Source organism: Pipistrellus hanaki (genome assembly GCF_964339955.1).
Source record: "Pipistrellus hanaki genome assembly, chromosome: 18".
Lineage (NCBI taxonomy): Eukaryota > Metazoa > Chordata > Mammalia > Chiroptera > Vespertilionidae > Pipistrellus > Pipistrellus hanaki.
The window spans coordinates 8269585-8341062 of NC_140520.1; the positions used below are offsets into that span (position 1 = coordinate 8269585).

The following is a 71478-nucleotide window of genomic DNA, read 5'->3' on the forward strand; positions in this document are numbered from 1 at the left end:
CATACTGCTGATTCATCACTTAAGTCCAAGCAGACTGATTTGGACCAGATGACCTCTTCACCCCATCATTCTAGGAATCAGAATCTGGGTTCCTGTGTGAGCCAAGGCATGTATATCCTGGCCACGCCCACATAACTGAACCCATTGGAACAACCTGAGCTGATGCAATGTCTGCTGAGAGAGTGGCAGAGCTATCTCTGCAGGGTGATGTGTCCATCATACCTCTCTGTGCCTGTCTTAGAATGTGGTCCCTGATGAGGATGACATGGGTCATAAGGAATAACTATGTGTAAACTGTAAAGTCGATGCCAATGTAGTGAAAGGATTTTTAAAAATCTATTAACTATTCATATGTGCATAGCCTTGTAGCAGATGGTGATGGAGAATAAGAATAAGGCACGAGTTGTGTTGTTAAAGTGTTTATTCATATCTCATTTGTAAAATATTTTACATAAAGTATAATGGAGCAAATGGGACTTGAGTCGTCTCAGAAAGGAAATGTCATGCAATAAAGCCATGGGAGTAGGGTAGGGAGAGACATGTTTGCAGTATAGCTATAATAATACGTCAATTCCTCTTGGGAAGCAAAACAGAAATTGTTCAGGGTCATACTGCACAGAGCTTTGAATGTTGCTCAAAAAATGCTGGCCTTGACCCTGAATGGATAATAGCTGTGAATTAAGAAGAGATGTCCCATTTTAGGATAGATGGATAATTCACTTATAAAGGTCTACTGTGTTACAGGACCTTTTCTAGGCATTTTTCCTTCCGTGATTCTGCTGACCCTCGTGGCACTGTTGAGAGTGATGTTTAAAGTTGAAGAAACTGAGAATGAGAAAAGTGAGGTGATTTTTAACAGATCGCACTTGGATTCTGTCCCAGCCTTTTAACTGTGATGGTACACACACACACACACACACACACACACACACACACACACACACACAAACACACACACACACTCACACGATCTGCCACCAGGGTGGCTGGGACACATGCTGGGCATTTAGAAGTTTCGGTGAGTCTTAGTTCAAAGCCATCCATGCAATAGGACAGGAGGACTTGGGAGGCCAAAGCCCAAGAAGGAGGTGTGACAGCCAGGCAGCTGTAAGGAGAAGGAAGCATTGATGGTGAGGATGCCCCGAGTTTCACGGTGGGAGGAGGAAGAGCTGCCAGGGATCACTTGTCACAGGACCACATGGGTGGCAGGAGGCGGTTCTATCATGCTCAGGCCCTGTCTCACTGGCTAGGGCAGAGCCCACGGCCAGTATAAAAGGGCATCTGGACCAGAGAACCTTCATTCACTCCTCCTGAGGTGGTGATAGGCCCTGTGCTGCTTGTGTACTCGGTAAGTGTCCCCTGGGAATGGACCAGGGCCTTCCACAGAGGGTCGCTCAGATCAGAGCAGGGGGACAAGGCAGGGCCCGGGGGTTTGGGTTTATATTATTAGAGAGAGACCAGGCACTGAAGGATGGAGCCAGGAGCAGATAGGAAGACTGCAAGAGCAACAGGTTCTAGCAAAGGCTCCAGGTGTGCTGAGGGGCCAACTGGCCTGCAGCTGTGTGGGAGTGCCAGGAGGAGGGACGGAGACCTCTGGCTGCTCTGAGGTCCCTGAGAGGTTTCAGAAAAAAGTTTACCTTTAAGATACTGTGTCCTCTGCAAGGTATGATTTGGGGATGGAGATTCTTAAAACAAGGAGCAGATGAGAGGCATTCTGGGTTACACATGTGGGTGTAGGACGGGGCTTGGGAATGCATGTTAAAACTCCAGAGTTGAAAGAACCACAGAAGTTGAATAATCTTCAGACTAAGCGATTGGTTAAGAGGTGGTATTTCTGAGAAGAACAGAGCTCCAGGCTGTGAGTCCAGGGACCTATCAGCTTCCTGTTGATAAGTGAGCCAGCCAGGAAAGTGTCTACAATAGGAAATGCTTTTTACAGGGTTATTTTTACAGGATATTTTTCCTCGTGAAGGAAATATTTCAGTTCTAACTTAGTCTCTGTACACAATTTCAGTATTTCGATGAAATAAATGAAAAAAATTGCTTTTCACTTTTTTAACATCATTTGGTCTCAATTTTCCAAGTGACACAACAGATGATGATCTCTTCCTACTCTACCTAACAGGGTGAGCTGAGGTACAAAATGATAAAAAAGGAAGGGATTTGTTTTCCCAGACGGATCAGAAGCAGGGCATTTAAATGTAATGGATAGAACTGATGTTGAAAGGACAGGAAGGGGCAGGGGTGGCCTCTGTGTGAGACTGACTTGCTGTCTGACTCTCCCTCAGCTCCTGAACGCCTGCCCGCCCGCCTGCCCGCCCAGATGTCCTGCCAGCAGTGCCAGCAGTGTGTTCCCAAGTGCCCTCCCAAGTGCTGCACCCCAAAATGCCCTCCTAAGTGTCCCCCCAAGTGCCCTCCAGTCTCCTCCTGCTGCAGTGTCAGCTCTGGGGGCTGCTGTAGCTCTGGGGGTGGGGGCTGCTGTAGCTCTGGGGGTGGTGGCTGTTGCAGCTCTGGGGGTGGTGGCTGCTGCCTGAGCCACCACAGGTCCCGCAGGTCTCGTCTCTTCAGACACAGAAGCTCTGGGGGCGGAGGCTGCTGTAGCTCAGGGGGCTCCAGCTGCTGTGGAGGGAGCTCTGGAGGCTCCAGCTGCTGTGGAGGGGGCTCTGGAGGGGGCTCCAGCTGCTGCGGAGGGGGCTCCAGCTCTGGAGGGGGCTGTGGTCAGTCCTCTGGAGGTTCCAGCTGCTGTGGAGGGGGCTCCAGCTATGGAGGGGGCTCCAGCTATGGAGGGGGCTCCAGCTATGGAGGGGGCTGTGGTCAGTCCTCTGGAGGTTCCAGCTGCTGTGGAGGGGGCTCCAGCTATGGAGGGGGCTCCAGCTATGGAGGGGGCTCCAGCTATGGAGGGGGCTATGGTCAGTCCTCTGGAGGGTGCTGTGGTCAGTCCTCTGGAGGCTGCTGCTGAAGTGGACCCTGAGCCAAGAAGAGTTGACCTGAGAATCTGAGAGACTGTGAACTTTCAAAAACAATATTCTCCTTGAGCTCCGGAAAGTCCAGTCCTCTCTTGGATCCTCATCCCTGGCCACAGACCCCACATCTGTTGCTGCCCTCACAGGCCCATGCCAAAACTCCTCAGCCACGTCATGTCCTGTCTTCTTCCAGGTGCTGCCTGGCTGATGTAAAACAATAAAACAAGGAATCTGCTCAGCAATTTGTTTCCGAGGGTGTTTTTCTTCTGGGGTGGCCATTGTTCTCTTCCACCCCGTCCTCTGCAGGCGGTGGCCTGGGAACCTTAGAGGCAGAGGGTCATTCCGTCCTGAGTTAGGGTGAATGGGGGAGAGTATGAGAGACAAAAATTCCTAACTCTGTTTTGTCCTGTGTCATCTGGGCCTAGCATTGTTGTACAAGCCTCAAAATATTTTTAATAAATATGAATTCTTGTGTTTTCTAACCCTGTCCTCCATGTTCTTCTCCCTCTGTGTACACATCCTCTAACTGCTGACATACCCCCGCCAAAACACACACACACACATACACACACACACACACACACACACACACACACACGAGGGAAAAATGAGTAAATTAATTTTAAAAAAGGAAAATATTTGAAAATACATATTTCTCATCCATCACCTCAACTGGTTTACTTCCAGGCATCCTGGCACCATGGGGTGTAAAAATTATTCTTGTACTAAGTTTCCTAAAAATCTTGCCTATTGCTTCCTTTTCCAGCTCTAATACTTCTCTACAATTTTTCCCCAGACACACTCCTGATGTCACATGTATGCTCTCTACTGAGCATACTACATTTAAGACCTGACAGAAAATGTTCCTAACTTAATTCCTAAGGTGCACCATTTGTACTGACTGTGGAACCCCATGTCCCTGCTGCACTGAACAACTCACCCTTAGCTAGGTAGAACTGAGACTTGTCTGTGGGAAGCACGGAACTTGGTTGGAAAAATCAAGCAGGGGCTGCCGCCTTTGGCAAGGTCCCCCTAGATGCCCTACACCTTTCAGAGAATCCCGCTTACAGACTTTCCAACCAAGTCCCATGCTTCTCCACACTTGTCCATCCTGACTCCTTAGTACATGGGAAATAGTAGAAGTTACTATTGTAGTTCACTATCTAGAATACTTCAAGTCTCAATAATGTATATCTTCCACTATCCTATAGAATAAAAGGCTAATATGCAAATTGACTGGATGGTGTGAAACTAGTTACCATGGTGCACCCTGACCACCAGGAGGCAGATGCTCAATGCAGGAGTTGGCCCCTGGTGATCGGTATGCTCCCACAGGGGGAGGGCTGCTCAGCCAGAAGCCAGGCTCACAGCTGGTGAGCCCAGCAGCAGTGGTGGCAGCACTAAGTCTCAGTCAGACATCCCCTGAGGGCTTCTGGACTGTGAGAGGGGAAAGGGCAGAGGATTTCCCCCCCTCCCTCAAGTGCATGAATCTCACACACTGGGCCTCTAGTTATTTGATAAGTGCTGTTACTGCTACGGCTGTTATTATTAGCTCCATTACTTGTTCTTTCTTTTATCTGGAATTCACTTCAATTTTCTCTTTGCCTTCTGGATAGTTTGCAATTCTATCCCTTCTTGAAGGCCCACCTCCAATCTTATCTTCGGTGAAGCCTCATCTAGCCATCCAAGTGTTTCCTCAGGGAGGTGGATGTTGAATAATCTGTCTGTAACCCCCACATTGAGCAAGCTTGGCTTGCAGGATATAATAAAAATGTGACATTATTGTTATATGCTACTGCTCTTAAAATTTTTACTCAATAGGATGGTCTTCTGATTACTAAATGAACACTTGGGGAGACCTAGTGGTTTTATGGTCCTTTTCAAGTAATAGAAATAAATTTTGTTGTTTTAGATCACTAACCTGATCTCAGTTTGGAAATTAGAATATTCAGTCTGAGAAATAGTCACAATGCCAAACTTGTTTAATGGCATATTTGTCAGTCCTATGGGTTTCCTGCCTGATATTTCTCTCTCTTCCAGTTTTCTAAATGTAATCTCTAGCCCCAGCATGAGGATTAGGGGGAAGGGCCACAGTCTCAAAGGTGGGTGCAATTTTCCACCAAAAATGGATGAAAGTAGACAGCAGAATCAAGTTTCTGACGACTCCTCTCATGGGCATTTCAGTGTCTTCCCTTTATCTATGACATGGGCACTCCCCACTCATGACAGGTCACTCCAGGGTCAGAGCTGGTTCTACAGTCTTCTCTTAGACAAGGGACGAAATGGCTCCACATCAGTTATCCTCTCTCATGTGATTCATGCCCGGTCACAGGAAGCATTCCTACCTCATTTGACCCACATTTACAGCGAACTGGAAACCTTTGCTTGATGACAAAGCTGGTCTAATTTCCATCCCATTCCCTGAGGCAAGAGCTGGGTCCTACTTCTCCACATTTCCCAAATCAGAGAGACAGAGTCAAAATAAATGGGAAAAGACGTGATCACAGTTATTTCTTTAACTTTGCTGTGTGAGATGGATTGCCTTACTTTAGATTTGCCTTGCATTTCTACTCTAGATCTGCGTCATGTTCACTCCCTATCTATCCGTGTCAACAGAAGACCTAGAAAGCCAATCATTCTAAATAATAATAGGGGAATATGCAAATTGACCCTAACAGTGGAACGATCAGAACAACTGCTGGACCAGTCACTATGAGGTACACTGACCACCTCTCAGTCCCTTTCCCCGGCCTGCAGGCACCGATTGCCTAATTGTGAATGGGGATCTAGGGGTGGGTGGTAGTTGACACGGGAGGCACCAGGCCAAGGCCCCCAGCACCACACAGAGGGCAACCAGTGATGGAGGCGATGCTGGCAAACGGGCTGGAGCTCCCGACCTCTTGGTCCCTTCCCCTGGCTGTCAGGCACCGATCACCAGATGGTGAACAGGGAATCGGGGGTGGGTGGCAGCGGGTGGAGGGGCCAGCTGTGGACAGCCAGAGAAGATGGTCCTGATCTCAGGCCAGGCCTAGGGACCATACCTGTGCACAGATTTCATGGACCTGGCCTCTAGTTTGCCTAATAAAAATGTTCTTTATTGACTTGAACTCCAGCTATTGACTTCACACAGACAAAGCAAGCAAATTAATCCTTTGAGGTTTCAAATGTGCTTCCAACGTATCACCCAGATCTAAGTCAGGTTGATTGATGATTTGGGTAGCAGATCCATGGAGTCATGGACCATATGATCCCTTAGGCCAGTTATCTTAAGAATCAGTGCTCTGTTGCTGAGTAAGACTTACTTACGTATGTGAGCCAAGGAATTGATATCCTGACCACTCCCTTATAACTAAACCTTTTGTAACCGCCTGAGCAGAAAGACAGGAGTCATGCTCAGGCAGCCTAGGTTCAGACCTCTGCAGGGTTATGTATCCTAGTCATGTATGTCTTCATAACCCAGGTCTTATGTTGATGGCCTAAGTCATATGGAAAACTATTTGTAAACTCTAAAGGTCTATGTAATGCAGGTTTCATGCGTGACAAAAAATAATCTGTTGGCTGCCACAGCATGCATCCAGAAGGTGATTAACAAAAATAGTGGTGATTGCTATGATGATGATGACAGCTTTTGGTGTGCACAAAATGTGAGAGGCAACATCCTGTGAGCTTCATGTGTGTTATTGTGGTTAACACACCTAACAAATTCATGACCTAGAGGTTATTGAAATCACTTATCTCACATATGAGGAAACTGAGGCAAAGAGGTTAAACAATGTTTCTCAAATTATATACATAGTAAGTTTCAGAGATAGAATTTATGCCAGGCATGTTTGACTCCAGAGCCACAAACCTAGCTTCTAAGAAAGTTTTTCAAGCTTAGGTTGATTTTAAGAGGTAAATGTACTTTGGAATCTGAGCTCCACACAACACACACCAAATCCATACACCACACTTAGAAAAACACACACACATCCCAGACAATAAAAAGTGAATGAAATTCATCACCACCAAACCAGCATTACAATAAATATTACTGGGGGGTGGGGGGAGGGCAGGTGAAGGCATATGGGGGGTAGGAGAGATTGGGGGGAGGTTAAGAGGGGGTGGGGAAAGGAGACATATGTACTACTCTTTGTAATGCTTCAAACAATAAAAAATAAATGTTAAATTAAAAAAATAAAATAAAGTACTAAAGATGAAAAAAAAGAAATGTTAAAGGGACTTCTCAGGAAAATAAAATAAAATAAAAAAGGACATAAATATGAATAATTATATGGCAATGACTATGTACCTATCAAATGTATTAAGTACTCCAATCAAAAGACATAAAAATGAAATCATACTATCTGCGGCAACATGGATGGAGCTAGAGAGTATTATGAAATAAATCCCACAGAAAAAGGCAAAAATCATATGATTTCACTTATATGTGGAATCTAAAGAATGATATGAACAAACAAATAAAACAGAAATAGTCTCATAGATACAGAGAACAAGCTGATAGTTGATAGAGGGGAAGGTGTTTGGGGGACTGGATGAAAAATGTGAAGGGAGTAAGAAGTATAATTGGTTTCAAAATAGGCACAGGGATATAAAGTATAGCGTAGGGAATATAGTCAATCATATTTTAATAACTATATATGGTGCTGGGTGGGTACTAGATTTATCTAACCACTATGCTGCACACCTGAGAACATTATAATGTAACTAAAGGCTGAATGCACGAAATTCGTGCCTTCCTTCCCCCACCTGCTGGCACCGGCTTCCCTCTGGGACCCAGGCTTCCCTCTCAGCCCTGGCTTTGTCCGGAAGATCATCTGGAAGGGTGTCTGGTCTAATTAACATATCACACTTTTATTATTATAGATATTAAATATCAACTGTATTTGAAAAAAATAGTGATTGACAAATCCAAGTTTATATTAAGGAAACTGAAATAAGAATGCATTTTTTTAAAGTAGTAAATACACACCTAATTACTCAGAACACAGATACACTGAATCATAACAGTAAACTGTCTAGACCAGTGGTCGGCAAACTCAGTAGTTAACAGAGCCAAATATCAACAGTACAATGATCGAAATTTCTTTTGAGAGCCACATTTTTAAAAGTTAAACTTCTTCTGACGCCACTTTTTCAAAATAGACTCGCCCAGGCTGTGGTATTTTGTGGAAGAGCCACACTCAAGGGGCCAAAGAGCCGCATGCGGTTTGTCCACCACTGGACTAGACCATGTGAAAAAGTTTGGAAGCATCTATATTTCTTTAACACGGAGGGCGGGAGCTAATGGATTAATATTGCAGGAGGAAGGGGAGGGTTTTGGGAACCAAGCTCTGAGAAAGAGAACCGAGAGGCAGGAACTGCTTAAGAACAATAAGGCGGCAGATGATAGTAGGAGTCCTTCTTCACCCCATTTCTAAACAGCCCTATTCCGAGCCCAGCAGCAGCTGTCCTGAGCCCCATGGAGAGAGACAGGGAAGTAGCTGACAGTCACCTCCTGTCACAGGACCATGTGGGTGGCAGGAGGCAGTCCTCTCATGCCCAGGCCCTGTCTCACTCACTGGGGCAGAGCTCAAGCCCAGCATAAAAGGGCCGTGGGGATGGAGCATCTCCATCCACTCCCTCCTGAGGCAGTGACGGACCCTGTGCTGCTTGTGCATCTGGTAAGTGTCCGCTGGGGATGGTACAGGGTCTCCCACATTGGGGCGCTCACCAGAGCATGTGGACAGGAGGGCAGGGTCTTGGGAGTGGAGGAGGATGTGGAGAGCAGGGAAGGAGCAAAAGTATAGAAATTCTGATGAGCAAAGTGGGCTGTGAGGCAAGAAAGATTGGAATGATTCTGTGTGTCTGTGCTATAGTTAAATTAGTTTTGCATGCCTTTTGGGTTTCTCAATTTTAAGCAAGTTAAAACAATCTTCCTTAGAAGGAACTGTTGACCTTGCCGAAATGAACTCTGTCCCTTCCCAGAGCCTGTCCTTGGGTCACAGCGATTCTCAAAGAGTGGGAGCAGAGGAAGCCTATTTGGGGTTTCATAAACGCAGAGATCCAGTGTCCTTAGGATGGTGAGGAGCACTGACGAGGCATCTGAACCAGAAGCCCCAAAGTTGAATAGTGACTAGCAAGTTGAAGTTCATGGTGCTACCGTGAAAGATAAAGGAGTCTGTGTATTGTAGACAGTGTATAGGTTGGCCTGGGTTCACTGGGCCAACAAACCTCAATTCACATCCCAGCTCTTATCACTTCTCCATTTGAAATAATAGCTTAGAATTGCAAAGAGTAAACATACAAGATGTTTAATGGCAATATATGTGTACATATATACATATGAATAATTATATGGGATAATAATAATTTTAATGTAATATATAATAATATGTACTGTGAAAAGCTACTAGTTCCTGCAAAAGAAAGGTTTTGTTTTTTTTTTAAAGTGTTTTTATTGATTTTTTTTTAGAGAGGGAGAGATATCAATGATGAGAATCATTGATTGGCTGCCTCCTGCACGCCCCCTACTGGGGGTGAAACTCATAACCAGGGCATGTGCCCTGACGAATAATCAACTATGACTTCTTGGTTCATGGGTCGGGGCTCAATTACTGAGCCACACTGGCCAGGTGAAAATTCTTATTTCTTCCTTAACAAAGAGTTCTGCAGCTCTAAATGGAGTCCTAGATTGGACATTTCCAAACTTCTGAGTGGTGCAGAGTGGACTTGAGTCAGACTGTAAATGCCAATCGCCTTTACTTATCATGAGCTTTGGGCAAGCTTGTTAAACATCTGTCCTCTGTGTCTTGCTTTGTTAAAAGAAGTTCATCCATATCTATTTCAGTAAAAACTCTTTAGGCTCAAATGATAAGTTACTTTAAAGAAAATTTTTCATGACTTAGCTTGAACAGCTTCAGAAATGTAGAGTGAAAAATGATGGTAAAAAGACAGTAGGGAAGGTCTCTGTGTGTGGGACTGACTTCCTGTCTGACTCTCCCTCAGCTCCTGAACGCCTGCCTGCCCGCCTGCCCGCCCAGATGTCCTGCCAGCAGTGCCAGCAGTGCGTCCCCAAGTGCCCTCCCAAGTGCTGTACCCCCAAGTGCCCTCCCAAGTGCTGCACCCCAAAATGTCCCCCTAAGTGTCCCCCCAAGTGCCCTCCAGTCTCCTCCTGCTGCAGTGTCAGCTCTGGGGGCTGCTGTGGCTCTGGGGGTGGGGGCTGCTGTAGCTCTGGGGGTGGTGGCTGCTGTAGCTCTGGGGGTGGTGGCTGCTGCCTGAGCCACCACAGGCCCCGCAGGTCTCTCCGCCTCAGACACAGAAGCTCTGGCTGCTGCAGCTCAGGGGGCTCCAGCTGCTGTGGAGGGAGCTCTGGAGGCTCCAGCTGCTGTGGAGGGGGCTCTGGAGGCTCCAGCTGCTGCGGAGGGGGCTCCAGCTCTGGAGGGGGCTGTGGTCAGTCCTCTGGAGGCTGCTGCTGAAGCTGACCCTGAGCCTAGAAGAGCAGAATCAGAGGCACTTAAAGGGACAAGATCATCTTCCTTGGGCCTGCCCATGTTGCTGAGACATTTTAGTGAAGATTTCAAGTTCTGTCCTGGAAGATTCTTCGACCTGCAATCCAGAAATCTGCGTCCTCTCCTAACATCTCATCTTCCAACCTCTGACCCCACCTTTGCAGTTGCCCTGGGAACCCCAGATTATTTCTCTGGCTGTCCCCCTCTGGAAGGGAAGCAATAAAACAGTCTGCTCCCCAGCTTGTTCTCTACTGTTGTCTCTTATTGTACACTTTCTGGGAAAGGAGTCTGGTCTCGGTTCTTTCTCTCTCTGCCACTTGGGCCCTGAACCAGGATTGCCTGCTTTTAAGACTCCGAGAGACCCCACGAACACAATTCCTTCCACTTCTGCTGGTCATTAGAGCTGAAAGCAGTCCCTCTGTCTTGGGATCCAGAAGCCAGAATCCACTCCCAAAAGTCTATTCCTCTTACACCAAATTTATTGTCTGTCTTGGGATCCCCAAACTACAGGCTGTAGCTCATTCCCTAGCTGACCTCCTTGCATTCTGCTTGTTCAAACAAAACAATAAAACGAAGAATCTACTCACCACCTTGTTGTAGACTCTTTGTTGGCTGCTTGTGTCCCAATATTTTTTTCACCACTGTTCATTCATATGCTGCCTGGAGACCCTGGAAAAAAAATACGTGCTAGTGACGTGGTGGGCATGGAAGGAGGGGGGAGAAAATGGCTCTGGCTCCTCTTCTGACAATTTATCTCAGAAGAATCCTATGTACCTGCCTGAGTGCAACCTACTGGTGTCCTCTATGAACACAGTGCCTTAAACTCTGGGCTTTCCATTGCCTTGGGCATGACAGGAAGACAGATATGTATCCTATGTTCTATTGGTCTCCTTTTTCTCTTCGTGATATTCTTCCTACTCATCCCCAGATTGCTTTTTCCTTCAGCAAAAGGAAAATGTTTAGAAATTATACATGAACTTTCTAAAAATAGATCATGAGTATTAGTTAATTCTAATTAGAAAGATGCATATTACATGTGGCAAATATCATAAAAATGTCAAATCCATAAGAAAAGAACCAGGAACTTTAAAAATATCACTAACTTCTCCCTTTTCTTGAGGCCCAAGTCCAAATTTTCAAGTCAAATATTTCATCTCTATATTTTGTAAAGAAGTCTTGCTTTATCATCAAAGATTTTTAAAATATCAAATTTCATAAGATCTAATCATTATTACTTTTCTTTGAGTTATTATACCTTGACAATCTTAATAAGAACTGGATAGTGGCTAATTAGTCATATATATGTTTTAATCTATGAAAAAAACACAGATGTCTGGTGGACCAGAGAGTTGGAACCCATCAGAACAGGATAGTTCACACTTCACCACTGCTGTAATCAGTATGACCTCTAGATGTCACTATGTCTCTAATTAATCACTCAAGATTCAAAGTCCCGTGAGGGATCATCCAAAGAGCTGTTCCAAGAAGTTATTATAGAAGAGGAATATTATCTCCTTTGGTTTTAGGAATAAGAGGAAACTCAAACACTATGCACACTGGGTAATTCCCTCCAAGTCACCTAATACACTAACAAGTATGGAGTTGATTGTTGGCCAAAGTAACATAACTACCATCTACATATAAATTCTCAGACAAAAGCATCTTATATCTCCAAGAACTGTAATGCTGCAATTGAGACCAGTTATACTCAAAAGTCAGAGGTTCTTTCTCTCCCCTTAGACTGGCTGCCTCCTAACGATGGATGATATTGCAGACCAGAGTTCCAGTGTTTCCCTACACGGTCATGGAGATTTTCTTCTAAGAGTTTTATAGTTTTTACTTGTCAGTTGGGTTCTTGATGCATTTGAATTTTTTTAATGTCATATTTTTTAAATATGTAGATCATTCTTTTACTTGTGGCTCTTCAAAATGTCTTGACACCTCGCCAAAGTCAAATGACCATACACTGATGGGTTTACTTCTGGACTCTATTATCTTCCATTGATCTTTATGTGCATCTTTGACCCAGGTTTTCTTTTTCTTTTTCTCTTCAGCATTTGGAAAATGCCATTCCTATGCCTCCTGACCTCCACTGTTTGTTTGTTTGTTTGTTTTTGTTTGTTTCTTTTTAATGAGAAGTCATGTCATTATTAGGGTCTTTGTAAGTGATGAGTCATTTATCTCTTGCTGTTTTCAAGAATTTCCGTGCATCTTTTCTTTTAAACATGTTTACTAAGATGTGTCTGAATGTGGATCTCTTTGTGTTTGTATACTTTAAGTTTATTGATCTTTTTGACTCTTTGGTTGTGTTTCATCAAATTTGGGGAATTGTCAGCATTATTTTGAATATGTTTTCTTTTTCTCTCTCTCCTTTTCTCCTGCTTCTCACATTAAACATATGTTGGTGAGATTAATGGTGTCCCACATTTTTGTGGCTCTGTTCACTTTTTATTACTCATTTTTTAAATTTTTGTTCTTCAGATTGCATAATGTCTATTGATTTATCTCAAGTTTGATGATTCTCTTTCCTGCCAGTTTAAATATACTACTGATTCCCTCTAGTAAATATTTTATTTCATTTAGTGTATTTTTAACTCTAAAGTTTCCATAGTTATTTTATATACAAATATATTTTATTATTGACATTCTGTATTTGGCAAGGCATTATCACACCTTCCTGTAATTCTTTAAGCATGTTCTCCTTTAAATATAGCTATAATAGCTGCCTTAAAGTTTACTTAAGTTCAATCTCTGGCTCTCTCATAGGATGTTTGTTTCTTGCTTCTTTTACTGTGTATGAATAACAATTTTCTGCTTATTCCCAAGTCTCATGTTTTTTACTGAAAATTTGTCATTTTAGATAATATATTATAGCAACTCTGAATAGTGATCCTTACCCTCCCCCTCCCGAGGTTTGTTGCTGTTGTTGTTTGCTTGTTTATTTGGCTAGTGGTTTGGAGGGACTGTTTCAGTGTGGGCTATTTTCCCTGAAGCCTGCAGCCTGAGATGTTACTCCTCCATGTGCTCAGCCTTGGGTGTGTATTTGGTTGCCCTGGATGACAATAGTTTCAGCAGAGGTCTCTTTGGGTGTCCCTTTCTCTGTTGAGTTGTCTTCTTCTACTGGTATCACACCTGACAGGCATTAGCTGGTTGATGCTCTACTGTTTTTGATAATGTTCTGGGACATAAATTGTTTCATAATCTGATCCAATTAGACCCAGAAACTTCTGCAAGCATAGTTTTTATTTTAATTTTTTTTTGTTAAGCATAACCCATTTCCATTGACTTTTAGAGAGAGTGGAAGGGAAGGTGAGAGACACACAGAGAGCAACATCGATGTGAAATAGACACATTAATTGGTTGCTTCCCTCATTAGCTCCTACCAGGGCCTGGGATTGCACCTGCACCCAAGGCACATGCCTTTGATCAGAATCGAACCCAGTAACCTTCAGTCTACAGGCTGACACTCTATTCACTGAGCCAAACTGGCTAGGGCTGCAAGGGTAGTTTTTGAGGCCAGTCTTTAAGGTTTGTTCTACTTATGGCTCTACTTAGTTTCACCTTCCTTGGTTTTCTGGGATAAATTAGCTGTCCTGCACTTTAGCATATTGTTCTCATGGATCAACAGGCTCTTCTTAATTGCTTGCCAACAAAAACTCCCTTATTTTTCTAGAGTGTTTAGAGGCTTGGATATCAACTCTGCTCTGAATAAAATTGGTTATTTTGGTGAGAATATTGGTTTTCCATTCTCATGGCCTGCTTCTTTGCCTGGCCAAAATCTCTGAGCCACTGCTCTGGAGCTGGGATGGGAACAGTTGTCTGCTTTCCTCAGAGTGATACACCTGCTTTATGAACAGGATGCTGTACAGGGCAACCTCTAATCTTCTTGGATTGCCTCTTTCACCCTGGAACCTCTACTGTAGAGGTGGATTTGGGCAAAGGTGATCAGGGTTCCAGTATTCTGGGCCTTGTGCACCTGAGATAGAGTCACTCTTGACTCACAAATCCGATTTGGATGGAAGAAGGAAGTCCCCAAATCTTGGCTACCATCCCCTGGAATTTAGTCTTTGCAACTCAGAGTGGGAGGTGATAGAAAACAATGTTTCAAAGACACCACAGCCCATGTCTCGGATCTAGGGAAGGAGGAGTCCCATCATTTCCTGGAGTGGAGCTACCATCATGGGAATTGAAAAGGGTCAGGCAGGAAACAAGTTATGATTTTAAGCCATAGATTCTTGCTGTTGTTACTGATGTTTAGTAAATTTTCTTGAATAAACTTTTTTTTCCCCATTTGCTGTGTGCCCTTACCAGCCATTAGTGATTTTGCTGGAAGAGAGTCCAAGGTGTTCTTCATGCTGTCCTTCTGAAGGTTCTCTTTCAATGTTTTTGGTTTAGTTGTCTTTTAAGACTCAGCAGCTCAAGACGTTATAAAGATTTCTTTTATAATCTGTAATAATAAAAGCATAATATGCTTATTAGACCAGATGTCCTTCTGGGATGAAGCCAGGCTGCAGCCATGGAATCCAGGCAGCCACCCACGGCTGCAAGAGAGGGAATGAGGCAGCTGCTGCTGCTTTGAAGGCCTACCCTTGCACGAATTTCATGCACCGGGCCTCTAGTTTTTCTTATAAAGTTATTTTATAAGGAGTGTGGGCAACCTAAACTCTAGGCACAATTTTAACTCTTTTCTTCTAAATTTCAGAATCTTCTCCTCTTCTTCCTCTGCATTATGAGAGATAGGGAACGAAAGAGACTGCCCCCTTTGGTGAATAAAAAACTAAGCCCATTCTTTGTTAGTAACAACTTCTTCTACTGAAATGAAAGCCATGCGTTTAGTCCTAATGGTCTGGGTTAACAAGCTAGTCCTTTTGATATTATAGCCTTATGTAGAAGTCAGGATTTGGCTATCATCCTACCTGAAGGAAAAAGCCAAGATCAGAAGATCGCTTAGCCCTTCTTACTAGAATATATGACTATTGCTAATTTTTAGAGGCAAAAGAATGTACCTGTTGGAGTCATGACATCAATTTCCTAGATACTCCTACCAAACTGAACTTTTTGTACAATTTAATAAAAATGTAATATTCCGGAAATGTAGTTGAAGTGTCCACAGTGCCCCCCCCCCCTTCCCCCTTGCACTTATGAGATAGCCAAATTGTTAAGTGTCTTACTCTTCACACTATTCTTGGTCTGTTGTGTAAGGTGAGGTGCACCCACAGATTTCTCTATTCTATTTATGGAAGGGTGTTCACAAAGGTCTTAGGTGAGGATGGTGAACACAAGAAGTCAAGATCTATAAAACAAAAGTGGGTGTCATTTTGTTTTCCTATGATTCTTTGTTCTCCCCAAATACATAGTCTATTCTAATGGCACGTAGATTCTTTCATTCAACAAATATTAATGAGCATCTTCTTTATTGTCAGGCCCTAGGAATGAAGAAATGACAAAGTCTCTATCATTAGGGAACTGTTTAATAGAAGAGATAGGACAAGCATTTAGGTTACCTAGACCCTGAGCAGCTATAAAGTCTGTAAGAAGTGTCCATGAAGTTCAGAGATTAGAGAACTCAGATGTGGCTGGGAGACCAGGCAAGTCTCCATGGAGGCGATGACATTGAGCTGGGTGATGAAAGTCATGGACGATGGGTCAGGGTGGACAAGTAGGGTCTTCCTCAGACTTTGGTGGTATTGAATCTGATTCTCCTTCTCTGATCCTAGAAAGGCCTCAACAGCAGTAGTTTCCACATCCATCCCTCTCTCCCCTCCCCCACCCCCCCCCCGGAATGTAATTTAGACTTAGTCATACCCACCTCCACCGAGGTCAGTCTGAAGGCCCCAGACTTCTGGACACTCACTCACATGTGAATCCTTTTGGTCCAATCACAGGTGTGTGTAGCTGAGGAATTCATCCTTGGGGATTGTGAAGCATCCAGATAGATAACCTGCTCCGTGGCTGTCCTCCAATAACATGTTGCCTGGAGGCTTCAACTGGAGGATGTATAAATGGCCTCTTCCTTCCTGGCCCCACAAGGCCTCCAGAATCCTCCTGGGGTGATATTTCCGCACATCTTCTTCTAGGGTGAGGCTACTTCTGAGTGGAGAGACACTTTGATTCTCCTCACTCAGATGCTGCAAAGGCAGCCCTAATCTTTTCTCTTGTCTCTTTTTCAGAGGTTAGATAAGCCAGGTAGGAGAGGTTTGGTAGAGAGAAGGGGAGGCAAGTGGGTCCCTGCAAAAGACCTGAAATGATCGCCTATGGGAGAATGCTATGGAAGCTAGAGAGCCAGAGAAGGACAGAAAGCACACACAGACTTCAGAGTCTGAGGACAAAATAAGGTTGAGTGAAGAAAGAGCCAAGACACAGCTCTCCTTTACATTTGACCATGGTAGACATTGGCCTGGGAAATGTGGACTAGGTTGTGTATTTTTTTCTCATTTAAGAAGGGTGAAATACTAGTCTGGTTGTTGGTGAATGGGTCCCTGGGATTCCCATCATGATTTACTCCCCAAATAGTTAGCCCTTTCATATCAAATTTTTTATCCTCCTGGGATGCATTTTAGTAGACTGCAAATGCTAGGCTCCCTCTGACAGCTCCAACTCAGGGAGAAGAGAAACAGGCACCCAGGTTCCTGGTCTAACTGAATGTTCTTTTTCCTCCCAGTTTCGACCTGCTAGCCCAGCGATGTCACAGCAGAAGCCACAATCTTGGGAGTCTTTGCAGGCTCCCAAATTCTCCCTTCCCCAGGAACCACACCCCTCCCTGGCTCCCAGCTCCGACCCTTGTTGTGCTTCCTGTTCAGGAGGCTGTGGTTCTGGTTCCCAAAGGTCCCGGACTCAGACCCCGGCCACTACTCGGAGGGCTAGCCGAACGCCCCGCTGCCTCAGGGGTGGCACGGTCTACCACATCAAAGAGGAGGAGTGTTGAGGTGACCAGAGAGGAGAGGGGCACAGGGACAGTTGTCCTCTCCCCATCCAGGTCTTGTGTACTCCTTCCACTGGGAAGCTCAGGACCTTCCCTCTCTTTTGGGTCAGGAAACACCATCAGGCCCCAGAACTTAAGAAGGGAGATCTCAGCCAAACTGCACTTCTGATTCTGTCTTCCACCTACCACCTCAGCTCAGCAATGTGACAGCTGCTTCGTTTGGAGGCCTGGATGCTATGACTCTTGAGGTCCCAGCTCAGATGTGCCGAAACCTCCCCAGGTGAATGCTGCCCCTCCTTCTCTCCTCCTAAGATAGCTGACAATGCTTCAAGGAGACAGATGGTTTGAGATTCATGACTGAGTTCTCAGCATCCTCATGGTCATCAATGGACGTCACCACAGAATCCTAGCACTGAAGGCTTCAATGCAATAAACTTACGTTGTACTAGCACCTACTGTGTACTGGGCTCTGTGATTGCAGATGCAAGTAGGAGGTTTGTCTCTGATCTAGAAAAGCTTACAATCTAGTTGGAGTGGCAATGCACTCTCTAGATTGAAATATGTGAACTAATGAATTTTGAGATGACTGACATACTTGCTTTTTCTCACATTGTGTCCAAAAATACTTAAAAGGGGGAAAGATAGTTCAAAAGGCCTCGAACAGAGACTTATTGTGATGTTGATCTAAGGTGGTTTCTGGGCTTGGGAAGGAGAAGTCAGAAAGAGAGAGAGCAAGCACATTGGGGGAGGGAACAGGCTCCCTGGGGTAGGTGGCATTTAAACAGGACCTCTATTTTTGTGTGTGTGTTTATTTTTTTATTTTTATTGTTTAAGAACAAATAGTAGTACATATTGTATGTTTCTTTTCTCCCCTCCTCCCCCCATTGACCTCCCCACCACTCCGGCCTTCCCTCCTCCCTTCCCCTCCCACTCCCCGCCCAAATAGGGCATTTAAAATAAGCCGGCTTTGGTCCTGTGGGTGGAGTGAGGAGGAAGAATCTTCCAGGTGGAAGATACAGCATAGACAGATGCGTGTCACGTGGGGTACTTGCCAGTGGCATGAATTTTAATTTGACTGGAGTGTCAGGTGTAAGATGAGGACTGTAACCTAAATCCTTTATGTTAACTCAAATCAGCTGAGTTACTGAACTTAAGGTAGAAAATCCCCGCTACCAAAGTACTGTCATCTGGGGAAAGTCTGGGCCAAGTTCAAGGTCTATAAGCCTGAAGTTGGGGGAACCTGCAGTAACGTATAGGGGTCTGGAGGGGCTTGAGGCTCAGCTATGTTGCATATCAACCTAGGTTCCATGGAACAATGTTTATCTGATTCTCACTTTCTGGGGGGAAGAGGGGAAGACAGAAAGTATTTTTCCCCCAGTACTCACCATAATAGATTATATTGTAGAGGATGCCTATTTCCAGGACTTAGCAGTCTTCCTGGTTGCTAGGGCCTGATTTTGTCTCTGTTACTATATATATATATATATTTGTAGATATATCAAAATTATATAAAATTATATAAAAGTATAATTTTTCTAACTAAGCAAATGATAGATACCTGTTTCATGTTATAAAGATTTGTTAATATAGATGAGCATAAGTAAGCTGATTAAGACCAATTGAAAATCTTATCACCTAAAATAAGCACTGCTAATAATTCCATAGATTTCCACACTTTCTGAAAATTACAAAATGGGATGAGTTCAGAATATTTTATAACCCGTGTTTTTAACCTAACAATGTAATTTATGTCAATACTCTTCTATGTTAATAAATAAATAACACTATTGCGTGAAGACACCATAATTTGTGTAAGTAGTTTTCTAATATGGGACACTTAGGTTGTTTTCACTCTTGTGCTGTCTCAACATAGTAAAATAAATATTCTCATCAGTGATTATTCTTAGTAATTTTTCAAATTGTAATTCTAGAATTGTCAAAACTTATGAAGGTCTTTTTCAATATCTTGGGAGAAATTAAAATTCCTGAACGTGGGTCATGAGTGTTTCTTCCACCCCAAGAGAAGCATCAGCTTCTCAATGACCAACGAATTCCATTGCCCTTGGGAAGACTGTGAATTCTCTTCCAGTGTTCTTTGCCAGAGTCAGACTCACATGTGGCCTGCTCACTGGGATTCTAGCCCAATGGGGGATGGCTCCAAGGTCTGACTGCTTCAGGCAGAGGAAGATCCTTGTTTTCCTTTCTTTCATCGCTTGGGAATCAGTGTGATAAGAATCTCATGCACGTCAATGCCGGCCTCCCTGGAACCTCACCCTTCTATTAAGGGGCACACCTAACACAGGCAGGAATCCATAGCATGTTTGAATCCTCAGGCAGGCAGGATGGTGAGGGAATGCTTGGGCAGATGACAGCAGAGTCCAGGAATGCATGAACTGTGCTTAGGGAGGCCTCAGCCAAGTAAAGACCCCCCAGTCACCTTCCAGCCAGTCCCTCTGTCTCCAAGCTCATTAACAAAGAGCTTGCCCAGGTCCAGTTCTGAGTCTCCTATCACACTTTAGCCTGGCCATTCACAGACTTCAGCTTCTTCAGTAATCAAGTCAAGGTCACCTGATACCAATAATCTTCCTAAAATGTAAATCTTACCATGTTGCTTCCTTACTTAAATGACCAAAGATGCCCCAATTGCTTCTGATCAAACTTTTCAAGCAGCATTATCCTGTTTTCAAGTTAAATCAAATGTATACCTACAAAATATAAAGCAGGTAAAGGTGTAATTTCTCTGCAGCACGGGGCCAGTGGAAGCCCAGATTTTTGCCTCCTCCTAGACAACTTAAATAGTCAAGGATTAAGAATTGATGGTATTTTCAGGCAGACAGTGTGTGTGTGTGTGTGTGTGTGTGTTGGTGGAGGTGGAGGGATTGAGCAAAAAAGAGAGAGCTCATGGGCATGTGTGTGATAATTATGGGTGGAGGTGGAAGATGGCATAGAAGGGACAAATGGTAATGGAAAAAAATAAAAATAAAAATTTTAATTAAAAATATTCTTTAAAAAAAGTGATGGTATTTTTAAAATGTGACTCAAAGTTTTTAGGAACCCCCATATATAATAAGTAAAATGATATGAGTAAAAATAAGAAAATTAAAATGCATTTTTAACCTACTATCTGTTAAACATTATTTGCATTATTGCACTACAATATCTTTTTAAGTTTCTTACTATTAATCCCATTTTACAGATTAAAAAAAAAAAGATGAGGCTCAAAACCATTAACATACCCAGGGTTCAAATGCCTGTGCTCCAATTCCAGACCCATCTCCTTCCAGTTTCTGTACTATGCAAATACACGAAGATGATGCAACAGACAATGGTGGAGGCATTTAGGGATAGGGAGCACCCCAACACTGAGCAACTCATACTGTCAGGGGGAGTGGCTCATGAGGGAGGTGATGTTTGAACATCCTTGGCAACAGGCTTCAAAGATTATACTTTGGAAACCACTTATCTATATAAGCTAAAGCACACAACCCAGCAAGTAAAGCTCTCATGTTCTGGGCCCTTCCCTTCTTTCTGTCCAGTTAGTGTCCCACCTCTCACTCTTCTCCAATATCGTGGCCCCTCTGTTTCCCGGAGAGATCAAGCCCTTTCACATCTCTGTGCCCATGCTTGTATTCTTCCCTTAGTCTACAACAGCAATCGTCCTTCATCTCCTGACAACCTTCCATTGTTTTTGAGCCTTAGTCTCTTTTATCTAGAAAATAGGATTAACAATAAGAAACTCAAGAAGCTATGGTGCTGTAACAATGCAAACAATACGCTTGATGGATGGAAGGTTGAGAATAAATTTGAACTTCCTTTTCCTCATATTATCCCATTTGTACCATTTCTTAAGGGCAAAAAAGTATCTTAATCTTTGAATTCTCAAAGCCCTGCACAAAACAGGCACTCAGCAATTAATATCCATGAAGGAGTATTTGCAAAGTTACTATAAGAAGGAAGTTTCTCTTGGGATGAATAACTTTTTCTTATTGAATCAGTAGTTCCTTGATGGTGTTGGATCAACACAATAGAACAATACTTTTCAACCTTTTAAAATAATTTGTAATATTTTAGTGAGGGCCATTGTAGGAAGGGAGCATACTTTTACCTATCCCTACATATCTGGGCCTCGGTTTCTCATCATCTTAGTTAGGAGAGGCAAATTAGGTAAGAGTCCCAAATACTGTGTACACAATACTCTGCTTTGGCACAAGGCTAGAAGTTAAGTGATTTTCCTCTAATAAGTAGGATGAACTAAACAGATTAGATGGAGTTGCTTTCTCATAGCATGACCTACCTTTAAATATTTCACATCCTCATAGACACACCTCTCCCTTCTTCATCAAGTTCACCAAACATTGCCACCCCCAGGTAAAATATGTTCATTGGAAAGAAAGAAGAGGCCAGGAAAGGAACACTTGGGCTATGTGTTAGCTTCTTGGAGATCTGATGCTCATAAATGCAAATATAGACTTAAAGCTGTACTGAAATCATGTGGTCCAGTCTCCTCAGAGCCAGGACCAGACCCCTGACTTCCATCACAAAGCCCCTATTGTTGGCCAGTATCCATGACTCCATTCTTGGGGAAGCATTCCACACCTGTCCCATGTGCCTGCCTCTGACCTGCTTCCCAAGGTACCCTCTCTAAGGAGTGAAAGGAGGGAGACCTTAACCTCACCCACAAATCACTCATTAATTCATTGAACAAAAACTTTTTTGAGCACATACAAGAATGTTAAGCACTGTGTAGGTGCTAGGGATAAAGAGTTAACCAGCTAACACCAGATTTTATTCTATCCAGGACGATAGGTATTAAAAAAAATAAATACAATCAAGTTGTTATCAGAAATACAGAGCAAAAGAGTAGAGTCAGGCATTAGGAAACAAAGGGGGCTGCTCCTCCTCTAACACAGGAAGTCATAAAGGATGGGTGCAGGCATGGGTCGGCTTGTACCTTACATTTGACAGCTACTGTTTGCCCAAGAAGCAGCAGCAGTATTATCTAAGGCACCAAAGGTTTGAGAGAAGAGAAATATTGTGTGTGTGTGTGTGTATGTGTGTGTGTATGTGTGTGTAGTGAATACGAAGAAATATATAGGATTGCTTTAAAACTAGCCTAGGTGGATGACTGTGATCTTATGATAATGCCAACCTGCCAAAGTGTCTTTTTTTTTTTTTTAATAAATTATTTCTGCCGAAGCCGGTTTGGCTCAGTGGTAGAGCGTCGGTCTGCAGACTGAAAGGTCCCAGGTTCAATTCCAGTCAAGGGCATGTACATTGGTTGAGGGCACATCCCCGGTAGGGGGTGTGCAGGAGGCAGCTGGTCGATGTTTCTATCTCATTGATCTCATTGATGTTCCTCTCTCTCTCTCTCTCTCTCTCTCTCTCTCTCTCTCTCTCTCTCCCTTTCTCTCTGTTAAAAGTCAATAAAATATATTTAAAAAAAATAAATTATTTCTATAGCAGGTAGGCATAGCAGAGAGGATTCAGCCAGGGTGGTGGTTTTGTCAGTCAAGTATATTGACAAGCCAAAGGGGTGAAGAGTTTACGGTCTTGGCAAAAGAATGGTTGAAATGATGGACTAAGGCAGTGGTCGGCAAACTCATTAGTCAACAGAGCCAAATATCAACAGGACAACGATTGAAATTTCTTTTGAGAGCCAAAATTTTTTTAATATATATTTTATTGATTTTTTACAGAGAGGAAGGGAGAAAAATAGAGAGCTAGAAACATCAATGAGAGAGAAACATTGACCAGCTGCCTCCTGCACACCCCCCACCGGGGATGTGCCCGCAACCAATGCACATGCCCCCAACCGGAATCGAACCTGGGACCCTCCAGTCCGCAGACCAACGCCCTATCACTGAGCCAAACCGGCCTCGGTGAGAGCCAAATTTTTTAAACTTAAACTTCTAACGCCACTTCTTTAAAATAGACTCACGTAGGCCGTGGTATTTTGTGGAAGAGCCACACTCAAGGGGCCAAAGAGCCATATGTGGCTCGAGAGCCACAGTTTGCTGACCACGGGACTAAGGGAAACACACTGGGTGGGGAGCAGCATGAAGGAAGAGGGAGCTGAGGAGACATAGATTTCAGGGGCTATAACCAAGCAGGTTGAAAGCAGGGACTGATCAGAGACAGGGGTGCCTGGCTTTGTGCTGTCAGAGACTCAGAACCTGACTACCAGTTCAGACTCTGTATAGCTTTGAGCATCTCCTTTGTCCTCTCTGGCTCTCAGAGTCCTCATCTACACGTGGACTGTAAGCAGTGAAATAAAATCCTTTCTAGCTGGGCCTTTCTATGCTGCTACATTGTTGGTCAATGTTTTAGGCACGTTGGAATCTGAACCAGGTACACTGAGCTCTCAGTAGTGCCCCGTAAGTGCTTTGATTGCTGGTTCCCACCCTGTTGGTAGAACCTACAGAAACTCTGAACTCTATTTCTTGGTTGATCCAACATTTGTGGCTTTAGATTTTCAACTCAAGCATGCTTTGGATTCTTCCAGACACCTTAAATTCAATCCCTAAGCGGTGCCATTGTAAACTCCCTCATAAATCAGGACCTTCTTATCTTTATAAAAATACTCCCAAGGTTTATGGGGATGATGCTCGTGAGGAAGACCCAATAGTGACTGAGCGTGACAAAATGACAGAGCCTCGGAACGTGAGAAGTCATCATCATAACCACCTGGTTGGGAACAGTTTTCACATCATCGTGGCTCATTCCCTCGTGTTGGGTGCAGGGTAGGTATAAAAGTCCTCAGATCACACTGTGTCCTCACTTCATTTGATGCACCCATCGCTTGCCTGAGGTTAAGAGAACAAGGTGAGTGTCCTTTCTGACCTGATAGCAGTTCGGGGATGGCCGGGACTGCCACTCATCAACTGAATGGGGCCAAGCCACTCCAGGTGGGAACTAGCCGGTCATGGCAGGAGGATCAAGCTCGTGGAAATCATTGTGTTGGCTCCAACGTAGCAATCCCGGAGGAGGCTGAATGTTAACCCAAGACTGTGGTGCGGTTGGGGGGAGCTGTAGAGGCAGAGCCCAGGATGTAAGAAAGAAAAAAGTGAAATGATGTGGACCAGTGGTATAACTATGGACTCGGGGTTCAACACCTGGTTTCTAGAATGCATAAATTAGGAGATGTGATCAAAGCAATTTAAGACTTTGGGAACTACTTAGTGCTTTTGTAGCCAGGGAGTCTTGGGAGAACCAGGACAGCTAGGAGAAGGCGTCACCAAATTCTAACTTACCTATGGCCTGATTGCTCCTGTGCCAGGAAAGCAGGCATACTCTGCGGTGAGCATGGGCCCTGGAGCCACAGAATCAATTACAGAACTTCAGACTCTGTAGAAAGATACGGGTGCAAACTACATTGGTATTCACTGGACTTTCAAACTATCTACATTGTTTTTTGTTTGTTTGTTTGTTTGTCTTTAGAGTAACTGCACTTTCTCCAAGATGTCCTGCCAACAGACCCAGCAGAAGTGCCAGCGTCCTGCCAAGTGCCTCCCCAAATACCCACCCAAGTGCCCTCCTCAGGCCCCTCAGGCTCCTCAGGCCCCTCAGGTTCCTCGGGCCCTTCCTCCCTGCCCAGCGCCCTGCCCTCCTCCTGCTCCCTCCTGCTGTGTCCCTAGTTGCTGTATTTCTGGCTTTGGAGACTGCTGCTTTCCAGATGTCTGCCTAGGCCAGCCCCAGCCGTCCCACTGTTGTTGCTCCAGTTGTTGCCACGGCCTTGGGGGCTGCAGCTGATCTGCTACTTTTGAGGAGCCAAAGATCCACAGACAAGGACCAGCATCGAACGGACATCTTTCCTCTCAGCCTTGTTCTCCCCTCCTCAGCTAAGCTGCCTAGATGTGTAGGGGATGGACCCTCACACCTCCTGACTTTGGCTCTGTTCCTAGATTAAGGAGACCTGAATGCTACAGAAAACTCTGCTTCCCAAAGCCTCATCTGTGTGCAAAAATAAAGCTTATCTTTTCTGGCACCTTGGACTTCTTGGTGTTTGTTGATTTCCCCATCCTCGGCTCTGAGGAACCCCCCAGGAACCTGGAGTCTTCACCATAAGCCAGCCAGATAGGACCTGCCCACTAAGGTAGACTCCACGTCTGAACAGTTTGAGAGGGATGTGGAAGGAAAGCTCCAGAGGGGAGTCTCAGGGGGATGTTCCCTAAGTAACAGCTATTCCATTGCCGCTGCTCCTGATGCCGCCAACACTGAGATTTTTCTTGCCCATTGACACTCTGCTTCCTGTCCCAGAATTTAGCCTCCAAACCCCTCTAATTTGGGGGGATTGTATGCTCAAGAAGGAAATGGCACAAGTGACACTTACAAATATTGTAAATAATGTATCATTATAACCAAATGACATTTACATATGTTCATTCTTAGCGTGCAATATACATTGAAGAAAATAACACACCTCACCAGAGAAGGTCAGAAGGTCAGGACTGGGAGCACATAACCTTTAACCTGGGCACTAATTCACATGTAGAATTTCTGGTTAATTTCTGCCTTGCTGTTTATTATCTAATGGGTGGGAAAATTCATCAATGTTATTTATCTTATTTTTCAGTATCAGTATATACTTGCGATACTATTTAAAGTTATTCAATATTGGGCATTTTACTAGACAAATTTATTTCCCTTTGATGTGTAACTAAGAAAATAAATTTGTGAGACTTGTTTTTTTTCTCTACAGTAACACAAGGGGGCAGTAAAGCTAAATCTTCCACCAGGGGGCAGTGAAGCTGAGCCTTAAGCTACATTTTACAGTAGCCATGTACAGTCATGACTTACTTGGAAATTCTTCTACTATATTCTAAAGGGCTTCCTGAATTCTCACTATTGGTGAGGCTAATTGGAGCTGAGGAGAAAGGAGACACCACAGGTATGACAGACAAACTGTGATTTCATTCCCCCCGCCCCCCCCCACCCGCCAAAAAAAAGAATAACTATCATAATTTATACTCAACTAATATTGTTTTAGTGTTTCCTATGTGCCAGGAACTATTCTAGGACCTTGATATAGGGCTGTAGAAAAAAACAAATAAGATTTGCATCTTTGAAGATTTTGGTGAGAGAAAAAAGACATTAAACACTAATATAAATAAATTATATGTATAATATATTGTACGTATGTGAAAAGTGCTACTGAAGAAAATAAACTGTGTAAAGATGGAGTCAGAGAAAGGGAGGCAGGTTGTAATTTTAAATGAGAAGATGGGGTTACAATACCTCATTTAGAAAGTGACATTTAAGCAAAGACTTGAAAGAAGTGAGTCTTGAAGATGTCTTAGGGAAGGTCTTCCAGCCAGTATAAAGGTATTGTGTGTTTGTGCTGAGCTAGACGGTGGGAACATCAAAATGAAACACACACACACACACACACACACACACACACACACACAACAGAGACCTAGCTTCTCAAAGAGTCCTTGCTTTTGCCCTGCTTAAAACCCCTCAATGGCTTCCATTGTCTTCAGGATAAAATCCAAACTCTTTCTCATGGGATTCAAGCTCTCATCAATACAGCTCCCACCGTCTTTGGTAGCTTACTCTACCTCTTCTCCTATCTCCTGCTCTGGCCCCACTGAGCTTCTCCCCAACAGAGTCCACGCTTTTCCATCTGAGTCTAAATGCGCTTTCTCACACACCTCCATGACCCACTGCTTATCTCTACATGCCATCCAAGTCTCAGCTGACACATCACTCCCTCCAGAAAGCATTCCTAACTCCAAATCTGACCCTATATGCCTTTGGTTTCCTGTGCTATCCTACTGTCACAGTATTGACAGTGTCTATTGTCTCTATATTGAATTAGAAGATCTTTGAGAATGTGAACTATATCCAATTGAGCTTAAACAATTCACATTGTAGACTGAGTATGATAGATAATAGACACTCAATACAAATGTTCATTTCAGGCGATGGAATGATTATAGGTTAACTAAAGAGATCCTCTTGTCCTTCAGGGGAGAAGAAACTAAGAGGAGTCCTGCTGTCCAGCCAGCAGGGGGCGGGCTGAGTGAGTCATAGTCATAGTCAGAGTCACAGAAGCTTGGGGAGCATGACCATGTCACAGAGGCTCAGAACCTCAGTCTCTTGGCGCTGGGAGGGGAGAGAAACCACTTGGCTTCTGATAGTCATGGACTCACTAGGCTGCTGAGGGAGGGTCAGATCTGCTGGAACCAGTCCAGGGAAGACCGTTTCATAAGAAACCGAGCCTGAAAATAATGAACTAAGAGACTGAAAACAAGTGGCCAGACAGGTAACCCAGAGAAAACTTGTCATTTGGGTCTTCTCTTCCTAGCTTGTTCATTTATTCATTCATTGATTCCTTACTGTGGAAACCCCTCTAAGGTCACAGTGTGTTAAATGCTGAGCATAGTGGCAAGTAGGGTAGCAAGGACATCTGTGCTTATGAAATGAAAAGACTGGCGAATAAGTCAGATAATTAGGGCTGTGGTTGGCAAACCACGGCTCAAGAGCCACATGCGGCTCTTTGGCCCCTTGAGTGTGGCTCTTCCACAAACACCACGGCCTGGGCAAGTCTATTTTGAAGAAGTGGTGTTAGAAGAAGTTTAAGTTTAAAAAATTTGGCTCTCAAAAGAAAATTTAATCGTTGTACTGTTGATATTTGGCTCTGTTGACTAATGAGTTTGCCAACCACAGTTCCCCTGTTAGGGGAATGATAACACTATAATGAGAAATACAGGGGCTGCCAAGAAGTTGTATCTGGACACAGACCCTATGTGTTAAGGGAATTTTCCTCAAGGGAATGATGTTTAAGCTGAGATTTCAGGGTTGAGTAATATTTAGGGAGGGTGTGGGGATGGATGGAACTAGAGAAGGGGGTCCTGGGCCAGGGGAAGAGCACACACACACAGATTCAAACAGAGGTGAGCAGAATTTAGTAGGGGCCTGCTCTGAGCCTTCCCTGAGGGCCTTGGATGAGTTCCAAGGCCCTCAGGGAAGGCTCCAAGGCCCTCAGGGAAGGACCCGCCTTGCACACATGGAAGACTCCGGACTAGACTGCTGGTGGGCGTGTCACAATGAGGGCAGCCACTCATTGTCAAGGCAGCAAGACAATGGAGACAGTGCTGGCTCAGGAGGCATGGCCCAGGGGCAGGGTGGGGGCGGGGGGGGGGGGGGGGAGAATGTGCGGAAAGGGAGGGGGGACTTTCCTTCCCTCCCTATGCCTAGTGCACAAGGCTGATCCCTAAGCTCCTCTCCATCTTTGACATGGCAAAGCCCCCATCCAGAACCTTTTCCCAGGATCTGCCCACAAAAGTTGTGTTCAGAGGGGATGTCTCCAGGTGAACACGGATGGGAGCCTGGGTGCCTTCTGGTCACCAGGATGTAGGAACAGCCCAGCCCAGACTATGAAAGATGGAGCCTGACGTGCCGGACTTCCAGGTGGACAGAGAGCTGTGAACTGTCAATTCAAGGGTTGTGACCTTCAGGGGGAGAAATGTAAACCATGACATAAGGGAGGAGAGAGTGGGGAAGAGGAAGGGAGAGAGAGAGAGTTCCATGTGGGAAGGACTTTGGTTGGTTGCCTCCCATATGTGCCCCAACTGGAGACTGAACTGGAAACCCAGGTATGTACCCTGACTGGGAATCAAATCCACAACCTTTTTGGTGTACAGGACAACACTCCAACCGACCGAGCCCCCCAGCCAGGGCTTTGCAGTCTCTTGCCCTAGATGGGGAGAGTGTGGGGCTTGTCCCTACTCTCACCCCTTAGCAGTCCTGGCTCAGGGTCTGGTTTTTGAATCTAAGCAAAAACCTCTTCCTGGATGACAGAACGACTTCCTGAACAACAGGCATAGAGTCACTAGTGAATTGAGGCCAACACCCTATCCCAGAAGTCACTTTCCCTCACAGGTGAGAACCTGCCCCTGACTCAGTTTGGACTGCAGGATGATCCACGGACAGGGTCTTCAAAGAGACTCTTCCTCCCATTTCTCTCTCTCCTGGTGCTCCAGTTTAGTAATTCACAGCAGAGTGGGCCCCAAAGGGGAGTCTGCCCCTCAGACCGCAGCAAGGAGTGTGGCGATGGCCTCCACAGTCACAGGGTGATGCCAAGAGGAAGCTCTGCAGGATCTGAAGGTTTAGGTGCAGAGAGGCTGGGCTGGGGCAGGGCAACAGCTTGTCAGTTGGAAAGTTACTGTTTCCAGGGGCGGACGCATCAGCCGAGCCAGGCTCAGTGAAACCCGGCTTTCAGATGTGAGCTGATTCAGGTGGATGCCCAGATGAACAGAGTTGAGGCTAAGCACCTATAACCCATTATCCAAGACAGCCAAAACACTGGGCCTGCAGCTGTCAAGGAGGTGGTCACTTGATAGGTGCTCTTTGGGAGCCACTTAATTTGAGAATCCCGCATGCCTCAGTGACCCAAAGCCACCTTCAATGGCAGGGAGGGGAAGCTCCAGTCTCTGCCCCACTGCAGTAACCCTTGGGGAGGCTTTGGTGTGAGGGGGATTTGTAGTTCCTGTCTCCAGGAGTTCCCCTCGCCTCCATCCTAAGAACACAGAAAAAGACAAAAAAAGATGAGAGATGTGGCTTTCAGGTTTTAGGTGGAGACTGGAGCAGGGCTGAGCAGGAGTGGCAGGATGGCAGGGCGGGGATGGGACAGAGGACGCAGAAGGGTCTACTGGCAGGAGGAAGTGAGGCCAATCAGAAATGAGCACCTTTATAAGACAAGGTCTGGTCTTAAAGCTTAATGGACAAGGACAATGACATCTCCACTTGATCCAGACACACAGCCATTGTCAGAAACCTTGGGTTCTTCCTTGAGCTTGTGCTTCTGCATGGACACACACACACACACACACACACACATACACACACACGTCAGCGTGTGTCCATATGCACATATATAGGTCTATGAGCATGTATGCCTACTGGAAAGGACATCTCAGCCACTGTGCTAAAAGCTGGCGGGAGGTGGCTATTCTATCTCAGCAACTGTCACTGCAGCTCCCACACCCATCCACCTCCACCGGGTGACAGAGCTCTGACAGGCCAGGCCCCTCCCTAACTGGGGTGCATGCTCATTTCCCCTCCCTCCACACCTCTCCCAAGGCCAGAGGACTCTCCTAGCCACACCCTCTGTCCTGCTCTGGGTCCTGGACAGTGGCTTTCATGCGTGTGCCCCAGGAGGGTCAGGGCAGAGTCCATCAAGGGGCTACCCCAGGGGCCACATGTCAGGCAGAGCCTAGGAACCTTGCCAGGAGAACTTGGATATCGTGGGTGGGAGGAAGGTGGGCTGATGAGAAGCAAAGGAAGAGTCGTTTTAGTTTTTCTTGTTCCTGGAAGAATCAGGAAATTATAAAAGACCTGGAAGGTTGAGTTTGAGGACAGGGTCCAATTCATGCCTCCTTGCCTCCCTGACACTGACAATATAGAGAGGAAGAGAGACAGCCCAGAGGGGTGAGGAGAGCTGCCTCTGCCCCATGCCTTGGAGCTTGTAGAGCCAGGCCTACACCTTGGCCCGAAATGCCAGGAGCCATGTCCTGTCCATATTCTGTTGGTGTCATCCCCACCCCCACCCCCTTCCCTCTGGTGACTGACTGCCCACGTGCTGAGGTGCACAGAGTGAGATGGTGCATTCAGGAAGGGTGTGACTAAAGGCCAGGCACCCTGAGTGCAAGACTCCCATTGCACCTGGGTCCCTGAGGGCCACAATTGAGACCAGACCAAGCACATGCTCTGAGCTGCGATACAACCTGGCTTGTATCCACTTATGAGCAGTTGAGGCTGAACATCGATCATCTTCATGGGTACAGTAGGGTAAGAATGCCCACCGCTTCAGTAGGCTGGGGTCATTCATGGGATCATGTTTGTGAAGTGCCTGACACTGGAGCCACACTCAGGCCACTAAAGGTCAAACTTGCTCCTCATTAGCTAAGATCTCTGAGCTAATGGATCCTCAACCCAACACATTGATATAGGGGGGAAGGCAAGAATTGTGAACTGGCCCGTGGCCTTGAGGATGTCCAGCCCAGCTATGCCAGCCCTGGTCTGAGTCATATTTCTGAAGATGGATACATTTGGGGGGAAATGGATTCAGGTGGCCAACATTCATTCTGAGAATGCTCTTCTCTTTCTTCTAGGACATCCAAAGCTCCGGAAGATGAGTGAACAAAAATGCAACCCGTCCCCACCAAAACCCGCTTGCTGCCCACCAAAATCGCCCCCCTGCCCGCCAAAACCCCCCTGTTGCCCGTCAAAACCCCCCTGCTGCCCGCAAAAACCCCCCTGTTGCCAGTCAAAACCCCCCTGCTGCCAGCAAAAAACCCCCTGCTGCCAGCAAAAACCACCCTGCTGCATTGAGCCCAAGTGCTGCTGCTTGGAGCCCAAGCCGGAGTGCACATGCCTTAACAAGGATTCCGAGCCCAAGCGGCCCCAAAGTCCGAGCAGCCAAGAGCCGCCCCCAAGCCCCAAACCTGGGGCCACGTCAGAGGACTCGGGGCCGAAGAAGAAAAACAAGTAGGTTGTCCCACATGGCTATGCCCATCACTTGGTAAGGTCAGGCTTGACCTACATTTTGAAAAGCTGTTTCTCATTGACCATCATGGACTCCCAATCAGAAGCCCCCATTTCCCTTCATAATCCGCCACCCACCCCCCTTGCCACCGTGGGGCAGCCCCCAGTTGGAAATAGAAGAGGCTAGAGTCATCTTTCCTAGTGATCATGACACTAGATAGCACCAAAATGAAAGCGCAATAAAAAATAAAAAAAAATGGCGTCTCCCTTTGCTCCTTAACCAGTGAAACCATCTCACCTGTCTGGCCTGAGTCCAAGAAAATGTTCTGGGCAAGTAGGAGGAGGCCCGAGGAGCCAGCAGCCAGGAGCACGGGGCCTCTGCTGAGCCAGTTAAGGTGACTGACTCATCCTGGTTGTACAATTCAAGACCTGCATTGCAGAAGCCCCTCTGGTCCTAGGTGGAGGGGACAGTCAGTCAACCCCTGGGTATCACATTCAAGTCCAGAACAAGCACGTCCCTAAGAGGCTCTCTGGGCAAGGACTCCACCAAGCTTCGTCTGGCACAGGCAGCAAAGTCTCATGGCACCAGCACTGCCTCTTTGACCCTAAAGCAGATGGATCCACCTCTCTCTGACTCCATTTTCCCATCTATAAAATGTGGGTCATGGTACTTACCCCAAAGGGTTTTTATGAGAACTAAATGGGATACTTTATTTAAAGTATTTAACATAGGGTCTAACACATAGTGGATACACAATTCTCCTCAAACCTCTGCCACAGGTGCCTATTTCCCTCCAACGAAACCACCATACTTCAATAATTTGTCCCACACACACAACTCCATTAATCCAGGTGGGCAGATGGAAATAGAGCAGTCAACCTGATTCACCATACCTTGAAACTTCCATTGTGACTCTTTCTTTGGTATATAATTGACATATCACCTCTAAAATTTTTCTAATGCCCCTTTATATTTCTTCCACACAATTCTTTCTGCCCACCAATCCCCTAAAACAACTCATCTACCTTTGATCTGTATAAGTTAGTCTTCAGTTCCAAGAATTTTATAAGGAATCATCCAGTATGCATTCTTTTATGACCTATTTCTTCATTCAGCAAAACTACTTGGAGATTCCAACAAGTTGTTGCACCTTTCTAAATTGTTCATTCTTCCTCCCCGCACCTGCCCCTGCCCCCGAGTAGTAAAAATCCGCCCTCATTGCAGGGATAGAGTACATTTTTTAATCCATTATTCTACTGATGGACATTTGGGTTGGTTCCAGGTTTAGGCTATGACGAAGTTGCCAGGAATATTTGTGACAAGTCTTTTGATGGGCATTTGCTTTCATTTCCTGAGAGAAACCCTATTTGATCAGGTTGCTTAATCCTTCTTACATGTTCTTAGATTTGATTTGCTAAAAATAAAGGACACCCCTTCCCATAGCACTCCACAAACCTTTCCTGCCCTATTTTCTTACATAGTCTATCTGACAGGAGTTAGATTCCAGATGTGCGTTGACTTGTCGTCTGCCTCACACACTGCAATGGAAGCTTTAGACAGGGGGGAGGGGTTGACCGTTGCGTTCGATGCTGTATTCCCAGTGAAGTTGAACAAAATATAAGGCAGCAGATGCCAAAGGTATTTCCAGCACAAAGAATGGAATGCACAGAGGCAGCGCGGTGAGTAAAAGTGAACCCGGGAGACCTGGCCCTGGCCCTGGCCCAGACCTGCCACTGACCCTGTGTGATCCTTCCCCTCTCTAGACTGTGCCAAGGCTGAACTCCGTGACCAGGAAGGCTCCTCCAGCACCAGCTTTCTCAGACATGGATCCTGAGCTGGGGAGGAGGTGGTTCTAGGGTGACTGGGGCCTGAAGCTTCTGGGAGAAATGCTAGGGGTTGGGGTACAAGGAAAAGAGAAGGGTGAGGCTGGAGCTGAGCAAGCAAGACTCACCTGTAACAGGAACTCTGGGGCTCACCTTTCTCCTCCTGACCTCTCTCACCCCTTCTGACCCTCCATCCCCCTCCAAGCAGGCTTTCTTGTAAAACTTGAGTGGCAGGAAAAGAACGTTTCAGTCACTCCAACAGTTTCTAGCTTGCTTGTCTTCTGGTTTGTAGCTCTCCAGTCTTCCCTGTGCCAACCCTGGGTTCTTCCAAGGGACACAGCAGGACTCTAGTGTCTCTTGCACTTGATGGACATCTCTGCCTTTAGAGAGAGGCGGAGAGGTTGGCCTGGGAGCAGACACACCCACGTTTCATCCAACTGTTGGACCATTGCCCAGTCATTGCACTGCTTGGAGCCTCAGCCCCTCATCTGTGAAGTGCAGAGGAATAATTGAGATAGTGGATGAGGACTATGTAGCATCATGTCTGGGAAACCTCAGGCTTTGAAGATTTGTTTCCTTTGCATTCTCCCCAGGGAGAATCGTGCAACCCTGGTCTGCTCACACCTACATCTATGCACAGGTCCGTTAGTCAGGTGCATGGCATGAATTACACCCATCCCTCCATTTCTGTGTCTGTCTCTCCATTCAGTGGAAGTTTCCTGAGAGCAGGAGCAGGGGTTATATCTGCCGCAGACTAGAGAGGAAGTGGTAGGTCAAGGCCCTCCCCAGTACACTGGCCCTAGGAGCCTCGGCATTTGCCCTGAGTCTGACTTGATGAAGGTAGTCAGTGGGAGTCATGGTTTAGGGAGGAAGAAATAGGCCCTGTTTTATACACTGGACCAGACCAACCCATCCTGAGCTTGGAGCAGTGGGACAGCTTCCTGGCAAATAGTCCACTGTACGGAGAACAGATGAAGGTAGAAAGGACCCAGCTGGGGCTGCTCTGGGGACTCAGCAGGACCCTACAGAGGTAGGGAAATTTGAGCAATTAACTGCTTTTGGCAAAAATGTCTCCTCTAGGACTAGATATTTCCCCAGTGCCCCCTCCCCGTCTCCCCACACACATACACACATACACATGCAACACACAAACACACACTCATGCATATAAAGACACAGCACACACATGACTCCATATGCAACTACATAGCCTCTGCAACCACTTTCAGAACAGTAACACTCCTCAAGGTGGGATAACGTGAAAATAAACTTCAACACCTGCACCAACCTGGAAGGAGAGCTCTCTGTTCCCTGGACCAATGAGGGTCATCCCAAGAGCATTTCGGCTGGATCTGAGCTACGAAAAACTGACCCTCCCTCAAAAAAAAACAAAAAAAAAACAAAAAACACAAAAAACACAAAAAACCCAGCACTGACCACAATAAACAACTGGTTCACAGTTGGAAGATGTCTGAGGTCACCTGATACAACCCGTCTAACATGCATTCTCCAAGCCCCCACCCAGCTCAGACATGCTGCTGCCTTCCGTTGCAAAGAATCAACTACAAAGAGTGTGATTCCCCAAACTGTGAGCCCCAGGAGAGGGCATTCTGACAGCTGGACGAGAGGACACTGAGCATCTCCTCTTCCCACCCGGGGAGCTGTGCCTGCCCTTGCTCCTCTTCCTGCACCAAGAACGGGACTGGGGCTGGCCTTCCATAGTGAGCAGAGCAAGAATCAGCACTAGAACTGGAAGTGGGACCAGCCATCCCACAGGCCAAAAGAGGGAAGCCAGAGGAAGACGTAAGAAGGACAAATGGGGACATCGGACAGACCAACACCAACACCCACTGAGGAAGAATCAGCCTCTTGGCCCTTTGTGGTCACATCTCCCTTTCTTGTCTTGCTCCCTCCGGAGCAGCATATGGGCACAAAAGGCAAATGAGGAGCAAAGGTCAGGTTCAGGAGGCCATGAGGAGAATGGTGACGATTCTGGGACCACGGGGAGGTGACTAATGCAGGTGCAGATTGAGATGGTGTAGCTGACAGTGCACTGGGCAGAGGAGGACACCTACGGGGAGGGACCTGAGGTTAGCAGCCTCAGAGTATTGGGCCACTGCCTCACCCAGAAATAGTGTAAGCATGGCTCCCAAGATGGAAGGGAACACAAGACATCCTGGCTCAAGTCACATTCGCAGGGCCATCTGCCTTCATCTCATACTGCCAACTAAAAGCTGTTCCCAAAGCTCCCCCGACCTGCCAGGGCAGTGAACGCTGCCCTCTCACAGCTAAACAACAGTTCACACAGGCTGCCTCACTCCAAGAGAAAGAGAAACCTGCTAGTTTTTGCCTCTGCAAGAGAAAGAGCCAGGGCCTCTTTGGGCTGGGGCAGAGATGGGGTCAAGGCCTCTGTAGGTGTCATGGGATGTGATCTCATCCTCATTACATTGGACAGGGGCTGGACAGTTACCCTCACTCATCATGTGGACCTATGAGGTCATTCACACAGACACCGAGGGAATCTCCCCGATATACATGCATGTCTGGCCCCCAAATGGGGTAACCAGAGGGCAGAGCATGAGGCCTCTGAGCCCTTAAAATGCTGGGGCTCTTCCATCTCCTGTCCGACTCACACACACCTCAGCTTCATGCCCCTCCCTCCTTCCCACACCCAAACTTTGCCCAGTGACTGAAGGCTCTCACACACACTCTCCCCCAAAAGCTCTCATTATGCTGTGAGTCAGAGGGTGGGGGGCAGATCTGGAAGATACAAACGCTAGAAACCCATAAGACCGGTGTGACTTCCGGGAGCAGGGTCTGCTGCCCTGGGACTCACTGTCATGGGCTGGGGAGAGGCAGATTCCTGCCATGTGAGGTCAGCTGCAGAGTTCAAGGCCATGGGTGCCCATGTGAAGATGTTTGGGTAGCTCTCCATGGGGGGGGGGGGGGGGAGGCTTCCCCAGCCCTAGAAAATGACACAGTGCCTGTGCTATGGAGAAGGCAGAGTGAGGTCCTAGGTGGGTTTGGGAAACAGAAAGAGAAGGAGGAGAGGGTAATCTTTCAGAGGCAGGAGTCCCTCCATCTGTCTTTCAAGACTGAGCCCCCCAGAGCATGGCTAAGTTAGCATTGTAAATTGAACTATTTGGGGCTGGAAGAAAGGTGCCTTTGGGGAAACCCATGAGAAATCAGGACACTTCTCAAAATAAGCTCCAGAAATGAGTATTTATCTTCATATTGTTCCAACAGTTCCGGTTTTATTGCCCTTGGAAATGAATCTCTGCCTAATAATGGGGATAAACCCAGTCTATAGGTGGAGAAATTGAAATTTGGAGATGCTTGGCTGAGGTCACAAAATATTAGGAAAAGGGGACTTGGTTCCCGAGCTGCCTCCCTCACCTCCCTATGCCCAGGTCATGAGTGAGTCAGGAGTGCCTGAGCCCCCAGAGCCCTCTGGCCAGGCAGGAGCTATGTCAGTGTGGGAAAAGGGGCCCTGAGGGTTTTCTTACTTCAGGTGCCTGTGATGTGTCAGGGAGGGGCTAGAGGAAGTTGACTAACTTCAGTGGTGGAACCAGTCCATCTCCTTCAGCCTAGGAAGGCAGACAGTCTGGGACCAGTATAAAGGGTGCCCTGGCCCCTACTCAGCTCAGCATTCTGGTAGAAGCCCATCCAGCCATCCTTCCTGCGGGCCTGGTAAGTGTGAGCCAACGGAACCAGGGGCCTCCAGCAGGCAGAGCATGATGTGGGGAATGCCAGGGTGGGTGCAGGTATCCTCGTAGACTGGATTCAGCTGCAGTATCTGTGCTTCTAGAAGGGCTCCGGTCACTGTGCTGAGGGACAGGTGTCAGAGAATGGAAACAGAAAAGATGACAATCTCCTCCTGTCGCCTCTTTCCTTGGGGCCATGGTCTGGAATGTGTGTGTGTGTGGTGAATGTGAGAAAGTGTAAGAGTGGGACAGAGGGTGGGGGCAGTGAGATGGGGCTGCAGCATGAATATGGCCAAATTCTTTCCTCAAATTCTTTGATTTAGGCTGACGGTGATTTTGCCTCTCTTATGGGGGTAGAGGCTTCAGGGAAATGCCCGTGACTGGCTCTGTGGCAAAAGGGGGAACTTCAGAATGGAGAAAACTTTCTATTTGGAGAAACAGAGGCAGAGCAGGGGCAGGAAAACCGAACATAATAGTAGAGATTTGGAAGAGCCAGCCCCATTCTCAGCAACATTGCTACCCCTCCTGCCACCCCTCACCTGAGCACTGGGGCTGCAGGGAGAGCTCAGAGTTCATGACGAAGGTAGCTCTGCAGTTAACAGGCCAAACCACTCGTTTTAAAGAGGAGACAGCTGGGGCTAAGAAGGGGTAAGTGCCTGGCCCAGGAGCACACGTTATTTCAGTGAGATAATTAAACGAAGAATATGTCATGTGACTCCAATCCAGGGCTCACACCATGACCTCTCACCTCCTCTCCAGCATGGGCTAATGGCTCCCAGGACTTTCCTAGGACCTTACCTTTTTCTGCTATGACCCCAAACTCTTTCTTCCTTGGAGGTCAGAAATGAGGAGAGGCAAAGATAAGTCACCAGCAGGAGGCGCAGTGGCGCCCCGCCTCTCTCCTCCTCCCCCCCCCCCCCCCCCCCCCCATTTTGAGGAGCAGCTCTGGAGACAGAATTCTTGCAGGAAACGAGGCTTCCAGGAGGGCCTCTCCCTGCCTCTCCCCATCACTACCCTCCTTCTGCTGCTTGTGGGGAATGACAGCTGGAGGTGGTGAGAGAAGCTCGGGACTGGAGGGGATGAGATGGGCCACTGAGGAACCAGAAACTGATTGCTTGGGAATTCCTCTACTGCCTCTCTTCAGCCACCCCTCTGACCCCTCCTGATTTTCAGGTTGACTTGAAGCAGCTTCCAAGATGTCCCAGCAGCAACACACTCTGCCAGTGACCCTGCCCCCGGCCCTCAGCCAGGAGCCCCTGGAGCCTGTTCCTCCTCCCGCTGATATCCAGCAGGAACAAGTGAAGCAGCCAACTCCACTGTCTGTCCCATGCCAGGAGGTGCCCTCTGAGCTCCCAAGGGAGGTCACCTTGGAGCAAGGAGAGAAACACACAACTGCTGTGAAGGGGATGTCGGAGCAAGGCTGTGAGCCCCAGCCCCAGAAGTTACAGCAGCAGGAAGAGCATCTGGAACAGCAGCAGGAGGAGCCACTGGAGCAGAAGGGGCAGCAGCAGCAAGAGGACCAGGAAGCAGAAAACTTGGAGCAACAGCTAAAGGAGCAGCTGGGACAGGAGAAGACACTCCCAGACCAGCAACTGGAGGGAGAGCTAGCAAAGAGAGATAAGCAACTGGAAAAGAAAGGAGAGCAGCTGCCGGAACAGCTGCCAGAGCAGGAGGAGCAGCCAGAGCCAGCAGAGCAGCAGGACGGGCAGCTCAAACAACCTGCATGTGTCCCAGCTCCTGGCCAGGCCCAAGAGACCCACCAAGTCCAGCCACTGAAGGGAGAAGTCTTGCCCCCTGCAGAGGAGCAGCAGCAGAAGGAAGAGGTGCAGTGCCCTGTCAAGCATAAGTAACCACCCCCAGATCCCAGACATCCTCAGGCCACTGCACATAAAGTGAAGAGAGAGCTGAACCAGTGGCCTCACTTACCTCAGGTCCCCCAGTCTGGACGGACCACCTCATCTGTGAACCTGCCTGACCCTATCCCTATGCTTGTCTCTGTGATAGAATGGGATGAGGGAGGGGAAAGCTATTGCCCAGCACCTACTCCTGATGACTCCAGTCCCACCCCATTCCGACCTCAGGTGGCCAGAGCCTCTACCTGAGAATAGTTACTGCAGTCGTCGCTCTGACGCCATCCCCAGTATTATAGCAGAATCTGTGAGTGTGTACAATAATACACAATAAATCCTGGAAGTCCAAAATCCTGTATTCTCTTGGGCTTTTGTTTTTTCCTCCCTCCCTCCCTCCCTCCCTCCCTCCCTCCCTCCCTCCCTCCCTCCCTCTCTCTCCCTCCCGCTCTCTCCCTCCCTCCCTCCAACTCACCATATTAAAAACCCATGTATGGGTCAATGGTTGCAACCAACTCTCTTGGCTAACTCCCAAAGAGAACAGATATCTTGACCCCTCCTCTAAGTCTGTTCCGCAAACCATCCAACACTTTGAATAGCTTCTAAATATGAAACCAAACCAACACCAAATCAAAGCAAAAAATGATTTCATCATGCATCTGAATGCAACACTTGCCAGTTTTGAAACAGGGATAAGTTTTTCTGGTTGGGGAAAGAGGATCTGGCTGTCTCAGCCCAGCACTGCCTTACATGCATAGAGCACAATTTTAGCCCCAGGGGGTGGGCAGGGAGTGGAGTTCCCTCTGGTTCTGGTCCCTTCCTGGTTTTTTTCTCTGTAGAATGTCCTCATGCTTTCCAAGAGTCTTATGCACTGCCTACTTGGTTAAAGAGGATTTTAGAACAGTATTAGAAGCAGCATTGGGCAAGGTGAGGAGAGGAGAAACTCCTGGGACTCGTCTTTGATGGGGAGTATGACAGTGTCACTAGTGGAAGTAAGGGCTAGGCCAGCTGGAATCATGGAAGCCAAAATGCTGAATCAGCTGGAAAAATACAAATGTAAGGTCACTGTACCCTTTACCCTGCCTGACATTTCTGTAGTCTTTACTACCATCAATCATTTCAGGACATGGAGCTCTCTCTTTCTGGGGAATTACCAGCCTTTAACTATTTAACCACATCATCTCAGGCAGTTTGTCTCATTACCCGTAGGCATGAGGATATGTCAGGGACATCCTTACTGATACTTCCAGAGGCTCCCAAACTAAATAGGTCTGAATGGCACTTAGCATCCCATCCTCCCCACCCAACTCTAGCAACACTCACTATCTCTCCTCCTTAGGTATTCTCTCTCCTGAGGAACAATATTACCTTGTGCTTTCACCTTAACCAGAGATACCATCATCATTCCTCACTCCCTACTCCCCTTCTCTTCTTCCCTACTCCCCACCAACGATCAAGTCCTTGCTTTCCCTACATACACCTCCCAAGCCTGGACTGATATCATTTCTTACCAGAGCTTTTGCAATGGCCTTCAAGCTGGTTTTCTTTATCCTCTGTCCATCCACCCATCACATAGAGGACAGAGTGTTCTGCTTAAAATTATGATCTAACAGCATCACTCCTTGGGTTAACACTCATCAGTGCCTCTCATTACTTATGGGACAAGAGCTAAAAGGAAGTCTGGGTAGAATGGGTGGGGGCAGGGAGGCAGGAGCTTGGGAGCAGAGGGAGAAATGATTAACAACACCTGGAATATGTGAAAAATTATTTTGAAGTCTTAGGTTTTGATTTTTTAATAGACCTTATATTTAATAACAGTTTTGGATTTACAGAAAAGTCAAGGGGAGAGTATAGAGTTCCCATATACTCCACACCTAGTTTCCCTTATTAACATCTTGCATTAGTGTGGTATATTCATTATATTGATTAACAAAATAATATTGATACCCTAATGTTAACTAAATATGTGGTTCCCCTGCCAGCATGGCTAAGTGGTTGAGTGTCAACCTATGAACGAAGAGGTCATGGTTCAAATCCTGGTCAGGATATATGCCTGGGTTGCAGACTCAGTCCCCAGTGTAGGGCATGCAGGAGGCAGCCAATCAATGATTCTCTCCCATCATTGATGTTTATCTCTCTCTCTCCCTCTCCCTTCCTCTCTGAAATCAATAAAAAAAAATATATTAAAAAAAATAAATAAGTATGTGGTTTATTCTGATTCCCTTAGTTGGTTTTTACCTAATGCCTCTTTCTGTTCCAGGATCCCATTTGTTCACTGCCCTAATTGGCCCATTAAAACAGGCTTGATTTATTTCTTATGTGTCAGGCATTTTTCAAATCATTTTGCATTTTTTGAATCACTCAATCCTAAAAACATGGAACATAGTATAGAGTAATATAATCAGTACCCTGGCTGATTTTGATTAGCTAAAGCAAACTGCTGGGGAGTGAGAAAGCCTTCTCAAAAGGACTACAAGCTTTTGGCTTATGTGTTTTTTGAAATTTTCCCAGCACAAAGGAATGAGAGTACAATTCAAGCCAGGGGAATCTACAGCGGATTTCTTACCAACTCTACTGGCTAGCCAAGGGAAAGAGCATCCAAGATGGCCTGCCAGTCTTTCAAAGTGTTTGTGCTCTCATGCTGCCCTCTAGTGTCATGACTCAGAAGTGCAAGACTGGAAGAGATGGGCTCTATCCAAGGAAGTCGGAAAAAGCAGAGCTTGGGTGTCCAGGTTCCATATGAGACATTGCCAAGGAATGGTGATGAGTAGGGTAGTGTGCAGAGATATGAGACAATGCACATGTGACTCTACTAGCAATAATCATCCCCATTTATTGAGTGTTGGCCATATGTCAGACACATTGTCAAAAGCTTTGCATACATGTTCTCATCCTCCTGATTCAATAAGGCCATGATGTAAGTGCAGGTATCCTCCTTACCTTAGAGACAAGCAGACTGAGATTCAGAGAGGACAGGTCATGTCCCTAAGGTCATTCAACTAGATTGGACCCAGATATGTCTGAATCCTGAACCTATGCTCCTATAAATGCTGTGAGGACTCTGCGATGGGAAATCTCACAGGAGGGTCGTGAACTCTTAGAGTGCCTTCTTGGAGAAGATAACATATGATCTAGGCTTTGAAGGATGAGGTCCAAAGGATGGACACCTGAAGAATATGGAGCAGGGCTCCAATAGGAACAACCTGGATGAAGGAATAGATGAGGAAATGGTGTGGGTGTGAACGGAGGGAGTGACTCAGTTTGGCTGGAGTGTGGGAAGGGGAGCGATAAAATGGAAATACAGCTGGCCTTGATACCATGTTCTGTGTTCTTCCCACCATGTTCTTCTGTAAACCCACCACTCCAGGCATGAGGTGGCTAAAATTGAAATAAGAAGTGTGATTTTCAACCCACATGGAAAGTCAGAACCCACCAGCCCCATGTGATTCATACTGAACTGCCGGGGTTGCCCAGAGCAGGCGGGAACACTGGAGAAAGGCAAGATTATTCAGTTCAGTTGGCATAGTCTGAGATGGTACTTCTGCCTGGGAGAAGGAGAGAGGAGAAGATTCCTTCAATAAATGGCCACTTGGTACAGTGACCTTCCCTGGACCCCAAAAGGGAGTGTGCCATCCAAGAAGGTCATGTGTGCTCAGGTGGACAAAGAGCTTACCGGTACTTTTAAAACTGAGGCCCTTTCCTAGAATAGCAGTGACATACAATATACTGCAAAGAGACTTCCACCTGGCATTGGTAAGTGTACCACTGCTACATCACTAAATTTGAAATAGAAATTTAGATTAAAAATATGCTTTCAGGTTCTGATAAAGATCCAAAATAGGGAAGGGGATAGGAGCCTCAACTAGTGCCTTGGCTCAGCCTACCTTCTGAGATCAGGCCGAGTGACCTTTCTTGGGCAAAACTCAGATCAAGTCACTACAAACTCAGATCTTCCACAGGCCACATCCCGTGGGACCCAGCCTCTGCCTCACTCACCTGCTCTAGTCATAGATGCTCACTGAACACAGCAAGAGCAGCCCTGTCTCAGGGTCCTTGCACTTGGTTCTTGCTCTGCTTCTGTCCACAGACCTTTACATGACCATCTTGTCATCATCCAGGCCCAGATTCTTTGTTTCAGAGAGGCCTTCTCTAACCATGCTAGTTAAAAATTATCTGTTATAGTTTTTTGTTTTTGTTTTTTTAATAGCCAGCATGGCTTAACTGACATTGTGTTATTCACTTATTTGTTAGTTGTACATGTGCATACCATCTCTCTTCCTCCCCGTGATGTATGGGCCTTACTGTGCCTTGTTTGCTCTGTGACCAGAAAGTGGCCAGTGCATGGAAGGGACTCAATGAGTATTTGTTGCTGCAGACACACTGAGTCTTCATAAACAGTTTTCCACGTAGGGGGTGTCCTAGGTAATTCCTGCCCTCTCCCACTGATTGGGTCTCACAAAGACCTTTGTAGTACAGCAAGAACAGGCCCTCATGAGTCTAGAAATTAGACAGTGCCTTAGACCATTGGTCGGCAAACTGGGGCTCGCGAGCCACATGCGGCTCTTTGGCCCCTTGAGTTTGGCTCTTCCACAAAATTAGAAGTATCCTAATTAAGTTAATAACAATGTACCTACCTATATAGTTTAACTTTAAAAAATTTGGCTCTCAAAAGAAATTTCAATTGTACTGTTGATATTTGGCTCTGTTGACTAAAGAGTTTGCCGACCACTGTCTTAGACTAATTTCTGGACTTCCTCCCCAGATATCTGATCCTTGGGCCTTTTGGACTTTTGTTAAAATGATGTGGCATGATAAAATGCTTTGTAGACAGATAGGAAGGACTTCTCTGAATCAGAACATTAGGTAAAGTTCTCTCTCCATCAGGAAGCCTCTAAGGTAAAAGGAAGGGTGTTCCTTGACCTTGGATTACCATGAGTGCATCGAGGACACAATACTGGGCAGAGTTTATCTCCTCCAGGAAGCCCTCGATAATGCCTCCCTGCTGGTTTATATCCTCCTCAAACTGCAAGAACAGCCTCTACATAACTCTACCAAAGCACAACAGCCTCTACATAACTCTACCAAAGCACTAACTACATATGTTAACGTTATTGCTCTAGGTTCTGAGGACTTACATAGCAGAAACTATTTCTATTGATCTCTGAACCCACCGTGTCCAGTTCACTGCCTGGAATATAGTAGGTGATCACTAAATGTTGAGTGGATATAATCTTAAGGTTTTCCTGAGTGAGTTCTCTGTCTTTACACCATTCCTTCCCTACAGTCTTTAGGTGGTCTTACCATGCAAACAGCTACTCAATGAAATTGGCATCCAAGACCACACCCCTGCAAAGACCACAACCCTGCATAGATGCATGGGCTGTGAGGACGAGTTCCTAAGCAGCTTCACAACGAAAGGAGGAGCCCAGAGAGGTAAATCCGGGACTTGCATCATGAAGATACCATTCTATTGATGCCCTTCCCTGAAGAGAAGCAGACATATCTATAAACACAAAAGATCTTCACATACGTAAGTCCATAAGTATGCGTGTAGGGGTTGTTTTGTGTCTTCTGTTTATGTGTGTGTGTGTGTGTGTGTGTGTGTGTTTGTGTGTGTGTGTGTGTGTACGCAGGTGCACGCACACCTCTTTTTGGATAGAAGGTGAAGAATTTGTCGCCTACTATAAGTATCTCCGGAAACATTCTGTTGTTTCTGGAGATACTTATATCCCCGGAGATACTTAAAACACCCTTCCTTTTACCCTAGAGGCTTCCTGATGGACAGAGAACTTAACCTAATGTTCTGATTCAGAGAACTACTTTGTTTATTGAGTTTGCTGGTAGGCAACCTTGGAAAACTGGTATTTTGTTGTTTTGTTCCTTAAGATTGCTATTCAGTCATTCCTAAAGCTAAAACTCCCCCAGCCACTGGTCTCATCTATGGCACAACACAACCTCAATTCCTGGAATACTTACTGGGACCTTGTTATGTGTCTCGCTGTGTGTTAGCCTTTAGGGAAGACAGTTGTGGCTCTGTCCTCCAGGGTTCAACTCTATTGAGGTTAAAATGTATTCCCAAATATCTCAAGAGCCGAGAAGTACATTATACATATCCTAGTGGGTATAAGAAAAGCTATGGGGGTGAGACCAAGTGTCTTTCCTTGGGCAGAGAAGACATACTACTTGGAGTGGGAAGACTTAATGAAGATGCATAAAAATTTTATATTTCAAGGCTATTATTTTTCTTTGCTACTCCATATGGGACACTCAAAATATAAGAAGATCCTAATTTAAAATGGAGATAACTGACATCTCACTACATCTTCAGCTGTCCCTCTGAAATTGTCCAAAATTCATTTCTAAGAGAACTAATTTGTTTTTTAAATTGAAGTTTACGTCCATGATAGACAGCACTTCCATTTACTCTTTTCCTCTCCGGCTCTGGGTTCCACAGTCTCTGAGGATCTTCCATCTTGTCCTTGGCCTCCAAGACTACCCCCTGCCACCTTCCCCACCTGAACCACATTCTGAACAACTCCACCCCTAAGTTTTCTATCACCAGCAGGACCTTCTTATTGACCCCCATGAGTCTATGCTAGATCAGACCTAATGTGCAACCCTGCTGACCTCCTTTCTGGACCCACAGAGGTGATGTGGAAATGAATAGGTGCAGCCCTGGTGACCCCCAGTCCATTCAGTCCAACTGGCCGCAATGCTATTCTTCTCTCCGGAACATTTTCTCAAGCTCTAGATCTCTCCTCAGAGTCTTATTTCTCTCTCCATAGCCTGATTCTCAATGGAAACTAGGATTCTACATTTATACAAAAATTGAGCTCCCCTTTTGTTCACTTTTATTTTCTCCAGCTATACAGTAAGCAACTTGAGGACAGAATCATTTTACCCTGCTTCCATTCTGGATGGTATCCAACTCTGTGCTCAGCAAACACCCAGGGATTAATTTTATTTACCTGTATTTCCCTCAGAGCCTAAGAAAGGCACTGCACATAGAGAGTCTCTTACTGAGGGTGTGTGTATCTGTGTGTGTGTGTGTGTGTGTGTGTGTGTGTGTGTGTGTGTGGCATAGAATATACAGAGAGATCCACCCTCATGGAATCTTGGCATAACTCAGAATTCCGGGCACAAAATATGATCTCTCCACCCTAAAGCAAACATGATATTTGCTTGTCTGGGTTCCACACACTCACTCGCTGGTATTATCCTAGTTGAAGGGTATATGTGGAAAAGGAGGAGGAGGCAGGGATGGGGTCTTCCATTGCCTCCATCTACTCAGGACCAGCCTCCCTGCTGAGAGCAGAGGGAGGTTAGCCAGAAGCCAGGTAGTCGTGGACCTGAGGCTGTGAGACCCACACTTGGGATGTTGCCTTCCATGTTCTGTGGCATCGCCTTGTCTCATGCCCATAAACGGTGGGAGACCAGGACTCAGCCCTCTGGCTGATTCTTTGTACCTAGAATGGGACTATATTTAAAACTGCGTATTCAATGCCTTTCTCCTTAGATTTATTAAGAACCAAGGATGATCCCATATTTTAAAATAGTAAGGATGCATTTTATATAAACAGTCATATGTTATAGATTTTTATATATCTGTGGCTAAAATAGATTAGGCCTACTTAGGAATACTCTCTATTGCATTTGGAAAATAATCTTTTTGAAACCTGCATATAATCGGACACTTTTGTGGCCTGGTTTAAGAGAGCTGTCACATTCAAAGAAATACCGCAAAAAACAATTCAATATATTATACTTAAGGTCACTATAAGAATATCAAGGGAAATTTCCATTAACCCTCAGAGTGAAATTTCTTAGAATCACATGTCTTATTCCTGTATCTAAATATAGTTAGATAGAAGGATTAGATATCACAAATTGCACCACCCAAAAAACAAACAAACAACAAGCCAAAACAAAACAAAACATAAACCTCTCCTTCCTTTCCTCATTGCATATAAATTCTACCGACACCCAGGCACGCAGTGTGTGTGTCTGCACATGCATTTCTCTTCCTCTCTCTTCTGTGGCTCGGTTCTTTATTATGAAGGACAACCTAGCATTTCTCTTTTCTTTAATTTAGTTTTTTTTTTTTTTCCACTTGCCCATTTCCCAGCTTCTGAACTTTATAGAAAGTTAAGAAATTCTCCATTTGAAGGACCCAGATGGTTCATAATCACTTATCATATCTTCCCTTTAATGTTCACAAAATCTAAATCTTTAAGAGGATCTTTGATCCTCCCTTCTCCCTCCCTCCCCCCAATGCTACTTTGGAAACTGAGATCTCCAGCTGAATCATCCCTCCCAGGTTAGAGGAGGTACAAGCAGATGCTGTACCCTATAGACCTGAATTTTCCAGGCCAGTGGGTGTCCTTCCTTCCTCCCCTGTCACTGAAGCATAGCAGGATGTCCTCTTGGTTGGAGAATGAGATGTCTCATAAATACTTTTAAAAATCCTTCTAGGAAGAGAAAAGTGTATCTTACCTCTGCTCCTACCCTGGCAAAAAGGTCTGAGCACACAGATGCCTCTGGTGTAGCTTAGAGGGGAACCACTGAAGGTTTAGTTGTCTCCATAAGAGAATCAAAGGTAAGGCCAGACAAGATGAGGTGAGGGTGGTGCAGGCAGGAGTGAGGGAGACTGTCCTGCTGAGATTTTGACATCAGCCAAACCTCTGTTTCATTTGTTTGTTTGTTTGGGTTTGGTTCAGTCGGTTTGGTTTTTGATCAGGTGTGTACAATTCAAGTCCTCTAGCTGGCATTTTATAAAATGTGACCTCATTTAAGTCACTTCCCTTTTCCATCTCACCTTTCCATACGTATCCATGATAAGACTGGATGCACCACATTAATGGTACCAGATTTGGAAGTTTCACTATGTATTATAACCAGTAAACAGGAACAATGTTTTAGTTTACCGAGTAAGAGCCTCTACAATCTCCATCCCTTCTGTAAATAAAGATCACTTTAAAGCCAATAGCTCCAGAAAGAGTATAGTCTCAAAAAGCAAACGAAAAGTAAGGCCTTCCAAAGAAATCAAACTCAGCAGCCTACACCAACCTCTGGAAAATGTAGGAACGCTTCCTATTTGTTTCTCAGTGGCTTGTTGGGAATGTCATCGAGTGATGACAGTCCTTGGATCAGGAATTGAGAATGTTTGCTCTGACTGCTGGGCTCCTTCCTGCACTGGCACCTGACACTTGCTGTCCCCTGACTAAGGCCTGCTTCCAGGAAGGAGAAGGGGCCCGAGGGGATCTTCTTTTCTAGTGTTAAGTGCAAACTTGGCTCCGAGCAAGGGCAACTCCCTCCTCCCATCCCTCATCATGCCTTCTTATAGCGTGGCCCAGCCTCAGCTCTCTGGGTGCCCTGCTGTGCCAGACACACATGTGGAAATAGGACCTGTTTTTCCTTTCCCTTCTCCCAGCCCTCATCTCTGCATCCCTATTCTTGTCACTTAGAATCATGACTTCTCCCTCCCCTCCCTTTCCTCAGTCTTGCATCCTGTGAATTCTTAGTTTCAGATCATTTTTTAGACATATAAGACTATATTAAATGTGGTTATTCAATTATATACGATGGGCTTTGTCATGTGACTTTTATAGTTTTATTTTATTATTTTATTTTATTTATTTTTCATTATAGGTGGCATACAATATTATATTAGTTTCAGGTGTACAACAACATAGTGATTCCACATTTATATACCTTTCAAAGTGATCACCGCAGTAAGTCTAATAACCATCTGTCACCGTACACAGTTATTATATTACTAGTAGCCCTGCGTACAAATCCGTGTGCCAGGAGCTCTATGCGGGGCCTGGCAACTCTGTGCCCAGTGCCCAGAGGCTCCCCACGGCCCAGAGGCCCATCCACGAACAGGCACAGAACGCTTGTCTCGTCGCCACAGTGACGAAGCAAGCATTCCACTAAGCTGCTCACACTGCCCGCTCTCAGCAGCTGCCCCCCTAGGACCGGGGGATTCCAGCAAGCTTGAGAGGACTGGGCGCCGCCATCTTGTGATTTCCACCTCCATTGCTGCCATCTTAGCTCAGGTCCTTCTCATTTCTTCTCTCCCGATAGCTCACCCTGCCTCCATCCTAACCACCGTCTCCCCTTCTCCCAGCTCACTGTGTGCACTGCTGCCAAGCCAGTCTCCGAACACACTGGTTCAGACTGTCCCTCCTTTGACTCCCAGTGCCCATGGGCATATCATACTGTGTTTACACCTGGGAAAGGCCTTAGGGATTATCATGTTTTACAAAGTAGAAAATCTGAACCCCAGAAAGGAGACACCAGTGGTCCAAAAGCACACAGATAATTGTTGCTAGATCCAGAAGGCTAGCCAGGCCTTCTAAATATAAGCGAAAGCTTATCTACATCCCTATGCTAACTAATAGAATTTTTAAAATTTAGGGAGGTAAGGTTGGGCAAGGGTAGGGATGGAGGAGATCTGTAATGTTGTGAACAATAATATGTATATACACTGAATGGCAAGATTATTATGATCTCTGAACGCATAATAATCTGGCCATTCAGTGTATATCCTATAAAATAAAAGGCTAATATGCAAATTGTCCCCTCGACCTGGAGTTCGACCATCAGGAAGGCTGGCCAACCGCTCATGTCCTCTCCTCTTGGCCAGGCCAGACCCCCACCCATGCATGAATTCATGCACCAGGCCTCAAATTTATATTTATATATATATATATATATATATATATATATATATATATATATATATATATATATATATATATTGTGTGTGTATACACACACACACACACACACACACACACACTGAGTGGCCAGATTATTATGATCTCTGAACGCATAATAATATGGCCACTGAATGTGTGTGTGTGTGTGTGTGTGTGTGTGTGTGTGTGCATTTCCATAAAGGGGTACTTCTGCACTGTTTGAAGCCAGAGCCCACTTTCCTTACCGTGGCTCTGCCCTGCACTTCTTTACTTTCAGCTCTCCTGACTAGTCTGCCCTCCATGGTTCTGGCTCTACTACCTGCTGCTTATTAGCCCTGATCATCCATTATAATTGGGGTAATCTCTTAGTTCCCCCAAATACATCACATTTCCCCACTTCAAATGTCTTCTCAGTCCATACTCCTTTGCCAGGAATGTCCTCATTCATTCCCCAGACATTTACTTAATCTGAATCTGAGCTGAACTGTACCAATGCCAGGACACAAAAGAAGCCTGCACCGATGGGCCCACAGTCTTAGAGCTTGTCCTGTCAACACCAGCCTGGCCCAGTAGGATGACCACTCCTCTGAGTGCCCGTGCCACCCTGTCCATTCCATTCTTCAGGTCCTGACTCACGGCATCTGCCTTGCAGGTCCAGTGCCTCTGTCTCACTCCCCAAGGATACCGGAGTGATGCCTGCATAGTGTGGCCATCAGCTAACTCACGAGTTCTGTGTTAAACCCAGTGATCTTTCTTTGCATGAGCCCCAGTCACTCAGAGCAGTCTTTTAGTGGTGGAATCAGCTACCTCAAGAACCCATCGCTTCAAAAACCAGAGGACAGAAAAGGAATAGGCCCCCTGGAAGCCACCAATGAAACCAAATGCTCCTCTGGGCATCTGGGTGGTCTTATTCCTTGGCTTCATCTCCCCAAGAAGATCACAAGCTCCTTGAGGGCTGAGTCTGTGCAGCACTCTGTTCCCCAGTCCCCAGGGTACCTGGCGGGGCTCTGCTTTCTGTGCATGGGATGACTGACTAGGTCCCTTGGAAGCTCAGCTCCTGCCCTGCTACCCAGCTAGGCCCTGGTCCTCTCAGGCTGTTTATGCTAACAGGTGTCAGGAACTATAGAGCATCCCTCCCCCCAAATGTATACACAGACTTCGAATAATTATAAAGGCAGTGTTTATTAAAATACATTTCATTTTCAAAGTTGAGCTGTCAGCTGTTAAAGTGTGTATACATTTTGTGGGGCATCCTATAGAAACTGAGCAGATGGGTATCTCTTTTCAAGCCAAAGACATCCTGGGGAGTAGGTCCCCCTCCCACCACCTTCCTCCAATACATACCCCTCAACCTCACTACCTCACTGTCATGTTCATGTTCCTGCAAGTACAATGAGGATGAGATGAACCCTAAGGAAAACCTAAAGGAGAAAATGAACTTGGGGGCCAAATGGAGCCTTTGCAATGCAATGGGAGGGAGGCAAAGGAAGTGGAGGTTATATGCTTGGGAGATGAGGACAGGTGGCAGTGAGGTCCACATTCCAACCCATTAGCTTTACTGGGAACTGGCCTTATGCACTCATAAACACTTTGGGTTGTTAGAGTGTGTGTGTGTGTGTGTGTGTGTGTGTGTGTGTGTGTGTGTGTGTAAGAGAGACTGAGGATTGGGGAAAGAGGGAGACAAAGTAGAGTTCATGAAGCCAAGGAATAATACCACCCAAAATGCCCAGAGGAGCATTAGTTTTTGTTGGTGACTTCTGCATTGCCTATTCCTTTTCTGTCCTCTGGTTGTAGAAGAGATGGGTTCTTGAAGTAGCTGATTCCACCACAAAGACTGCTCTGAGTGACTAGGCTCATGCAAGGAAAGATAAATGTATTGTATTTAACATAAAACTTCTGAGTTAGCTAATAGCCACACTATGCAGGCATCACTCCGGTGTCCTTTGGGTTTGATTTCTCCAGCTAACCGCAGTCAGACAGTCAGAAAATGTCTATAAGATTTGGAAGGAGGAGGAGGATAAGAGGACCTAATCATTTTTATTCTCCTATCCACTCACAGGACCAGTTGTGAGAGCTGGGGATCACACCATGTCCAAGGTATCCTCTTCCCAGGGAGGCCTGGATGGCTCTGGGTCTTTCACAGGTCCTAGCCAAAGCCTGTGATTTAGGACCAGGATTTTAGGGGGAGACTAGCTCCAAGCCTGTCTCCTAGTTGTGGCAGTGTGACATCCTAAGATCTTGGGACATAGTAAGGCTTTCAGTAGAGCAATGGCTAAATTCCATGTCTGAAATTTAAGCGGCTCCACCCTTGGGATTGCTTTCCTATTTGCAGGTCTCTCAGGCAACATCTTATGACACTGGGTAGCAAGTGCCACTACTTGCTTTCAAATTTTGCAGCTACCTATTCCATACTTCTCAGGGTGTGTCCTGCCCTAGTATTCAGAGCCCAGCTCCATGGAGCACCCAACACTTACTTTGTGTCAAACATTATGCACATACTTTACACATGTTGTCCATTTTAACCTGGCTGCTGACATGCAGCGTGATGTTTTCATCCTCTCTAGCAGATGGGGAAACTGAAGCTCAAAGACATTAAGTGCCCAAGGTTACCCAACTGGGAAAGGTGAGAACCTCAACCTGAACACAACATTTGGAGATTTTGTAGAGGCATGATTTATCCTTTGTCAGACACGTGGAGAGCACCCATACCTGTGTCATCCCTCTTTGTCCTGGAATCCCTAACAGGAGCGGAGGAAGAGTCAGGAATGGGTACCTCAGAGCTCAGGATCTAGGACCAGCCCAGGTGACTCCTCCGGGAGGTCATTCTAAGTCAGTGCTTCTTGGCTTCTCCACCCCCTCCACCTCGTAATAATCATTTGCTGGGAAACCAGGGAGTGTAGATGACATTTACATACATATGTAAAGAGATGGGGAGGTAAGTGCTGTCTGCTGTAACCACCCAGTTTCTTTTAATGGAGCCTAATGATTTTCTCTACTCCAGCAGGACAGAGGGCTATGGCCTCAATTTATTGTTTAACTAATACTAGGCAAAAACCCCAAGCCATTTCCCACCTGTTCAGGTGAATGCATTTCTGAGCCTTGGTTAAGTCAGAGTCATAGCATTGATGAGTTTAATGGGCTTCCCAGTGAGCCATTCACCCCCTCAGTTGCTAAGTTTCCCTTCAAACAATGCTTTCCGCATACCCCTCCCAGCCCACCACCTCCTCTCCACTAACCAGAACATCCCCGAAAGTTGCCCTCACCCCCCTCCCCACATTCAACACTGTCTTGAATGCTCCCTTGGGACCATCCCAGATGCCAAGGTTCTAAGTCAAAAGTCACGAGTGGGTTTGGAAATCCAAAGCAGCCAGGCCTTGTAAAGTGATGGGGAGGAGTGGTCAGGCCAGAGTGAGGGCACCGTCATCCCTAAGTCCCGCCATGCCAAGAGGGTGGCTGCCAGCCCTGGGGATGAGTAAAACCTAAAATTTGAGGAAGGATAGGTGGATCCTATTGTAACTAGGGACTAATTAGGACACCCCAATCCTAGGCTACTTAGTAGCCTTGGGCAGGTATAAAAGGTGGATAGGCTCAGAGCATCCCATACCACTCGGCACTGCCACACTTCAGAAGCTCCGGTGAACTTGGGTAAGTCTGGCAATGCCGCACTGCTCCTCCCGGCCTTGCTCCACAGGCTCCCAAACTCTGACCAGGAGCTGAGGCTGGAGCTCTGGGTGGTTTGGGCATCTCTCTCCTTCGTATCCTTTGGGTCCAATCTAGCTCAGTCTGCAAGACCTGTGAGGAGTGTGGGAAGGTGGGCTGAGATGAGGTGGGTGGGGGGTGTCTACTCAGAGGCCTGTGTCCTGAGTGCCTATTGCCAGGTTCAAGACAGACTTAGTAGAAGGAGAAGGTGGCAGAGTGACCCTCAGAAGTGCTCTTTGAGAGGTGGATTAGGGAGAAGGATAGCAGGCTGCCTCAGGGAGTGTAAGTGCGGGGGCCTGAGGAAGATAGAACAACAGGGACAAGAGGATGTATCGCAGTGGCCAGGTCCTGCTCTGGGAACTAGGGACTCTGATTTCCACTGGCTTCCTCTTGATGCTGAGCGACTGGAGAACAATTACTTCCTACTCTGAGTTTTGCTTTCTTCACTGTAATTAAGAATTGAAAAGGTCCATTTCATTTCTAGATGCCTCTTTACTATAACTTCTCTTAGAGTGTGTTTAAGGTGCCCCTTTGCACCCTTTTTGAATTTTCAGAAATTTACTTAGTAAATTGAAACACACAGAGCTTATCATGTGCTAGGTACCCTGTGTGTGAACAAAGTCACATAAATTTGCATACATTTACATATGGATGTATAAACCTTTGTATGTATGTATTTTTATATAGTTGTTGATCCTTACAATAGCCCTGAGAGAAGTGAGTGCAGAAAGTTAAGTAACTAGTTCAGTTACACAGCTAGTTAATGTTTTAGCCAGGCCTCAGATTCCAGGTAACCCCTGGTCCAGATGCCATAGTCTTTGCCATACAGCGTATTACTTTTGTTCTCTCTCTCCCTAACTTTTCTTCTCTCTCTCCTCATTTATTTTTTGTTTGCTTCCCCCTCCTTCCTCACCTCCCTCCCTCCTTCTTTCTTTCCCTCCCTCCTTCTCTCCTTCCCTTCTTCCCTCCCTCTCTTCCTTCTTTCTTTCCTTCCTTCCTTCCTTCCTTCCTTCCTTCCTTCCTTCCTTCCTTCCTTCCTCCTTCCTTCCTTCCTTCCTTCCTTCCTTCCTTCCTTCCTTCCTTCCTTCCTTCCTTCCTTCCATTCTTCATTGGTCTCAAAAAAGGTTGAAATACTTTACAAACATTTAGCTACAATTTTTATCACACACACACACACACACACACACACACACACACACACACACACACACACCTTAAATTAGGAAGGTGATCAGGGGGCAAAGGAAAAGCAGAGCAGGACATGAACTTGGCAGGAGGTTCACCTGGGCCCGGAGGCTTTAAGCGGTCCTCACTTTTGTGTCTTTCTTCTTCCAGTTGCACATCCAGCCCAGAATGTCTCAGCAGAAGCAGAAGCAGTGCTGCCCCCCAATTCAGCAATGCTGCCCACCTGTGAAGTGCTGCCCCCCACCTGTGAAGTGCTGCCCCCCACCCGTGCAGTGCTGCCCTCCACCCGTGCAGTGCTGTCCCCCACCCGTGCAGTGCTGTCCCCCACCCGTGCAGTGCTGTCCTCCACCCGTGCAGTGCTGTCCTCCACCCGTGCAGTGCTGCCCCCCACCCATGCAGTGCTGCCCCCCACCCAAGCAGTGTTGCCCCCCACCCATGCAGTGCTGCCCCCCACCCAAGCAGTGCTGCCCTCCACCAAAGCAGTGCTGCCCCCCACCCAAGCAGTGCTGCCCCCCACCCAAGCAGTGCTGCCCTCCACCAAAGCGGTGCTGATTCCCACCCAGCAATGCCAGATGTACAGGTAGAACTAAGCCTGGACATGCGACCAGAGGCCAAGCCCCAGGAAAAGCAGAGAGCAAGAAATCAACCCCTTCCCTCCAACAGCCAGATGTCAGCCGCACTCACCCACACCAGGGAAAAGGCAGCACCAGGATGGCAGCTTCCTCGATTTCTACCACTTATTAATTGCCAGCTGCAATTTCCATGTCAGACAAGGATTTGATCCTAAACTGTCTAATCATCTTTGCTGACATGTACCTACATCGCCCTGTCGGCTTCTTGGAAACCTGGGCAGCCTGCCCTGAAACACTCCCCTCTCACTGTTCCCTTCTGCTCCTGTTTTCCAAACAATTAAATGTAATTCCTCTGGCACTAATGTCTGACTGTTTTGCTGTTTGACAATTTTACGTTCCTGTAGATTTGGTATTTGGCTCCTCAAACCAGAGCCTCCGGCTAAGAGCTACATCATGGAGGAGAAAGACTGGGATAAATCAATTGTGATTCAGAGAACACACACCGAAGGCTTATGGGTCAAAACAAACAAACAAACAAACAAACAAACAAACCCTTGAGGATAGGGCCTTAAATATTCACCCACAAGTGAATGTTTTAAAAGAAAAGACCAAATATGTCTATGCAAACACTGCATAACCAACACACACATGTGCACAGGCAATATTTGATCAAAATCATAGTTCCTGCTCTAGTCTGGCCCGGGTCCTGCCAGCGTTCATGCAGGAGGCAACCAATCGATGTTTCTATCACATTGATGTTTCTCTCTGTCCTTCCCTCTCTTTTCCAATCTCCCTAAAAATCAATGGAAAAATATGCTCAGGTGAGGATCCTATATAATAAAAGTCTAATATGCTAAGTGTCTGGTCATCCAGTTGTCTGTTCAACCAATCAAAGCATTATATGCTAATGATATGCTAAGACCACTTAACCACTTGCTATTATATGCACTGACCCCAGGGGACAGATGCTTTGACTGGTAGGTTAGCTAGCTGCTGGAGTCCGGCCATTCAAGACTGAGTGAGATGGGCCAGACATGCCCTGGAGCCCTACCACAGTCCCTTCCTGGCTGGCCAACCTCCTGTGTCCCTCCCTGGCCCCAATCATGCACCCATGAGGACCCTCGGCTTGGCCTGCACCCTCTTGCAATCTGGGACCCCTCAGGGGATGTCAGAGAGCTAGTTTCAGCCCAATTCCACAGGACAGGCTGAGGACTCCAGTGGTGCATGAATTCATGAACCAGGCCTTTAGTTAAAAATAAAAAGGAAGCTCTGTTCATGATCCTCCTCTTGGAAAAAAAAAAATAACAGTTCCTATTTTTCTTCAGTTGCAGATTCTCTTGGGCTATTTCTACAAGTCATTCATTTTCGTTTCCGTGCATTCATGGGGGATTGAGGGAGCTGGATAATTCAGACCCACAGGTAATCCAAACTTCGTGCTTCTATTCCTTCCACTACCCTCCCCCCAACTACCTCCAACCTTCTCAACCAAATCTTTCTCTTAAAAAATAGTCTTCCACAAAATCTCTTTTAAAAAATAGCCTACAAGTTCAGGTATTTGAACCTCCTCTCCTTCAGTTACAGGGGAGCCACTGAGAATCAGCAGAAGTACTCAAAAGGAGTCAGCAGAGAAAATAATGTAAACTAAAACTCGGTCATCCCCAACATGTAATACTGGCCCCAGAGAATGTAGTATTACATCCTTTTAGCATTGTTTTCCTTGATGGTTGGGCTCTTCCTCCTCCATCAGACCTTCTTCAGTGCCTTTGAGTTAGGCTCCATCCATTTATCCATTAATGAGTCCACCTGTTCCATCCATCAACCCATCAGTGTGCCCTAATTGCTCAGAATGTGTGGGTGCTATGGATGGGTCCAGAGGATAGTATGCCAGGTGAAATAAGTCAGACAGAGGAAAACAAATTCTGTAGGATTTCACTTAGATGTGGGATCTAAAGAAGAAAACAAATGAACAAACAAACAGAATCCTAGATACAGAGAACAAACCAATGGGTGCTGGAACCAATGGGGTTGGAAGGATGGGGGAAAGGGGGAAAAGGAATTAAGAAGCATAGAACACAGCACAAGGCCCTGGGCCTCTTGGTTTAAGCATGCCCATAAGAAGACCTGAGACAAGAATTAGACAAGGTGGCATCCAATTAAGAAATGACTGGGCAGGATGGGTACCTCATTCCTGCCCTCAGAGTTCAGAGGAGATAGAGAGGGACAATGAGGGCTGTTGAGGGGAGGAAGGAGAACTTGGTCATCTCTGTCATCATGGCACCAACCAATGGGCTCCCAGAAATGTCTATCCAGTGAGGAATGCCTGGAGAATGTGGGATTTATAATGGAATGACAGTGGGATTTGCCAGTCAAGGAGGAGTGCATTCCACAACTGGGTACAGCATGAGCCACTGCCATGAGTGTTAAGTGCACCCAGAAGAGCCTGCCCTCCAGCCTCTAAGTCCTTGTCCTTGGTGATTGGAGAGTGTGACCTCTGTAGCCACCTACACCAGCTAGACACCACAGAAGATGGCTCTAATCTTGTGACTTATGGCTCATAACATTCAACACAAACTCAAGTAGGACATATAAAACGCACTGACAAGTTATGTAAACCTTAACTGAACTCCCTGAGAATGATGAGAAGTTTTAAACTTCCCCCACCTTCAGACATCTCCTTCAGCACACTCTCCAAATGCCTTCTTTTTAACCCTCACCCCATACATTGTCTTTCCTTTCTCATTTGGATTCTCTTTCTTTATCCTCCCTCACTCCACAGCTAAACATTAGGTTTAGTTTTGTCTCTTTGGGCTTCATTTATTTTTTTTAAAATATATTTTATTGATTTTTTACAGAGAGAAAGAGAGAGGGATAGAGAGTTAGAAACATCGATGAGAGAGAATCATCAATCAGCTGCCTCTTGCACACCCCCTACTGGGGATGTGCCCGCAACCAAGGTACATGCCCTTGACCAGAATCGAACCTGGGACCCTTGTGTCCACAGGCCGACGCTCTATCCACTGAGCCAAACCGGTTTTGGCTGGGCTTCATTTATTTTGTCTCCACTACAAATGACCATACTTAGCATATGTGCCCAGGTACCTGTGTGGGGACCATCCTGTTGATTTTTTCTCTTATGTCCATTATGCTGGTTCTGGATCCCAGAACCAAGCCGCATGTACTGTGTGACCTGAAATGAGTTACATTAACTTCTCTAGGTCTTACTTTTCTCATGTGTATCCTGCGGAGAAGAACATCTCTTGGGGTTAAAGGGGAGGGGTGTATTTCAATGAGACATGTAAATAAATAACAAGCATAGCATGACCCATAATAAGTATTTGATCTATGTTAACTATTGTCTTGATTAATATTCTCCAAATCCTGACAGGCAGCAAGCCCACAGGCAGCACCCTCTGCTTATTCCCACCAACCTGAGGATAGGAGTTCCAGACCTTTAGTGACACAAAGCTGTGAGGAACAGAGCCCATTTTAGGGGTAAAGGCAAGAACCAGTTAAGGAAAGCAAAGGGTCTGAGTGGGTGTCACAGGGAGAAACAAGATTTAGTCTCAGGCATAATTACACCATTTGCCAGTTGGCCTTTACTCCCAGAACCTTCCCTTTTTGGACACCTGCCCAAGAAGGATCCTGCTCTCAAGGCAGTCCCAGGCAGCTCTGCCCACAGCGATTCTCACCTGTCAGTTTACACAGTCAGCCATGGTTTCTTGAGACAGGCTTTGCTCCCTGGAGGCAAGATTGGAGGCCCATAAGCTGAGAAAGCATTCACAAGCCAGGGGCGGACTGACCTGGGGTGTACCAAGCATTTACACACATGATACCACCTTGCTGAGATAGGTATTGCTATTTCCATTAATTTTGTATGAAACTCTGAGAAGTTCCTTACCTGCTCAGAGTAATATCAGCTTATAGTTGGCAGAGCCAAGGTTCAAAACTGGGACCATCTGGCTCTCAGGTCTGTATCCTTTGCAACATGGTAATGACTGGAAGAAGTACAAAGCAGAATTTTGCCTTTCCAAGACTTGCAATGCATGAGTCCATTGGGAAGGCAAGACCCAGTTTTATACTCATACTTGTTGCACAGGACAGGGATGCACACTCCTGCTGTTCACACACTCACAAAAATCACACACACACACACACACACACACACACACACACACACAGGGTTGTTAGTTAAAGTAAATTCTACAGCTTTGGAGACTGGCATTAGGCATGAAGCAGAAGCTGGAAGAGCATTCCAGAGGTTTCTGTGGGACAGGCACCGCCCCTCAGTTTCCTGAGGGTGTTGAAAACTGAGCTGGGTGTTCAGGGTGGTGGCAGGGCCACTGGTGGGGAGGAGAGTTTGTGTAGTGGTATTTGACACTCTTATAGAAGTAGTTTTCATGTTTGAAGCATGGATTCAGCAACACCTCTGCAAAGCTCTGTGTACCTGCTGAATATCAGCTTTGTGCACACTCACTCTTGCATACCCAATGCATGCTTCCACACTCACATACTTATTCCCCACACACATATACACACATTAGCTTTCACATAAGGTCATAACTCACCACACACTATACGTAATTGCATGTTGTCAATCACACTCAAACACATGTTCACGCATACCTAGACACCTGAACACATAAGCACAGACACTGTCATTGTCGCTCATGTGCAATGCTCCCAACAAAGTCCAGCCTCTGTCCTCAGGTTCAGTGGCCTGTCCTGTCACCTTTCCCCAGGTCTCAGACAGATTCTGTGAGGATGTCTGACCATTGACTTTGAGTGCGTTTCCATGGAACAGAAATGCCAGGATGAAGGATGTGGTGCTGAGGGCTTGGAAGAAGGGGTGCCTTCCTCTGAAAAGAATAGAGCCATGGGACATATGTAATACTTTCAACAATAAATAAATATTTTTTAAAAAAGAATAGAGCTATATATTCCAAATAAAGAAAGACCACGGATGGGGATAAGTGCAGAAAAAAAAAATACATATCCCTCTTGGAGCCTAAAAGACCCAGGTTCAATCCCCACGTCCCTACTTTATATTGAGTAATTTTGGCCAACTTACTTAACTTTCCTAAGCACAAACATGAGAATAAACAAGCTTCAAGGTCAGAATAAGAGGCTCAAACAGACAGACAGGGGTGGTCTGCCCATCCCTCATCCATTCCCTCCTTCACACGTCTCCTGGGAAAGTGAAGGCACCTCTGTCACTTAATGTGGGGACACACACCCTGTTCTGCCTCAGGGGGATCCCCGGCTCCAGCCACCAGGAATCCAGTGGTTGGTCCCTGCTGTGGGTGTGGCCCAGTTCGGTTGGCTCTGCCTTTTCCTGCATGTTTTTACACGAGGCTCGGCTGCCTGTCATTCCTGGGGGATTACAAGTGACTGGCGCTGAGACACAGTCGCTTGGCCTCCACCTAGTTCTGCTGAAACTCCTCCCAACTCACAGTGGTGCCACCTGCGTCCCTGTGTGCATGTCAGGGCTGGTGTTGTCGGGGGTTCTCTCCAGGGCAGAGAACAGTCATTATTGACAGCTACTCCTGGCTCCTTTCAATTGATCTTAGTCCCTTGTCTTCTGGAATGTTTACCCCATCCATTAGGTATTAGACTATGGCTGCTTCCATCTCACTCTTCAATGAAAGCAAAAGGAAACCATTCTCTCTGTTCTCAGCTCTCCAGGCAGCCCTTTGGCTGGAGACTGCTTGCTCCCCAAGGGCTGAGGAACAAGGTCACCTTCGAGGGGTTAGAAGGCATCATAGCTCCGAAAGTGCCCCGGACAGAGAAGTTCTGCCTCCCACGTGATCTAGGAGACAACGTGGCGCTTGCTGGCTCTTTATCAGCTTCCTTCATCTCCTGACTCAGTCTGAGGTGACTCACTGTGATCTTTATTGAATCTCTTCTTCAAACAAGTCACAGACATGCAAAAGCCATAAAGAGGTAAGGCTGGAATGGGGACTCTCAGGTACCAAACATTTTGTATGGCTTCCTTGAAAAGGCACAGAGCAAGCCTAGCTAAAATTAATATCTATATTTTAATATTCCTCAATTGTAGCACTAACCTGCTTACACTATACTAGGATTTTAACATTGCTATTCTATACAATACTTATTATCAGTATAAAAGGTAAAAAAATCTTATTTTGCATATAATAATATGAGCCAGAGAAATCGTAAACTTTGCTCAAGACCACACAGCTAGTAGCTGACAAGCTGGGATTCCAATATAGGCCTGTCTTTTTTATGCAAGCTCATCTTCTTCTCCCAGAAGTTTAACCTGAAAACTTTTCCTGGTCAAGCAGGGCTAAGTTGTTCTCATAGTCCTTGGTAGAGAGAGAACTCTGGGCCATGTCCAGTGGAATGCTTAGATGCCACCTCTGGCCCCTGAGGAACTGGCCAGGAACCCTTTGACTTGCTGTTCATGGCCTTGAAGAAAGAAAGACTAAATGACAAGTCAAATGTGCATGGAGCTAGAGGATCTCTGTGGGGAGATTAGCTTGTGGTTTTTAAGACCAATTGACAGCAATCAGCCACCTTCCATTCAAGTCTTCATGGAATGTTCTTATTCCATTCTCTGCTTGAAACTGGCTCAGAATGGCGTGTGTGTGTGTGTGTGTGTGTGTGTGTGTGTGTGTGTGTGTGTGCTTGCATATGTGCTATTCTCTTTGTGAATTATCAGGAAAGTGCCACCTGCTACCATAATCCTAATAAAGTTTTCCACTGGTCTCCCATCATATCTTGTATTATGACTGGGCCCCCTGGGAAGAGAGATGCAAAATCAGTCTTGATCAAAAGAGGCTCTTTTTGACACTCTTTAGGAGAGACTGGGTAGTTAGTAGAGTGTTGGCTTTGCTCTCCCAAGATGCTGGTGATCCCTGTGTGCAGGACAGGGGATGTGAAAAGAGGGATGTGAAGAGATAGGGTTGGACAGCAGGAACCTTGTGAAGAGGTGAGGAAGGCCAGGAATGTGCTCAGGACCCACCCAGGTGCCAAAAGGGCAGCACACATGACTCTCAGTGGGGTTGATCAGGAGATCCTTCTACCTCTAAGTTCAACCAAGAGGGACTGTCTGTCCCAGGGCTGGAAGCCAGATGACTTTTGTGGGAGGAAACATGGGAGCTAAGTGGTAATTAAAGCTACCTCTGTGAGAAAGCTCCATTAGCTGAAATTAGAGACGGTCCTTTGAGGTCACAGGAGAAAACAACTCTTAAGACAGGCTGCATGGACATTCAGCTCAATTCTTTTTTTTTTTAATTGATTTTTTGCAGAGAGGAAAGGAGAAGGATAGAGAGTTAGAAACATCGATGAGAGGAACATCGATCAGCTGCCTCCTACACAGTCCCCACTGGTACATGCCCTTGACCAGAACAGAAACTGGGACTCCTGAGTTCGCAGGCCAACGCTCTATCCACTGAGCTAAACCAGTTAGGGCCAGCCCAATTCTTGCTGCTGAAGATACACCTTCCATTTGGAGCTGTCTTGTTAACTGTGACTTCCTCTTTGTAAACCCTTGTGTCAGGACTAAAACGAATCCAGAGCAGCCTTTCATCAGGACTATGCTAAAGGCTCAGTTACAATCTAAAGGGAGTGGGCCCAAGTGGGCCAGTTCCCTGGGTTAGTAAAGCTGGGTCCCTCATTCTGGGCATAGGCTCCACAACAAGGGTGCCCTGCTGTCCACTTCTGTCCTGCCTGCCTGCACAGGATGCAATGAAAAGGACAGAGAACATGCAGTGTGTGTAGAGGCTGCAGGAGGCAGCACAGAGTTCTGTCTTAGAACCCAGCTGACTTGGGTTTGAATTCTGGCCCAACCATTTACCAACGACAGGACTTTGGCCAAGGCCCTTCACCTCTCTGGGTTTCAGTTTCCTCATTTGCTAAATGGAAGTGGTGCTCCCCCTCGTGGAGGGATGGAGGCCACAAAAAAGGACTGCTAAGGCCCTGAGAAGGAGGAACAACCACAGGGAAAAAAGAAAGAAAAGCATAGGACGCAAACACAGCACAAAGAGGCCTTGTTTGACTGGGGCCAACAGAGAGCAAGGAAATGCCTCAGGAAGGGGGCATTGATGTGGAGGCACCACGCTGGCCTCGGGAGTGGATATGGGTGCCCCTGACGGCCACACATTAGGAGATGCCCCACATTGACCACATGCTTGGTTTGTCTGCTCCTGGTACTCATTGCCTATCTGTGACACACCAGTAGCAGAGTATTTGTCTTCATATTGTTCTAACAGTTGTTTTTTTATTTGCTTGTAAAGAAGTGGTTTAAATAAAAAATGTCCACAAAATAATCTATAAAAATTATTAAAAACTCTATCATAATTGTTTTTTTTTTTACACACATGCGCACATAGATAACACTACCTTCTTTGGTAGTAGTTATCTCCCTATGGTGAGATTTACGGTCTGTTCCTTCCTTCCTTCGCTTAACATTTGTAGAGCACTGGGTCCATGCTGTGGTTATGATGGGTACTGGGGATATGGTGGAACACGCTCCAGGCAAAGCAACCCCCTGGCTTATAAAGCTTATTTTCCAAGGGGAGAGAGAGAGGAAATGGACAAGTGGCCAAATGCAAACAAAGGCCCTCAATTGTTATTAGTGACATGAAGTGAACCGGAAGATAACCCTGTAGATGAGATTGTCTGTGCCTTCCTGCTGATGCTGAGGCACAAAGAGTCAGGGGCCGAGAGTGGCAAGCCCCAAGGTGGGGAGCACTGGGCTTCTCCTGGGAATCCAGGGCCCTCAGCGATGGTCTCTAACACCACAGCAATGAGTTTGAACTTTATTTCGATAACACCACCAATATCAGGGAGGGGCACACTGCAGTACCTACACTGTAACATGACTTAAGCACTTTTTTAGAGAACAGAGTGGAGAAAGTAATAGATGATTCGTTTTAGCTTCATACCTTTACACATGTCCGCAAAAATTCTAGAAAGTGGTTGATTTAGCATCATAAAAAGCAGTCTTCATTTGACACATTGTGTATTGAATGCCTGTTTTGTTGTTGTTTTTTTTTTTTTTTTGCCTAGAGTGGCCCATCTTCTGGAATTTCTATGGAGGTTTTGAAACTGCAGTCTTGGACATGGAGCCTGAAAAGCCATGGCATTCAGCAGGAAACTCCAAAAGCCTTTCACTTGTCCCTGTTTGTGCCTAAAGCCCTCTCCCCTGAAGACAGGGTTTATTTCCTGACAGCACAGAGCTATAGATAGGCCCTGAGAGTAGATGGGCTGTGGGCTGATGGTCAAGAGAATCCCCAGGAATCCCATCTCTTCATGAGAAGTAATTTTCCCACCTTTACACCACATACCCTGTGTGGATGTTCTAGAGAGAAACATAACTTCCCATTTCTTGCCCTTGGAAATGAATCTCTGCCTAGTAATGAGGATAAACCCAGGCAGCAGGTGGAGAAATTGAGATTCAGAGATGCTTGGCTGAAGTCACAAAACAATAGGAAAAGGGGGCCTAGTTCCTGAGCTGCCTCCTTCACCTCTCTGTGCCCAGGTCATGAGTGAGGCAGTGGTGCCTGAGCCCCCAGAACCCTCTGGCCAGGCAGGAGCTATGTTTGTCTGTGAATAGGGGCCCTGAGGGTTTGTTGCTGTTTACTTGTTTTGTTTTGTTTTGTTTTTACTTCTAGTGCCTGTGGTAAATCAGGGAGAGGCTGGAGGACTTTGACCCACTTCAGTGGTGGAATGAGTTTATTACCTTCAACCTATGAAATCAGCAAATCTGGGACCAGTATAAAGGGTGCCCTGGCCCCTGCTCAGCTCAGCATTTCACTAGAAGCCCATCCAGCCATCCCTCCTGTGGGCCTGGTAAGTGTGAGCCAACGGAACCAGGGTTGGAACCACGGGCCTCCAGCAGGCAGAGCATCATGGGGGGAATGCCAGGGTGGGTGCAGGTATCCTCATAGGTCAGATTCAGCTGCAGTACCTGTGCTTCTAGATGGACTCCGGTTACTGTGCTGAGGGACAGGTGTCATGGAATGGAGAAAGAACAGACAACAATCCCCTCCCATTCTCTCCTCACTTGGGACCATATTTTGGAGAGAGAGAGAGAGAGAGAGAGAGAGAGAGAGAGAGAGAGAGAGAGAGAGAGAGAGAGGCAGTGAGATAAGGATGCAGCATGAATATGGCCAAATTGTTTCCTAAAATTGTTTGATTTAGATTGACTGTGACTTTGCCTCTCTTGTGTGGGCAGAGGCTTCAGGGAAATGCTTGTAACTCTTGGCAAAGGAAGTGGGGTCTGTGTGCCCGGGAGATGAGGACCTATGGCAAGGAAGTCCACATTCCATCTCATCTATCGGCTTTACTGAGAACTGGCCTTATGCCCCCATAAACACTCGGGGCTGTTGGAGTGTGTGTGTGTGTGTGTGCGTGTGTGTGTGTGTGTGTGTGTGTGTGTGTGTGTGTAAGAGAGACTGAGGATTGGGGAAAGAGGGAGACAAAGTAGAGTTCATGAAGCCAAGGAATAATACCACCCAAAATGCCCAGAGGAGCATTAGTTTTTGTTGGTGACTTCTGCATTGCCTATTCCTTTTCTGTCCTCTGGTTGTAGAAGCGATGGGTTCTTGAAGTAGCTGAATGCATTGCTTCTCCACAAAAAGTCTGTTCTGTACGGTTGGAGCTCATGCAAAGAAAGATTGATGGCTTTAACACAAATCATGAGTTTGCTGATGGCCACACTCTGGAGGCATCACTCCAGTGTCCTTTGGGTTTAATTTCTCCAGCTAATCCCTATCAGATAGTCTACCTTCCTTCCTTTTTTCCCTCTTTCCTTCTTTCCTTCCTTTCTTCCTTCCTTCCTTCCTTCCTTCCTTCCTTCCTTCCTTCCTTCCTTCCTCCCTTCATTCTTTCCTTCCTTCTATTCTTTACTTGTCTCAGAAAGAGCTGAAATGCTTTACAAACAGTTAACTACAAATCATATTCACACACACACACACCATGCACACCTTAATTTAGGAAGGCGATCAGGGGGCAAAGGAAAAGCAGAGCAAGACATGAACTTAGCAGGGGGTTTACCTGGGCCCGGAGGCTTTTAGGGGTCCTCATTTTTGTGTCTTTCTTCTTCCAGTTGCACGTCCAGCTCAGAATGTCTCAGCAGAATCAGTGCTGCCCCCCACCCCAGCAGTGCTACCCTGCACCCATGCAGTGCTGCCCCCCACCTATGCAGTGCTACCTTGCACCCCAGCAGTGCTACCCTGCACCCATGCAGTGCTACCCTGCACCCATGCAGTGCTGCCCCCTACCCCAGCAGTGCTACCCTGCACCCATGCAGTGCTGCCCCCTACCCCAGCAGTGCTATCCTGCACCCATGCAGTGCTACACCACACCCCAGAAAAACTGAGGCTGCACATGTGACCAGAGGCCAAACGCCCAGGAAAAGCAGAGAGCAAGAAATCCAGCACCTCCCTCCAACAGCCAGATGTCAGCCACACTCACCTGCAGCCAAGCTCCGAGAAAAGCAGCACCAGGATGACAGCTTCCTCGATTTCTACCGCTTATTAATTGGCAGCGGCAATTTCCATCCCAGGCAAGGATCTGGTCCTAACCTGTCGAATCGTCTTTGCTGACTTGTACCTACATCACCCTGTCGGCTTTTGGAAACTTGGCTAGCCTGCCTGGATACCCTACCCACCCACCGTTCCCTTCTGCTCCTGTTTTCCCAACAATTAAATGTAATTCCTCTGGCACTAATGTCTGATTATTTTGCTGTTTGATGATTTTACATTCCTGCAGATGTGGTATTTTCTCCTCAAACCTGAATCTCCAGCCAAGGGTTATAGTGGAAAAGAAAGACTGAAGCAAATCAATTGTAATTAGAGAACACACTCCTAGGGCTTATGGGCCTAAAGGTATTGAGGATAGGGGCTTAAACGTTCACCCACAAGTAAAAGATCAAAGTTTCTTCAAGTTAAGTGCTTGGTCCCCAAGGGCTGAGGAACAAGGTAACCTTCAATGGGTTAGAAGGCATCATAGCTCAGAGTAAAGTGCACTGGACAGAGAGGTCGTGCCTCCCGCGGGATCCTTCCCGTGGGTTCAATCTCCTGACCTGCGGGAGACAACCTGGCGTTTGCTGGTTCTTTATCAGCTTCCTTCATCTCCTAACTCAATCTGAGGTGACTCACTGTGATCTTTAATCTCTTTTTCAAACAAGTCACAGTCATGCAAAAACCCTTAAAGAGATACAGATGCAATGGGGACAACCAGGTCCCAGACATTTTGTATGGCTTATTTGAAAAAACCAGAGGAAGCCTAGCTAAAAATCAACATCTGTATCTTAATATTCTTCAGTCTTAGCACTAACTTGCTTCCCTACACAGAACCCAAACACACACACAGTCTATAGCTAGTGTTATCTATAAACAAACAAACAAACTAGCAAATATTTACACACATATAATAGGTGTACTGGTTAGTAATGTTCATTTTTTTCAATAGATGGAGTTACACATATGTTGATATATGTGCAATTTGATATGTATGCTATTTTGTTGTATTGACAACAAGCTTCAAAACTTCATATGCCAAATTTTTGTAAGGTGTTAATATCATAGATATTTTTACACTTAAAAATCTCAAATTTCATGCCAAAGAAAGAGCATTTGTGGGAAGTTTTAATTCATTACTTTATTTTGAAGAAGAGTACTGCTGAATACTTAGGGAAACTTATGGTGAACATACTTCATCTCAAAGTAGTTAAATGCTTTAAAAACAATGATTTCTATGTGAAAGACAAAGAACATTCAGGTCAACCGAAAAATTTGAATTACAAGCATTAATGGATAAAGATGCGTATCAAACTAAAAAACAACTTGCAGAAAGATTACACATTTCTCAGCAAACATTTTCCAATCATTTACAAGCAATGGGAAACATTTTAAAGGAAGGAAAATGGGTGCCACATCAACTGAGCGAAAGACAAAAGGAAAACCAAAAAGTAATCAGTAAAATGTTGCTTCAACGGCACAAAAGGAAGTATTTTTTTGCATTGAACTGTGACTGGCAATGAAAAGTAGATTTATTTTGAGATTCCCAAATGCACAAAATCATAGGTTGATCCAGGTTAACAATCAACATCGGATCAAGGCCAAATCGCTTCAGAAAGAAGACAATGCTCTGCTTTTGGTGGGATCAGGAAGGTGTGGTGTATTATGAGCTTCTAAAACCAGGTGAAACCATTAATACTGATTGCTACTGACAACAAATAATCGATCTGAACCACACTTTGATCATAAAACAACCAGAATGGGCCAGAAGACACAGCTAAGTAATTTTGCTTAATGATGATGTACCATTACACACATCAAAACCAGTTAAAGACACATTAAAAGATTTTGCCTGGGAAGTATGAACCCACCCGCTATATTCACCAGACCTTGCTCCTTCAGATGACCACTTGTTCCAATTCATGGCACACGCACTTTCTGAGCAGCACTTCAAAATGTACGAGGAAGTGGAAAATTGGGTCTCTGAATGGTCTGCCTTAAAACAAGAAAAGTTCTATTGGGATGGTATCCACAAATTACCTGAAAGATGGGGGAAATGTGTAGCTAGCAATAGACATTATTTTGAATAAAGCATTTTTGATATTTCTCTTGAAATTACTGTGTTTTCTTTTATTACAAAATCTGAATTATTATCTAACCAGTTAATAATGCAGATTAACTATTAACCAGTTAATAATGCAGATTAACTACCAACCAGTTGATAATGCAGATTAATTATCAGCCGTTTAAAAGTCCCATGCTGGCAGGATGCAGTGAAGAGCACAGAGAGCATGCAGTGTGTGTAGAGGCCGCCAGAGGCAGCACAGAGTTCTGTCTTAGAACCCAGCTGATGTGGGTTTGAATTCTGGCCCCACCACTTACCAACTACAGGTCTTTGGCCAAGGCACTTCACCTCTCTGGGTTTCAATTTCCTCATTTGCTAAATGGAAGTGGCGCTTCTCTTCCTACAGGGATGGGGGCAACAATGCAGAGACTTGTATTTTATGTCTGAGCTGTTCAGTAAATGGAAGCCATGCAGCGAGAGCTTCTATTGCTCTCCTGAATGCAACTGTGTCCGTTCCCACTGCCCACCCTCTGTATGCACTGACTCAAACCACTGCATCTACATGGAACTCCATTGCCATCTATTACTGTCAAGGAGACCTTGGGAAGGCATTGGCTCCAACAGAGAAACAGCCGGTCCCTCCCTCCAGGTTAGGTGCCGTCCAGCTTCAGATGCCATTGGAATGAGAAGGGTACCGGCTGAGGTCCTTAAATCCCCTGCCTGTGAAGTGAGGTGAGGGATCACTGGGCTCTCCTGGGACCCTTGGGATGGTACCAGCCTCTGAGGGAGGCAATTGAAAACTGCTGCACTGGCTTGGCAGGCCCAGCAGGTGGCACTATGCCCCAACTACCCCGGAGTCTGTTGTGGGTTGTGTTTTGGCTCCAGGTCCAGTGGCCAGAGTGAGAAAAGAAATGGTTTACTTAGCTTCCCAACCACAGACAGAAAGTCATTTGTAGAAAAATATCAGTTGCCTGCAAACAGATGGACCTTGTTGGGTACTGCGTAGGCGCACATTGCCTTCTCCATCTCCCTTCCCCTCCCCTCCTCCTACTTCCCACCTCTGGGAGTAGGCACACACACACACCACACACACACACAAGCCCATACACAGGGGCACGTACACACACCTGAGTCACTCTCTTGGCTACCAGTTGGTAGACAGGGGATTTAAGTTCTTTCCTCTTTGGCCAGAATCAAGCAGAACTGAGAGTGGAATCTCCTTGGGAGAAGGAAGTTAGGGGGAGGCTAAGTCATGCCTCAGTTACCAGTAAGTCCCACATCTCAGTGACGTAAAACAATAAAGGCTTGTTTCCTGCCTCCCTTACCTATACCAAGGGTCAGCTGCAGTCCTACTGTGTGTTAATTTAAATTCTGATCGCTGGGTGTCAGTGCAGGCCAACCTGGAACAGGGCCCGTCTCATGGCAGAGAGGAAAAAGAGCGTGCTAGACCAGGGCTCTTCCCATTTACATTTATGGGCAAAGCAAGTCATAGGCCAGGGCTGCCATCATCAACTGGGCAGGGAAGGGTACTCCCTGGGGGAGAAGGCCACAGGCAGCAAAAGCTTTATGAACGCAACACAATCTGCCTCACCCACCTAAGGGAGTCTTGGAAAGCTACCGCCTGGAATTATTGATCCCAGTGTCGTCTTCTTTTGAATAACCCAACCAACCTTTATCAAGTTCTATACACAAAGGACTGCTAAGGCCCACAGTAGGAGGAACAACCACAGGAAGAAAAGCATGGGCTGCAAACAAAGCACACAGAGGCCCTATTTGACCGAGGCCAACAGAGAGCAAGGAAACCCACCAGGAAGAGGACTCCTAAAAGAAGAAAGTTAATAAATACTTGTCCATCTCATAAGATACTCTTCTTAGGGGTGCTTACACAGAGCAATCTCTGTTTCATACCATTAGTCTCATGTCCCCAATTGGACTTTCTTTGTTCTACTAAACCAGACCCCGCTTCCCAAAATTACCCATCAGCCAGCCAGCTAACCAGTCAGTCAGTCAGTTGACCAACCACTAAACCAGTCAGTCATTCGTTTAGAAAACTAGCCAATCAGTCAGCTTGTTTGTTAGCTCATTTCTAATTTATACATTCACTTACTCCTTCCTTCTTTCACTCACTCTCTGACTCACTCACTCAGCAACATCCTTTAGTAATTGGACCACCCACTCACTGATTAGCTAGTCTATCAGCTGGCCAAATATCAATTTTTACAAGGATGTAAGTTCTGTCCTGAACATCCTTCCTCCCCTAGGAATCTAGCAGTTTGGGTACAAACACACACACACACACACACACACACACACACTCACACACACACCGGTACCAAGGGCTCTTCTATGGGTAATGGTTGATTTCAACACAGGTTTCCAAGTTTGAGAAATATAAAGACAGTAAGTGTGGTTGGGATAAACTGGAAGAGCTAATTGGAGAGGGCAAGCATCAACTTGAACTTGAAAAGATAGATTTGCCAAGAAAAATTCTTGGTACTTCATTTGTTCTGATTGTAAAGCCAAAATGT

General features: G+C 46.0%; 4 protein-coding genes and 1 long non-coding RNA gene across 6 annotated transcripts; all 5 read left to right on the forward strand.

The window, feature by feature from the left end:
- Positions 1 to 2323: 2323 nt before the first annotated feature.
- On the forward strand, positions 2324 to 3146 carry LOC311612287 (uncharacterized protein; the record flags this gene model as incomplete). Its single annotated transcript, XM_084865137.1, has 1 exon — positions 2324 to 3146. The coding sequence occupies one exon, from the start codon at positions 2324 to 2326 to the stop codon at positions 2957 to 2959; it is 636 nt and encodes a 211-aa protein (XP_084721263.1). The 3' UTR covers positions 2960 to 3146.
- A 6839-nt stretch (positions 3147 to 9985) lies between these two features.
- On the forward strand, positions 9986 to 10760 carry LOC311612289 (uncharacterized protein; the record flags this gene model as incomplete). The annotated part of the gene is made up of 1 exon (XM_084865140.1): positions 9986 to 10760. The coding sequence occupies one exon, from the start codon at positions 9986 to 9988 to the stop codon at positions 10418 to 10420; it is 435 nt and encodes a 144-aa protein (XP_084721266.1). The 3' UTR covers positions 10421 to 10760.
- A 14073-nt stretch (positions 10761 to 24833) lies between these two features.
- LCE7A (late cornified envelope 7A) lies at positions 24834 to 25124 on the forward strand (the record flags this gene model as incomplete). Its single annotated transcript, XM_084866515.1, has 1 exon — positions 24834 to 25124. The coding sequence occupies one exon, from the start codon at positions 24834 to 24836 to the stop codon at positions 25122 to 25124; it is 291 nt and encodes a 96-aa protein (XP_084722641.1).
- A 12162-nt stretch (positions 25125 to 37286) lies between these two features.
- IVL (involucrin) lies at positions 37287 to 39578 on the forward strand. The gene is made up of 2 exons (XM_084865136.1): positions 37287 to 37379; positions 38567 to 39578. The coding sequence occupies exon 2, from the start codon at positions 38590 to 38592 to the stop codon at positions 39241 to 39243; it is 654 nt and encodes a 217-aa protein (XP_084721262.1). The 5' UTR covers positions 37287 to 37379; positions 38567 to 38589; the 3' UTR covers positions 39244 to 39578.
- A 21594-nt stretch (positions 39579 to 61172) lies between these two features.
- LOC311612303 lies at positions 61173 to 67088 on the forward strand. 2 transcript variants are annotated; one of them, XR_014793269.1, is made up of 3 exons: positions 61173 to 61339; positions 65035 to 65212; positions 66471 to 67088. It is a non-coding gene; the product is annotated as an uncharacterized lncRNA (long non-coding RNA). The 2 variants fall into 2 exon arrangements; XR_014793270.1 differs by having other exon boundaries at positions 61173 to 61270.
- The last annotated feature ends 4390 nt before the right edge of the window (positions 67089 to 71478 follow it).

Excerpts from the sequence above, each read along its gene's own strand:
- IVL (XM_084865136.1), top strand. The coding sequence starts at position 38,590 with ATGTCCCAGCAGCAACACACTCTGCCAGTGACCCTGCCCCCGGCCCTC.